Below are 72,089 nucleotides of genomic sequence, written 5' to 3' on the forward strand. Positions count from 1 at the left end.
GTGCTAGACTTATTTGAATGTTACTCATTTCACATGGTAAATGGCGTCTTGCTGTGTACAGCAAATATTGCACTGCATAGCACCACCCCCATGTGCTGGTTTTTTTTCTATTTTTCAACGAACACGAGTTTACGCTAAAAAAGACTAAAGCTGACCACCGAATAAAAGAAGGCAAACCGCGTTTCCAAATGGCGTTTATTGATATAAATTATTGACTGCATCACTGAATCTGTTAGAAAAAATAAATAAATAAAATCAGAGAGCCATTTGCTTTACTGCTTTTGCATAAGAAATGATAAAAAACTGAAATTATGACCCATCACGGGCTGGGATTAACATATCCGAATCATTAGATTTAGATCCACCATTTTAATAATTGTTGAATTGGATTAGTATTTTATTCACCTGGATCAAGAAAACAAATTCTAAAAACCATTATGGACTACTTCAATATCCAAAATTTTCAGTTAAAGTCAGACTTGGCTTCACTTATTACACCGATGATAATGTATAAAAAAGCTCATAAGAATTTGTAATCACTTGATCCAAGTGAAAATCTAATTATTTTTACTAGGATTTTTTCACATACAATTCGTTTGGTATACATTTTTTTTAAAAAAAAATATTTATTTATTTATTTACAGGATTTTATTGTATTGTATTGAATTGTGACACAGATAATGCATAACCAAACATGCTAAACGATACTGTACTGTTTGATTTTTGCATATATATTATAATTATTATTTTTCTTGTCAGTGTAATAAATGAGTGGTTTCAGGGGAGGGAAAAGATTCAAATTTTATACAAGGTGGGTCTTAAAATATATCCCATGAAAAATAAAAGGAGTTCACATTTACAAGCGAATGATTATCTGAATGTGTTTAACAAGTGCCCATCTTAGGACTTTTTAATATACAACAGAGAAAAATTTTACCAATAATCCATGCAGGAGCAAGTGCCATCTTTGAAGTGATGAAATCGAGCACGGTCTCTCATGATAATCTCCACCTTAAATGCAGTAGAGATCAATTTGAACACGTTGTGGCAGTCGTTACATACTCTAAGATTCTTAAATATGCGTATTGGCAGGCCAGGTTTCGAGCTTAACAGTCCAAAAGCAATGGCAATTCTCTCACTATGCAAACTAAGAGAGCTTTGTTTTCCATCACAATGATCATCAACCATGGTTGCCTGTGAGTGGTCAGGTGAATACCCCATCAACTCTAGTCTTTCTTTAACCACATCTAGAACCCGGAATATTTCTCTACGTCGAGGATGGGATGTGTCCCCAGCAAAAAATTCATGGGTAATACCATCTACCTCTATTAAACTACAGCCTGGCTCTTTCGAAATGCCTTTATCCATCATCAATTTCCTAACCAATCCCACTTCATTCCATCGGCTGGCTGAAGCATAGACTTTTGACATAAGCACATAAACTCCGCTTGAAACAGCCTCCTTAGAATCAAGGATCTGTCTAGCAACTTCTTCGCTTAGTTCAATGCTTGCATGTTGCTTACTACAAGCATCGAGAATGCTCCTCCATATTACAACATCAGGCTTCATGGGCATATTTGTCACCATATCTAGAGCTTCATAGATCAAACCAGCCCGAGCTAAAAGATCAACCAGGCACCCATAGTGCTCTAATTGGGGTGTTATCTTGTATTCTGTTAGCATCATATCAAAATATTTGCGACCTTCATTAACCATGCCTTTATGGTTACAAGAGCTCAAAACACCAACAAAAGTAATGGAATTGGGCATCAAAGTCTCCACTTTGACCAACCGAGCAAAATACTCCAATGCTGCCTCAGCTTTCCCATGCATGGCAAATCCTAGAATCATTGAATTCCACGAAGTTATATCACGATCAGGCATCCTCTCAAAGACTTGCTGAGCAATTTCCAAGGACCCACATTTGCAATACATCTCCACCAAAGAAGAGTTGACCAAAACGTCACCAGCAACAACCCTATCACTCATTCTCAACACATAAGCATGAGCCCACATTCCTAAAGATAAAGAACAAAGTCCAGCACAAGCATTTATAACACTCTGCAATGTATAACCATCAGGCTCAAACATGTTCTGCATCTCATTAAATAGTTTCATTGCTGTCTCGAACTCACCAAACTGAACAAATGCATCAATTATAGCATTCCAGGAGACCAAAGTTTTCTCACACATATTCTCAAACACCTTCTGTGCTAAGTCCAAACGCCCACAAGAAGCATAAAAATGGATCAAACTGTTATTGATATAAACATCAGAACCGAACCCAAGTTTTAGAATGTGGGAATGTGCTTGTTTCCCCTCGGAAAATGCAAACAAATAAGCACAAGCTCTAAGAACAAACGGAAATGTATATTTATCAGGTAAAACAGTTCCTTCCACCAACATTCTATAGTAAAGCACCATTGCTTGCTCTTTCCGCTCAACGCTTCGCGCACATGCCCTGATGAGAGAATTCCACATAAACGAATTTGGGTCCTTAATCTGATCAAAAACCCGAAAAGCATAGTCCAAATCAGCTAAGGAAGAAAAATGGAGGATCCGACTATGGAGAAAAATGGCGTGTGGGTTGTTGGTGGTGGATAAGGTACGCAATGTTTGCGCATGTATCTGTTTGAGCTGGGACATGTTCTTGCATTCGTTTATGAATTGAAGAAGACGGCTATGATGGATGTATGAGTCGCCGCCATTGTTGGCTATGGAAATTACAGGAGGAGGTTGGCTTTGCATGATTGCCAACACCATTGCCAAAGCTTGGATGCACAGCAGGGACTTCAATATTCAATTCAATCTACGCCTTCATTGGTCCAACTTCATCGAATTAGAAAGTAAAATTATTGAAACTGTCTGGGTTTTTTTTTTATTTTGAAAAAAAAAAAAATTGATCTGATTATCTTTTTAATGTATCCTGAATTTATTTTTTTCTTTGATTTATCGTATCGTAAGGTCGACGACAGGCCGACTAGCTGGTGTTCCTTCTACAACACTCACTTTTTTCTTTTTCTCAGTTTCTGTCTCTCAGTCAATCTTACTTAATTAAATGATTAGGTTGATTAAAGATCCAATTAATAATCCAATGCCTAGCCTAAAGGTGTTCTATTTTACTGTAATTCCCTTTTCCAAGTTCAATTAGAGCCTATTGGAATCTAAAGTATTTAGTAAATCTCTTCCTATATCCCTAATTTCCCATGCATTTAGCCCCCTCTTTTATGGATACCCAAGACTTAATTTTAGTCTCTCAACATCCAATTAAGGCCTAGGTTATGCAAGTCTAGTTACCAATTTGTTAAAGTAGACCTTATCAAATCTAAGTCAACAAATCTACCCAACACCTAAACAAATCTCTACTTGCAAGCATGTATTAGCATTAAAATAAGTATTGCATAAGTTAATTGGAAGATAAATAAAATTAATAATCAACCCTCATACATAATAAATTCAAGGTATAGGTTTCATCACAATCCTAAATACATGATCACTAGCCTAACATGGTCCTACAAAGCACCATATTCAAAAGCATAAAAGAACTCATTAATCCAAGCATATTTGCAATAATAAACTAAATCAATGGATCCAAAATGGAAAAGAAAGAGAAGAAGAGTTTAGAAAAAAATGTAATGGGAGATCCTTGAAGCTCTACTCCTAGCAATCTTCAAAATCCCTCCAGTTCAAGATCTCTCTCTCTCTCTCTACAATACACTTTCTCTGACTAGAAATTGTGTTCTTCACCCAAAAGTTTTTTTTTTTTAATAATAATAATTATTATTTTTTTAATAACAGTCAATTGAATAAAAAATTTGTTACTCAATTAATTTCTCTAAATGATCAAATTATTCAGCCTTAAGATAATTTATCTTGCCTTATAAATATATGAATTTCATCCATCATTTAATATGGTATTAAAATACCATATTTTTCCAACATAATTCACCCTAAAAATGCAGTTGTCCTTTTTACTAATATTTAGTTAAAAATAAATAAACAAATAAATAATTCTTTAAAAAATTACCAGGTGCTAGCACTAGACATTTTTTATTTGTTATTATTATTATTATTTTTTTTTGCTTTATCATCATCATTATTATTATTATTATTTGCTTGATAGTGTCAGTCTGCCAGACTTATGCGAATGTTACTCATTCCACGTAGTAGATGGTATCTAGCTGTTAATAGCAAATATGGCACAGGATAGCACCACCCCAAGGCGTTAGAACGTGTTGTAAGGAATTTTTTCTATTTTTCAACAAACACGAGTTTATGCTGAAAAGACTAAGTTGACCATCAAATCAAAGTAGGCAAACTGCCGTTTTGAATGGTGTTTATAGATTCCGATTATTGACTGCATCACTAATTTGTACAAAAACAATACAAAATTCAGAGACTCATGCGCTTTACTGTTTTTGCTTAAGAAATGATAAAGTCAAAAAGCTGAAAATTTTGACTCCACCATTTTTATGATTGTTGAAGTTGATTAGTATTTTATTCACTTGGGGTCAACGAAAAAATGGATTATTTTGGACTACTTCCATGTCTAAAATTTCTTGCTAATGTTAAACTTACCTTGAGCTGTTGCACTTATGATATGATCTAAAAGAGCTCATTAGAGTTTGCAATCACATAATTTAAATGAAAATCTAGTTATTTTTCCTAAGATTCCATATACAATTTGCATGGTATGCTGAACTATACTATACTTTTTTTACTGGATTGGATTTTATTGTATTGAATTGTACTATATAGAAATGTATAACCAAATATGTTGTACCATACTGCATTGTTTGATTTTGTTTATCTATTACATTATTTTCATTGTCAATGTAATAAATGAGCAGTTTCAAGGGAGGGAAAAGATTCAAATTTTATACATGGTCTTGAAATGTGTCCCATGAAAAATAGCCGGGGTATTACATTTACAAGTGAATGATTATCTGAATGTGTTTAACTACAAGTACTTACCTAAGGACCCTTAATATACAAGTGAGAAAAGTTTTACCAATAAGCCATGCATGAGCAAGTCTCATCTTTGAAGTGATGAAATCGAGCATGATCTGTCATGATAATCTCCACTTGAATACATTAAAGATCAATTTGAACACCTTGTGGCAATCGTTACACACTCTAAGATCCTTAAATATGTGTATTGGCAGGCTCGAGCTTAAGAGTCCAAAAGCAATGACAATTCTCTCGCTATGCAAACCAAGAGAGCTTTGTTTTCCATCACTGTGATCATCAACCATGGGTGCCTGTGAGTGGTCAGATGAATACCCCATCCACTCAGTTTTTCTTTAACCACATCTAGAATCTATAATATTTCTCTACATCAAGGATGTGATGTGTCCCCAACAAAAAATTCATGGGTAATACCATCCACCATTATTAAATTACAACCTGGCCCTTTTGAAATGTCTTTATCTGTCATCAATTTCCTAGCCAATTCCATTTCATTCCATCGATTGGCTGAAGCATAGGCTCTTGACATAAGCACATAAACACCACTTGAAAAGGCCTCTTTAGAACCAAAGATCTGTCTGGCAACTTCTTCACTTAGCTCAATGCTTGCATGTTGCTTACTACAAGCATCGAGAAACGCTCCTCCATATTACAACATCAGGCTTCATGGGCATATTTGTCACCAAGTCTAGAGCTTCGTTGATGGATCCAGCCCGAGCTAAAAGATCAATGAGGCATCCGTAGTGCTTTAATTAGGGTTTTATCTTGTATTCTATTAGCATCATATCAAAATATTTGTAACCCTCACTAACCATGTTTCTATAGGTACAATTGCTCAAAACACCAACTATAATAATGGAATTGGGCACCAAAGTCTCCATTTTGACCAACCGAACAAAATACTCCAATGCAGCCTCAGCCTTCCCATGCATACACAAATCCTAGAGTCATCGAATTCCACGAAGCTATATCACGTTCAGGCATCCTCTCAAAGACTTGCTGAGCAATTTCCAAGGACCCACATTTGCAATACGTATCCACCAAGGAAGAGTTGACCAAAACATCGCTAGCAATAACTTTGTTACTCATCCTCAAGCTCAACACATAAGCATGAACCCACATCCCTAAAGATAAAGAACAAAGTCCAGCTCATGCATTTAGAACACTCTGCAACGTATAACCATCAGACTCAAACATGTTCTACATCTCATTAAATAGCTTCATCGCTTTCTCCTACACACCCAAACCGAACAAATGCATCAATTATAACGTTCCAAGTTATCAAAATTTTCTCACACCTATTCTCAAACACCTTCTGTGCTAAGTCCAAACACCCAGAAGAAGTATAAAAATGAATCAAATTGTTGTTTATATAAACATTAGAATCAAACACAAGTTTTAGAATGTGGGAATGTGCTTATCTCCTTTCAGAAAACGAAAATAAGTAAGCACAAGCTCTAAGAACAAACGAAAAATTGTATTTATAGGAAAAAAAAGTTCCTTTCAACAACATTCCATGGTAAAGCACCATTGCTTGCTCTTTCCGCTCAATGCTATTCACATTGCCTGTTTAGAGAATTCCACATCAAAGAAATTGGGTCCTCAATCTGATCAAAAACCCAAAATACATTGTCCAAATTAGCTAAGGAAGAGAAATGGAGGATCCGACAATGGGAAAAAATTGGACATGTGGGTTGTGGGCAGTTGATAAGGTACGCAATGTTTGTGCGTGTATCTGTTTTAGCTGGGACATGTTCTTCCATTCGTTTATGAAGGATGTATGAGTCGTCGCCACTGTTTGCTATGTAAATTACTGAAGGCGACTGGCTTTGCGTGATTGCCGACACCATTACCAAAGCTTTGATACACCAGAGACTTCAAATCAATCTATGCCTTCATTGACCCAACTTCATAGTATTAGAAAATAAAATGATTGAAATTGTCCCATTTTTTTTTTCTAAGAAAAAAAAATTATCGAATTATCGACTAGATTGCAAAAAGATTTTGTTATGTAAAGCTTATTTAATTTTTAATTCAATGAAACTTAAGATATTATATTGTTTAATTAAATTAATCAATCATTTTATGAGTTCTATCTGGTAAAAAACTAACTAAATATTTAATATTCCATTTTGAGAATATATTTTACCAATGAAATTACTTTATATAATAAAACTTTTTACATTTTACATTTTAATTTGATTTTGGTAAATTGTCACACGGTTGGAATAATTTATAATTTTAAGTTTATGAAACCAATTTCCAAATTTTATTTATTATAATATCTAAAACTGCAAGTGATGACAAAATAATAATAATAATAATAATAATAATATTTATGGGATAAACTTTGTGATTGATGTGGATGCCATTTCTTTAAATCTATTATTTTCTGAGCTTATATATTTATTTGTATTTTATTAAATACAGATATTTCCAAAGTAGGCGTGGACATAAGATAATTATTTTGTGGATAGGAGACTCTTACCATTATTATATTTGTCATTGTTATACCAAATAAGCCAAATAAAAATTAAATGCACAATATATTACTCTGTGTCATATGTGATGATAGAATGCACAATTTTGTGGCCAAGTCACAATGACATTAAACCAAGTGTACCAATTGGCTTAATTATGTACCAAATTCTTTGTTTTGTGGCATCCAATGCACAAATCACAACAAAAAAATCTATGCCAACCAAATTTCTTTGACAATAACTCCTCCTTTAAAAAAGAAACCCCACCAGTTTTAAAATCAAACTCCAATATCTTTATTTATTAATTTATTTTAATGAATATATTCATTGGACCAGTGTAATGTTGGACCCATCTATGGCAGAGGAGTAGCTTTCTCGAAATTACTATTTTATTAATTTTTAAAGATAATAATAATAATAATAAGTAAAAAAAAAAAAAAAAAAGGACACGGAAAGGTGCGGATAGATTTAGACAAAAAAATAAAAGAAAGGAATATATAAATAGAAAAATAAATAAATTAAACGTGGGTGAAACGTTGTCGTATTAAACAGATCACGTAAGCCAAATCAGTAAGGATTTGAAAATTTGATCCAACAGATTCCTTCAAACCGTATTTCAAAATTCACAAAATTCAAACTTTAACTACTTCACTGCACGTTCTCTTCTTTTAAAGTTTCTTTCTGATTGACATACATCCTTCTGTCACTCTAGCCTCCACAAAAAAAAAACTTCACAAATATCTCCTTCAAAAAATTATAAAATAATAAAACTATTTTTTTTAAAATCTGGGTTGGTTCTTCATTCTTCATAATTTTACTTTATTTGAAACTCATTAATCAATCTTGTAATCAAAAGTTTCCAAATAAAATAATAATTATTAGGTACCTTATTCAAGACTTTTTTTTTGGTTACATTTTTTTTTGTAATTAATATAAAAATAAATATATGAAATTTAATTTTATCATTTACAGCTAATTATTGATTAGACTAGATTAGCAACTTTTTTTTTTTTTTTTTTTTGCGAAAAAAATAAATAACAAAATCATTAAAAATAATTTATGATAAATTATATGATTGGTCATTCGTGAAAGCACGAGCTCTTCATATGTAATTTAAAACACACACACACACACAGAGACACACACACACACACACACCATGAACAAAAACATGTACAAAGCCAGCCTTGAACCCCCAATAACGCAATTGCCGATTTCGTGGTGTATGGGCAAATAAATATATCGTGAATTTTTTAATATATTTTTTGCTTTAATTTATCGTATCGTATGGTCGACGACCGGCCGACTCGCCGGTGTTCCTTCCACACTACTCTCTTTTTTTCTTTTTCTTAGTTTCTCAGTAATCTTTTCCACGAATACAAACAAACCGACAACCAAACACCCACCTTAGAAAAACCCCTCCATTGCCGTGTGTCAACCCAGAAAGGAAAATTGAATTTTCTCAGAGAACGAACAAAAACCCAGATAGAGAAACAAGAGAAAGAGAAGCTCAGTGGGAGTTGGAACTTTTTATTTTTATTTTTATTTTTTGGGTTGGTTCAAATGGGGATTGATTACTATAACGTACTGAAAGTGAAACGGAATGCAACAGAGGAGGACTTGAGGAAAGCTTACAAAAGATTGGCAATGAAATGGCATCCGGATAAGAATCCCATTAACAAGAAAGAAGCTGAGGCAAAGTTCAAGCAGATCTCTGAAGCTTATGATGTATTATCTGACCCACAGAAGAGACGGATCTACGATCTTTATGGTGATGAGGCTCTTGCCTCAGCTGAATTTACTCCTGTTTCTGGGAATAATAATGCTTCTGGGGGTCAATTCAGATTCAATTCTCGGGATGCCGATGATATATTTGCTGAATTCTTTGGTGGATCTGATGGGAAGGATGACAATGGTGGTCGGAGCCGTGCGTTTGGAGAGAAGCTTTCTAAGAAGGGTTCTGGTCGTGGTGGTGGTGGTGGTGGTGGAAACGGGGAGGTCGGAAACCAGAACGGTAAGAAACCTCCGGCGGTTGAGAGCAAATTGACTCTTAGCTTGGAGGAGCTTTATAAAGGAACCAGAAGGAAAATGAGGATTTCTAGAACTGTTCCTGATGAATTTGGGTATCTAATTCTATTTCTATTTTCTTTTTATTTTTGATATGTGATTCTGGGTATGGTTGATTAATTGACTAATTTACTAATCATGTTTAGCCCTGACTTCTATGAGATAGTTGCAAATATTTTGATTATTTATTTATTTTTTGGTTTATGCTTGGCAATTCAGGTAGAGTTGAAAGTGTGGTGTTGGAAAATCTATAAAACTAATAATAAAATTTTCCAATCTGGGTAATCAACTATAGTTTGAGACTGATTCTGGAATTCTAGGATGGGTTAATGTCTGTATAGCCAATTTTGAACATATAACACTTTCTGCGTGCTGACCCTGACAACTTTGTTATAATAAACTGCGTGTTTGATGTTAATTTTAAATCTGTATTTTGACTGTTTCAGCTACATTTTACTATCGAAGAGTTGCATCTTTTTCATGTTTAAAAAACTTTGCAGCTTTTTCTTTTTTAAAAAAATTCTGGTTGGTTTGTGGTGTTTTAATTTTGATTTGAAATTCTGTTTTTGTTGGAGTTGTTATAGAAACTTGTTGCTAGAAAATTAGTTTGGATGAATAGCCTTAAACCCATATGTAAAACACCTAGAATTGAATATGCTTTGTTGAAGTGATTTCTTTTCTTAATTTCTGCATTTGAAAGTCTCTTAATTGGCCTGATTAGAAATAATCTCTTTCAGTAAGCCTAAGATTGCCGAGGAAATCTTGAAGATTGATATCAAACCCGGTTGGAAGAAGGGTACAAAAATAACTTTCCCGGAGAAAGGCAACCAAGAACCTGGCATGCCTGTTGCAGATCTTATTTTTGTGATTGAAGAGAAACCCCATGCTGTTTTCAAGAGGGATGGGAATGATCTTGTGGTTAATCAAAAAATATCACTTCTCAATGCTCTCACGGGGAAATCCTTCGATCTAACAACCTTGGATGGAAGGTATCTCTCTGTCCCAATCACAGATATTGTTAAGCCTGGTCATGAAGTTGTGATCCCCAACGAAGGAATGCCCATCTCGAAAGATCCCAGCCAAAAGGGAAATCTGAAGATCAAGTTTGATGTTACCTTTCCGACGAAACTCAGTGAAGAACAGAAGTCCGACTTGAGAAGGGTGCTGGGAAACTAGTCCAGACTTCATGCCTAAGGTGATGACCATCCTTATAGTACTAATTGACATTGTAAATACGTTAACGTTTTCCACTGTTTAGGAGGGAAATTGTGCATAGTAGGGAGAAGGTTTGCAGGAATGGAGAAAGAAAGTGTTTATAAAGTGCTTATCATCTTGCAGCTAGTAACCTAGCTGCTAGATTATAACTTTGGCTTTTTATTTCATTCATATGAGTATAGTAATAAAGTAGTTGACCTAAGGCAGTGCTTTGTTCTGTAAAATTGCCCGAAATAACAATTGCCTTTGTTTATTTTGGAAATGATCGACATTTTGTGCATTTGACTGAATTTAGCTTTCACTTTTGTTTCTTTCTGAAAATTGTAGTGTTGTTATGCTTCTATATTTTTTGACTGGTTTGGGGAATCCGGAGTTTACAAAATAGATTGTCTTTGGAATTCTTCTAGTGGTTGATGAGAGAAAGTTTCAAGTTGTTATTTTCATGTGGTTAATTTGAGGTGATATTTCTGCATACCAGGCAGGTTTTTGCCAAACCGACAAACATACCCCAAACCCCATAAGATTTGTACATACACTTATCCGTCCGAGAATACTATGGTGGCTTATTCAATTCTCTTCAAAGAATTGGCTGGAAGTTTGGTTCTCTTTATTTATTTATTTTTTTTGGTAATGAGAAGGTTGGTTCTCCTGATGAGCTCTTTGATAGAGAATATAGAATAATTTTTCTATTTTTGTTTTTATAGATAGATTTTTTCCTCCCTTTATTGAGTCCTCTAGAGATAATATTGGACCCACTCGAACATAAACAAAACCTAACTCCATCAAACCCCACTACAGGTAGCCAGTGCCGACATTATTAAGGAGGACCATATCATCTGGCATCATTACACTCTTGCTTTCTTAAATTTGCTTTCATCATTTTCAGAAATCTTATAATAACAACGTAAAAGAAAAGCTGGGACATACCAGCATTAAACGCAACCCCAAAAAAGAAAAAAAAGAAAAAAAGAAAAAAAAGGGCCCCAGTCACCCTTAACTGTTCTCTGAAAAGAATAAGTTCTTTATTTAAGAAGACATTTGTATACTATCTTCTCTTTTTCCATAGCACTGCAGACAGCATCAAAGTTGCTTCAAAGTAGTATTACTTCCTGTGCTTCTCAATTTTTTCCTGCAGATCATCCTTGCTTGCCCCCACAACCCTGTCAACCTGGTTCCCCCTCTTAAGTAGTAAAAATGTAGGCATGGCCTGCACTCCATATTCCGTTGCCACGTCCTGTTTCCATTTGAATGTTTTCATTATATATCGTTAAGTATCATGATCAAGACGATATGAGTGTTTTAAAATGCCGCAGAATTGTTTTATGCAGCTATTGATAGTGTTTGAAAGGTTTTTTGAAAGAATTTTAAATTTCCAGAAGAGCTTAAAACCAAAATCGGTTTAATGTAGCTTTTCTAAAAGTATTTATGGTAAGTTTAAAAGAACATTATCAAAAGCTGTCCTAAACAGCGATTTTATAGTAAAAGGAGGAGCCATACCGGCAGTTCATCTACGTCAACCTTGACAAACTCGACATCTGAGTATTTGTCTACAAACTCATTAAGGATTGGCTCCATGAAACGGCAAGGTCCACACCAAGTAGCAGTGAAATCAATCACCAACTTCATCACCAAAATGTTAAAACACCATCACGATTATATAAACCATAATCAAAATGAAAAACTCAAAAATGGAGTTGGGGAAGAAGGGTTTTTTTACCAGCTTGTCACTATTCTTGCAGGCATTGAACTGATTCTTCCATTGGTCCTTGGTATGGAGGGCTTTGACTCTAGATGGCTTTTCCTGGCATGAATCTTGGACCTCATGTATGTGAGAGAGTTGTATTCCCATTTTTTTTTTTTTCTCTTTCTTTTTGGGATGAAAATGATAGTATGCTTCTTCTTACGTAAATCGAATGTGTTTTTTTCTTTTTGTTTTTTTGTCTTGAATTTTTAAGTTTGGTGTAGAGGCTGCTTTATATAGATCAAGGTTGTGGTGGGAAATTTGTTTTGTAATTAGTTTGTTTGGAATCTGATTCGTTCCTTTGCATTTGATAGGACCTAATGTTATGTCGACTGAATATATATATATATATATATATATTTTGTCTGAAGGAAATCTGGTACTATTAATTATACTTTAATAATCTATATTTTGATTTGATTGCATATAAAAACTCTCAAATATAAGACATTCCACATTAAACTTTCAATTTATAATTTGTTACATCAATCTAATTAATAAATTGATTAATAGAAAATTTAAAACTTAAGAAAATTTATAAGTTTTTTCAAGCTATAAACAAGGCGAGGAAAAAAAATTAATTAATTGATTAACAAAAAAACCATACAATTGTTTCAATTTTTAAATTTTCTTTTAACCAATTTAAAAATTGAATTAATATAAAATAAATTATATATTAATAATTTAATATGATGTGTTTTAAATTTAAAAGTTCAATATGTAAAATATAAGCACTAAAATACAGTTAACCCATTAATATGGTTACCCACTGAAACACGTTCTTATTTGCTGCAAACTAAGACCATTAAATTCTGGCAATCCTATCGGCTTTCCCAACTTTTTTACTTTTATATATTAGGCAAAGTATTGTTGATTCTATATATATATATATATTCTCTAAAATAATGACCACTTGTATAAAACCAATACATTTTATGGAATTCTTACTAACTCGAGAATCTTTCATTAAAGAACCAGTTGGAACAACATCAAGATGCTGATAATAATAATAATAATAATAATTAAAGTAATAGGAAGTATGATTGAGAATTGGGTTGGATTTAGCAAGTAAGCTAATGTCAAATAATTTTCATTTCCAAAAGTTAAAAAAAAAAAGAGCATTTTAAAGTTGACATGAAAATTAATTAATAATTTGGGCAAAAACTTTGAATCGAAACCTACGAGCTTCTATTCTAATATCAACACCAAGCAAAAAAACCAAAATGACGGCAGAAAAACATTGTGTTTGCATTAAAAAAATTCGAAATAAAAGAATTGGATTCCCACTTCCAAAAACAAAATGACACATCTACAAGAGCTGCACAAAAACAAGGCTTAGATCTGTAATTATATTCTGCCAATCGAATCGATGGGCTTCTGATTTCATAGCAGCCACAAGGGAGAATCTGCTTTTTCTGCAACTGGTCCTAATTTTTTTATTAAAAAAAAAAAAAAAAACACTTTTTGAAGAAATTATATATCTGCCTCTTCCTCTGTACCATTTATATTCTCCACATGGGTTCTCAGTATTTTGTCAAATTTTAAGGATTAAACGATGAATGCAGAAGTTGCTTCTCAAAAAGGAATTCTAATAAATTGGAGTTCTGAAAAAATGTTCATATAATTGTTCTTGCATGGCATGGAAACCAAAATGTAAAAGCAAGAAAAGTTATTATTCCGTGATAATCTTGAAGTTCTGAGGGATATATTCTTTGTACTATTTTAGTTTCTTTAACTTTTCTTTCTACTTTCCTTTCCACTTTTCTTTCTATTATAAGAAAAAGACAATGCCTTTACGCGGTCAGTATTTTACTTTAAAAAGCCAACCGTAGATTTTAATGGCAGTTATTTTATTTAAAGTGAGATACAAATATATACTCTAGGCAATGAAAACAAATTCCATCGGATGTAACACAGAATGTTAAATGAGCCGCATGTCCAAAAGATTTTGCAGAGAGAAAACAGCAGATCCAGACATTCTGATTGCCATACCTGCGATTGAGATCAGCAGCATCATTTGGGTTTTTGACATTCTGCCTCTCAATGGCTGTCCATTAACGTTACATCTCCTTTACAATTATTTTTTTCTTTTTTCTTTTTTTATTTTCTGATGAAGTTTGAGATCATTTTGATTCTTTTTAAGGGTAATGCTAAAATTATCAAAATGTCCATCAATTTATTTACGATATAATATTGTAGATGATATAATAATATTTAATTAATGTATTTTTTTTTAAAATTCATTTATTCAAATATTCATTTCTCTATATTTAAGTTATATAAATATGTTAATTAATAATATTTTAACATTTTAAGGTATTAGTATTTAAGACAAGCTTTATAAATTTTAAGTTTTTCTAGATTAGAATTTATTTTTTCTAGATTAGAATTTATTTTTGAGTTTCAAAAGCTAAATATTGAGATTGTTTTGGATGGTATTGCGTTCGAATAATAGCCCAACGAGACAGCAGGGGCATTGAGCAATGAGAGGATGAGGACAATGCCACCCATGGGTGGTTAGACCACACCACAGGTTAAAGTCCTTCCACGGTAGGAGAGGGGTAGGATAGTGTTCCCTTATTTGCTTTCAGCATTCTGCATTTGTTCTTCGGATGGATGGGTGTTCAATGGGAGACACAAAAGCGAGGAGTTATTTAACCTAAAAGAAGTAGAAAATGCAGCCTGTTCATCCCATTCTTTAGAGCTACCCACTTTGATCAATTAGCCAAGATTTTGATCGGATTAGAAGTCACTGGTGCTCGATCTTGTTCATGCCCCTTGCCTAATGGTCACTTCACTCTCTGCCAGGATATAGGCTCTTTTTCCGCGGCAGCATGATATCCCAAAATTCCTCAAGTACTTGAAACACTTATTGAGAAAAAAGTTATCGATTGACCTGCACCACCCAATCAAAAGAGGTCTCCCTTTGGTTTATCTATCATGAGAATCATATATTTTTGCATTGATTTTTCCTACTAAGAGACACTAAGATGCACCCCCATAAATCATAGATCAGAACTGCCATTGCCTACCTGCATTGATTTCTTGCTTTATGAAAAGCATTTAGAGATGAAGAGCGAGTACAATCTCTTGATCCTCTATACCTGCTCAACTTGGCATTTAGCTACGAGAATAACTCATCCTCAACACGTTAAGATCAACCACTTTCATTAGTCCAAAAATTCCTTGTAACGATGGGTAATGAGGTTGCAAGCATATGGCTGGGAGGCAATACTGGATCTCATTAATTAGTGACTCATTGAGTTATCATGGGATGCCATACAATTAGATCTTGCCTTATTACCTTAAGAAGATTATGCTACAGGATCAAGAAACTCACCTAACGGATTTCTACTTTTTTTTTTTTTTTGGTCCCGATCCTTTCTTCACTAATGGTGAACCCCCTTCCTTTATGTTGTAGAGAGGCATTTATCATGTGACATCAAGTATGCTCTATTCTTTTAGCTTGGCCTCATACAATGTAACTCATTCCAGTCAAGTTCAGATGAAAATACATCCTCGAGTCTAATAATGGATTGGATTGAAATGACTTTCCTATTGAACCCCTGTGTGTTTGTTTGAATTTCTAACCGCACGGAATCAAAGGTGAATGCCAACTATCAAGCGAGCAAAAAGCATTAAAGCCACCTATAGCTTGAGGAAGATCATTCAAAGAATATGCCTTTGTATGATAACTGACTTGTTAAATAAAGCTCTCTTCTTTTAATATAGTAAGCTGGTAGGTTTCTCCTAGAGAACTAAGGTATCATTAGAAGTATCATTTCCTGTTGAACAGAATCCAACTACACTAGAATGGATGGTGCAAAGTCCTTCAGCTTTTCATACATTTGGAGGACCTCTAACACTATGTTATGGTGCAATTATTGACTCTAGTTTCGGAGTTTTAGATGAAATGGTTCGTTAGTAGAGATATTCCCATAGGTTCCCCTTCTTCCAATGGTATTATAATTCCTATTCCTATTCTTACATCCATTTTTTTGGTCTATTTACTTTTTAGAAAGGATTAAGCACTTTGACTTTGTCTCCTAGGATCCACCACATTTGCCGTGGGAAGAGGGATCGTATCCTATTGGAAAGCATGACACTTTTCCTCAATGAGTGGAACTCGTTGCTCCATCATTATAGTCATTTGGTAAGGCATTCTCAAAGGGTAACTAGGGAAGGGGTAGTGTTAGGAAGCTTTATTCCATCCTCTCAATGGAGACTTAATTATGAGTTACGATTTCAATAGTTCAGCGAGCCTTTTAATCTAGTACGACTGTATTTGAAAAAACTCCTCTTTCAAGAAAAAGAAGCAAGAGTTACAATGAGATAAATCAAATCAAGAAATGCACTTTATTTGCTTTGCCATGAGAAGAATGTTCACTTTTCTTGTAACGAATCTATTTTATTGAATTTATCCGGGGTAAGAGTGCTACTACACGTGGCTAGAAAGGGCTAAAAGGAATCAAAATTAAATGGCCTACTTAACTTAATGGTTAGAGTATTGCTTTCATACTCTGTAGGAGTCATTGGTTCAAGTCCCATAGTAGGTAGAACTTATTAGATACCAGTGTGAATAATCTCTTATAAGCTTTTCCACTCGCACCCTTTTATTAGTTTTGCATATTTTTCATCCTACTCTATTTCTTTCTTTCATTTAGATTTAATTTTTTTTTTGGGTTTCATTAGAAGTTGATTCAACTTGATTATATTTGATTCTTATTCAATTTCAATTGGCAAAAGCAAAAACAAAATAAGGCATCATCTCGAATTCCTGAACTATTTCAATACTAGTTAAATGAGATGAATCACCTAAATCTTGAATTAACTATTATATCATTAACATAGGGGCCCAATTTGACCAATTGCATTTGTTTTTTGTTATAATTTGAAAAAATGTACGATTATGCAAATTACTTTTGATGGCCATTTAGTAAAAGCTTGTTGGTGTTCCTTCGGGTTAGGAGCTACTTGGTCTTTTTTCTCTCACCTACATGGACTTTTGATAACACACCAGTTATTCAATGAGAGAAAGCCTGCTAATTTTAGTGTCCCCCTTGTTTGGAAATTTGTTTTGCCTTATTCTTCGATTATTGATGTATCAATTCCTTGTTTTTTGTTGCTCTTATTGTTGCGTAGAGAAAAGTCAGTTAAGTGTTATTCCTACCAAGAAAAGTAAGCAGTTGTCGGGATGGAAACATACTTTTCAATCACTTATTTTAGCATTATGCACCTAAGCTCAATGTTTCTAGTAGCCATCATGTTACCTTGATTCTCAAAATTGTATGTATTCAACATCTAATTCCATGGGCTGGGAATACCCATTCTTCACTTTGTTTAATTTTGAGGAAGATCTTACAAATCGTCTTTTATTGACATTGTTCACTTACCTTTATTTTGATACAAGCCTAAGCAATCAAACCTAGATTTGTACAAACTAATACTCAATTGTCTAATTGATTAAAGCTTTGTGGAATGAATGACGCCATAAAAAGTTTGGGAAAATACCCTATTAATAAGTCAAGGTTTGAACTTTATTTTTCGAGTTAGAAAAATTCAAATGATAGTTGTTAGAGAACCAAAATGTTTACCTCTCACAAGTATTAAATTTTGCTAAAGATCAAGAGTTATTGTATTAATGAAATTGAAGCCTTTTGTAGGCAAAAATACATGCAAAAAAAGATAAAAGTTTGTCCAAAATTGTTTCCTAAACCTTAAACCCTAAATTCTAACTTATTTCATAATTTAAATTTGACTAGTTAGCTCTTTTATAGTTTAGGAAAGTGACTAGTTACATAACAGATTAAGATTAGGAAACTAGTTAACAAGTAATTGTCTAACTAAAAATAATTGAAACCATAATAAAAATTAAAAGTTTCCTAAAATCAAAATAAGACTAAATCATAAAACTTGGAAAACAAGTAATTTGGTGATCAAGTAAGATACTTAATTCGGCCTAAAAGGAAACAACCTGATTTCTTTCTTTTCAAGCCACTTAGATGCCACATGTCATGCCACGTGTTCAAGGATGCCATGCCATCAAAGTGCCATATCATCATGCTCTTGAAAAATGACCAAATGGCCTTAACATTGGCCTCCTTCATGCCTTCATACCCGCAGTCTTCAATGCTCATATAATTGGTCTAGTTGGCAACTTTAATGGCTCAGGACTCCATTTTTGAGTGCTCCCATGATGATGCTCATCATTCTCCTCCTCTTGAAGATGATTTATCTTCAAATCTTCGTCTACATCAATGGGATAAGTCAAATACGTTAAAAGTAGCATTAACATTATACTCACATAGAAGATCTAGCTTATAAGCATTGTCTCCAATTTTCTACAACACTAGGAATCATTGCTCCTCTTGGCATAAGTTTTGATTTCCTTTGCTCAGGAAACCTCTCATTCCGAAGGTATAACCATGCTCAATCTCCAGGTTTAAAGACAACATTTTTTCTTTCTTTGTTGACTTGTTTTGCATATTGCTCTGTCTTTCTCTTGATGTTTGCATCTGCCATTTCATGTAGAAGTTTGACCAATTCGGCTTTCCTCTTCCCACATACAATAGCTATTTCACTTAAAAATAATAGTGATAAATCCAATGGAGTTAAAGGATTAAAAACATAGACAAGTTTAAAAGGTGAAAATTTAGTAGTAGAATGAATAACCCTATTGTATACAAACTCTACATGTGGTAAACACTCTTTCCAAGTTTTAATGTTTTTACTAATTAAAGCTCTTAATAAGGTAGACAAAGTTTTATTCATTATTTCTGTTTGATCATCAATCTGAGGATGACAAGTAGTAGAAAATAACAATTTAGCATATAATTTAGCCCATAAAGTTTTCTAAAAATAACTTAAAAATTTAGAATCTCTATCAGAAACTATTGTTCTAGGCATACCATGCTATCTAACAATTTCTTTGAAAAACAAATTAGCAATATGGGATGCATTATCCATTTTTTGATAAGCAATAAAGTGTGCTATTTTAAAAAAAACCTATCAACCACAACAAAAATAGAATCTCTACCACTCTTTCTTCTAGGTAATCCTAATACAAAGTCCATAGAGATATTAATGTAAGGATGACTAGGAATAAGTAATGACATGTATAATCCATGGGAGGTTCAACTTTGATTTAGCTTGTTTACACTTAATATACTTGTCATAAATTTTCTCTACATTCTTTCTTATGCATGACCAATAAAAATGTTCATACAATATAGCTAATGTCTTAGCTACACCAAAATATCTATTAAACCACCATAATAAGATTCTCTAACCAATAATTCACGCAAACTATAGTTAGGAATGTATAATTTTTCATCCCTAAAGATGAAACCATCAAAAAGATAAAACTTACCTTCAACATACCTTTCACATTTCAAACAAATTTTAGACAAGCACTCATACTTTCTCTAACATAACTTCTATGAAGAAGTTCACTTGCCTAACATTGCAATTCCTTTATTTCCTCCGAATTGGTTTTGTATGCAGGCATGTTGGGAATTGAAGTTTCAAGAATGAAATCTATTGGATGTTCAATTTCTCTTAATATAGGTAGTCCTTTGGGAATCTCATCTAGAAAGACATCTTTATATTCTTACAAAAGAGATGTAATATAACTAGGCAAAACAAGATCATTAATGTTAGCAAAACAATTCAAATAATATTCTTTATACATCATTATAAACATTGGCTTTTTGCTCAAGAAAGCTTTATTTATTTCACTTTGTTTTGCATAAAATGCCTCTATTTTATTTCCCCTCTTTCTTTCCTGTTTTTCTTTTTCTTTCTTCTCACTTGCACCAACGGGTTTGACACTCTCTTTCTTGGATTGCAGCTTAGCCTCACATGATTTAATCTCCTTTGTATTTTTTTCGTTGGCTGAAGGTGAAATCATTCTCTCTCCCTTTTGATTTTCAACCTCTCTTGCAATTTTGTTTCCCCATTGACTTTTTTTTATGGATATTTGATCCTTTAGTACCTTTTCTAGGAGATAATGGTGCAAGTACAACTCTTTTACCTTTAAAATTAAACTCATGCTTGTTAGTTCGAGTATGATGCATAGAATCCTTATCATATTGCCAATGATAGCCTAATAGTAAGTGTTTACCTCCATAGGAACTACATCATACAAAACTTCATAAATGTGTTTCTTGATAGTAAAAGTAACCCCAACTTGTTTAGTCACCTTTACATTACCACTATCATTCAACCATTGTAATCTATAAGGATCTGGTTGTTTAAAGATAGGTAAATCTAGTTTTTCAACAAGTAAAGTACTAGCAATATTTGCACAACTACCATCATCAATTATCACATTACATACTTTGTCTTGGATTTTGCATTTAGTGTGAAAGATGTTCTCATGTTGCATATCCTTCTCATCTTTGTACAATGTTAATGCTCGTCTTGCCACCAAATTCAATTTCATGATATGGCAACCCTTCCTTGTCTCCATAATTATTGCACTCTTCCAAATGTGGCATCTCATTGTTACTTGAATCCTCCTACTCAGACTCTACTTCTCCACTCTCTTGTATGACCATTGTCCTTTGATTGTCCTTTGATCTGGACATTGGCTAGCTTTTTGTCCCCTGCCTTAGCACGTAAAACACATTATATCACGATTACAAGAGGGGGTTGAATTGGACTTACTCGATTGGAGTGGCTTACAACTTTCAGCCTTAGCTTCTATTTTCTACCTTGAAGTTGCTTTAAAATCTAGCTTGGCTTTGTTGGTGCTCCATGAATTGATTGTTGATTTCAAAGGACTTGGTGCACTAGGTACCCGTCTGGGACCCCTCCTTTGAGTTGTTGCTCAATTTTGATTGCACATGCAACATCTCCTCAAGATCCATATATTGGTGCAAATCCACTTGGCCAGCAATGTTCTTATTCAATCCTCCAAGAACATGAGCCATAGTAGATTTCTCATCTTCCACCATATCAACTTTAAGTATTAGAGACTCCATATTTTGGTGGTTCTCCTCTACACTCTTTGAACCTTGAGAACAACTTTGTAACTTTTGATAAATACTATGATAATAATGGCTAGGTATAAGTCTCTTTCTGATTAAAGTTTTCATCTCTCCCCATGTAAAAATTGGTGCTTGGTTAGCTCTCCTCCTAGTAATGCATTCTTTATCCCATCACTTTAGAGCATAGTCAAGAAACTCTACACTTGCTAGCTTGACTTTCTTAGATTTTGAGTAATCATGATAGTTAAAAACTATCTCAACTCTTTACTCCCACTCAAGGTAAGCTTCAAGATCCATCTTGCCATAGAATGAAGGTATTTTAAGCTTGATACCCCTATTGTTTTCCCTATGGTTCCTCTTTCTTATACTAGTTGAATCGACCTTTTCATCTCCCAAATCATCTCTATTGGTTCATTAGTATACTCATCTCTTTGCATACCTTTTCTCTTGTTTCTTCCAACTTGTGGGGCAATTTATTGTAAGGAAGCATCGATCCTTGATTTGACTTCATTAATTTCTCTCCTAAGCTATTTTAGTTCCGCCTTCAATTCAGCCTTGAACTCTACCTTAAACTTCTCCGTCATGTCACCAATTAGAGCTTGTAAGAGTGTTTGATCAAAATCTGTTTTTTGGGTAAGTTATTCTAGAAAAAGATTGGTAATAAAAGCACAATAATATAAAAGATCTTCACAATTTCACTCCCTCACGTGTTTCAATTAATTAAGATGCCAACACTCGTGTTTGCACACTAATTTTGGCTTTTACTCTCTAATGAGCTCACACTCTCTTGCCTTTTTTTCCTCTCTTAGCCAAATATATTGGTTCTTTGCAAACTAAATCCCAAACAATACTAAGCTGACAATTAGGTCCAATTATCTTATCAACAAAATTGACTAACTTAGAAAAAACAATAAGCAAGCAAAAACGAATAATAAAACAACTAGTTTTGGCTAATGAAAGGAATTAACCAAAGAATTGAAACAAAATGACCACAATAGAGAATCTGGAAATATCAAGTGATTTAGATAGTAAAAGACAATTTAAGATGACAAAAAATCAATTAAACCCAAGAATCAAAGAGTAAAAAAACAATACATTGAATCGGCCTTTATTGTTTCTTTGAATCTTAAGACTTAGTGCTCATTTTTCTAGCCAAACCTAAATCATTCAATTTGCAATATATATATCTTAACCAAAAGTAGTAGTAATATCTCAATAACCTTCATAATAAACTTTGACTTTCACCTTTTTTCTTTTCTTTTTCTTTTTTTTTTTGGTACTTTTTACATTTTTTTTTTGGGTACTAAAGTAGCAGCAAAATATCACCAAATGTCAATCTCAATCCAAGTAATTCAATACAACTCACAAGTTACACCAATGGATAAAGTTTGATTCAATTCGGTTCCACTAATGTATTTAGGCAAGGATGAAATTTGATGCAATTTTTTGATCAAGATACTGTGATGATAATGCAAAATTAATGATTAGAATTCAGCAAGAAAAGATCACGCAAAAACTAAATTCTTCAAAAAGAACAACTAATGCAATTTCGGCTAAGATTAGGAAATAATAATTTTTTCAAACATTAAACGGATGCAAGGACACCAAAAGTTTTAGACCGAAACAAAATTTAGTACTCAAGAAAACCTAAGCAAAATTCGAACTAGAACAAAACCTAACGCAAGAAGAATTTTTTTTTTTGGATTTTTGATGATGATTGATAACTAACATAAATATATTAAAATGCAATCTAACATAATGCCAAATTGTAGCAAAACACAAAAATTAAAATTAAAAGATAATCAAACTTGCAAATTATAAACCTTGCTTTGATACCAAATTGATATAACCCTAAGCAATCCAACCTAAATTCGTACAAACTAATACTCGATTGTTTGATTGATTCAGGTTCTGTGGAATGAATGATGCCATAAAAGGGTTGCGGAAATACACTATTGATAAGTCAAGGTTTGAACTTTAATTCTCAAGTTAGAAATGTTCAAAGGATAGTTGTTAGAGAACTAAAAGGTTGAACTCTTACAAGTATTAAATTTTTCTAAAGATCAAAAGTTATTATATTAATGAAATTGAAGCCTTCTTATAGGCAAAAATACATACAAAAAAAAGAAAAAAATTCATTCAAAATTGTTTCATAAACCTTAAACCCTAAATTATAACTTATTTCCTAATTTAAATTTGAGTATTCAACTCATTTATAGTTTAGGAAAGTGACTAATTATATAACAGATTAAGATTAATAAACTAGTTAACAATTAATTGTCCAGCTAATAATAATTGAAAACATAATAAAAATTAATGATTTTCTAAAATGAAAATAATACTGAAATTGTAAAACTTGGAGATCAAGTAAGATACTTAATTCTTTCTAAAAGGAAACAAGCTGATTTCTTTCTTTTCAAGTCACGTTGGATAGCCACTTAGATGCCACATGTCATTCCACGTGTCTAAGGATGCCATGTCATCAAAGTGCCACATCATCATACTCTTGAGAAATGACCAAATTACCTTTAACATTGGCCCCCTTCATGCCTTCATATCCGTAGCCTTCAATATTTAGTATTGTTGCCAATTTTGATTATTACTTAGCAAAACTCTTGTCTTTTGATTGATAAGCACCTCTCGGATAAGATCATTTAATGCTTCTTTAAACATCTTTGCACGAGCTTTTGTAATTGGTCAAGTTGGCAACTTTAATGATTCAGGATTCCATTTTTGAGTGCTCCCATGATGATTCTCATCATATTGTGTGCTCTTCTAACCCAAAATCATTTCCATATTGTCTGGTACTTTTTCTGCTCTCCCTTTCTAGTAAAGGAAAGAGAGTTTGATAAGCTAATGTAGTTAAGAAAGAAAGTCTCATTGAAAGTAGGAACAAAGATTGTTACTGCTATTTGAACTAGTTTCAAAGGCTTGATTCACCTTTGAGATTGGGTCATTGACTTGATTGATCAAGCAGTTTAGGGAGATCACCTTCACCCATGTTTCGCGAATCCTACAATCGCTTGGCTAACTCTCTAACTCTTATGGAATGAATACTCAGCCATAAGCAGCTTAAAGATAAATCAATTTTGAGAAGCGTTGCTGCTTGATCGGCAAGGAGGAGCATCTCAAAGTATAGAGCAAATAAAAAAAAGAATGTCAGGTTGGAAAAGCAAATTGTGGTCCTCTGGAGGTTGACTAATGCTTATTAAACATGTTTGAGTATTCAAATTTTAGTATACCTTCATTTGCCTAACTATGGGTGGAATAGCTCATCGTGGAGGATGCAGAATATGGTAGGGGCATTGGTGAGTCTAAAACGCATAAAAAAAAAAAAAAAATCGAACGCCCCTCGTAACTAGTGGATTCATCTTGTCTAAATCCTTTTTGCTTAATGAATATTGCTAAATTGGGTTTTGCTCCTTAATATGTATCTGAGAGATAATCCCTTGGCTTAAGAGCCCTAATTTAGGAAATAATGGAAGAGAAGAGGGGCTATGGGAGCTGGTGAAGATAGCTCACCCAATCGGATTTGTCAAGAACAAGCTTACGACTATGGGGGAAGCAGTTGAGCTGTAGTCAAGCAAGCCTAATCAACCCGAGAACCATAATCTTTCCTAGGAACAACTTCTTCGACGATAGATTGAGGTCAAGTTTGTTTGGCATCTATGCCCTTGCCCTCCAAACAATATGGGAGCCTTTTAGCTTGTACTGCTCACATAGGGGACGAGTTTGTCTCAGCACTTAGACAAGATGGAAAAGATTTTTACAAAATTTATGCTATGTCTAGTTTGTCTTAGCACTTAGACAAGATGGAAAATATTTTTACAAAATTTATACGATGTCCACTCCTTATATATTCTTTCATTTTTTATTTTTTATTTTTTATTTTTATTATTATTATTTTTTGTAGTATCTTAAGCATCAAGCCAAAAGCCAAAATTCTACACCATGTAAACTTAACAGTATGGGATCCCGCAGACATGTAGGTTGGGTCACTTTCCTTTTGTCAAGCTGCCACCGTCAGTGCTCACTCATACATTCAATTTATAAGATTCTAGTTTCTAATTACCCATTGATTATACAAAATAATAATAATAATAATAATAAGGTTCCATGTACTAAGAATTATGGTCGTTGAATAGTTTTATGGTATGTCTTAACCACCCAAAATAAATTCTGGCCGTCGAATTTCAGTGTATAAATTTCACTATGTAATTGTCAATAAACACTTCCGAGTTGGTTGATAGGCAATTGCAAATAGCAGGTCAGCATTTCCAGACAGTAATATATGGAGGGAAAAAGTGTGGTCATGGAATAATCAAACTTCGCTTTCGGCAAATAATAATTGACCGAACCTTCCAGCTGGCCACTACACAAGGTCTTACAAAAGTGAAACCATTCATTAAGCAACTTTTTTCACCGTCCTAGATTCTTCATATCGAGTTCATAATCTAAAACACCAATTCTACTTCAAATGCACGTTCCCACGTTTTCAATGCTTATAAACGTAATCTAAATTGGATTGGAATGTCAATCAACTATCAGAAGCTAAGTTCTAATAAACCATATCAAAATAGGTCCAAAAAACTACTTTTTTTTTTTTTTGGTAATGGTTTCTGGTTTGAAATCCTTCATTAACTTGACTACAAAAAAGTGTAATGGATGGTGAATTCTGTCGGTAACTCACATTCAAGATCAATTCTTCATGCAAAGGAAAGAAAGTTTCACCACCCACACATAAAGCTAGTGACATGCATCCTATCGACATCATGAACCAACCCCAATGCTGGCTGAGGCTTGACCAACTTGAACAGATCCATGGTTATTGTTGTAAGGTGGCCCACCACCCCTTCCCCCTCTTCCCCTATGGTTATTGCTGTAATAATTCCTTGGATAATAACCTCCAGGCTGCTCATAATATTGGTTCCGACCATTCTGGTAGGCGCCACCCCCTCTGCTGCTGCCTCGACCTCCACGGCCATTCGGATAACCCCTACGGCCACCTCCAGCACCACGGCCACCTCTTTGATTCTGATAGGACCTTCGTGGAACATACTGTTGATCTTTTGATTCAAAGTCTCTCTGGACTACTTCTGCCTCTGGTCTAACTTGTTCTTGATCAACAGAGACAGCCTCTGCAGAATATTCCCGTTCAACTTCATCATCCTGCAAAATAGAAGCCTATCTATCATCTTTAATCAAATGTGCACAAGTAATGAAGGATTGTATAAAAGCTAAGCTGAAAGCACCTCCTGAAGTTCCTCTAGAGGACTTGGTTGATTGTCACTGATTTCATGTCCTTGAAAACTTGTTCCTTCTTCCTAGAAGACACACATAATGGAAGTGAATACTTGAAATAAAATCTCTGTTTGGTTTAGAATGACAAATACAAAAGTTAACATATAGTATTATTGTTAGATCGAGCTTTGTTGTGCCACAAGCAAAGCTTAAAAATTAAAAGAAGGTTATTTTTATGTACACAACCCTAAAACCAAGATTGTAATATTCAATGAACAGAAAATTGAAGTTTCAGTTGAAACTTCAGAAAACTGTAACATTCCTTGAACTATTGCTTTTGTGCAAGACATAAACTCCAATTCAAAAGATTCCTTAGGTTGTATTTATAATTTACACAATCAAAGAGGAAAGTTGCAGGGAATTTCATGGGAGATTTGGAAGTGGGAGGCATATCAGAGAGTTAGCTGGTAGGAAAAGTACATGAAATGTAAAACTTGAGGAGGGAGAAGATATCTTAAAAATTCTAATAGTGCAGCCTAAAGATATGATATGTAGCAATGATTTTAGGAGGAAATACTGTATGACATCACCATTACAAAAGTTATTTTTCACATTATTGGACTGCTTATAACAGGGTGCTGCATGACAAATTCTTTATCTGATAATCTTAGTACCAGTACCTGAACAACATAACCCAACAAGAGGAGGGGAAAAAAAAAAAAAAAAAAAAAGAGAAGCGGGGAATCAATGACTCTCTTTCATGATGATCTTCAAAGCTACTGTATCTTGATAAAATATCATATCTACAAAATACGCGAACATAGTTATATAAAAATAGGTGGACTATTTTAACCTTTAAAAAAAAATAAAAAATAAAAATAGAATCCCTCCCAACAATATGCTTTCCTCACATGTTCTGGCTGGTTAACACATACTGGCTAATACATACATATAATCAAGGCCAGTATGACCACTTATAAACTGCAACCTTCTCTACCAATAGAAATCCATCAATTTCACACACGTTCCCATTATGCTTGGTTTACCACTAGAGAACATTCTATACTTTTTTTCCTTTCTAGTACTCATTTAGACCAATTAAGAAGGAAAAAAGAGAGAGAGCCAGGTTTAGAATTAAAACAATTAGAACTTTGTTTCAATTGTTCTCCCTAGTGAAGTCAATTCAGAGTTATTTCTCTGGTTTTATGTGATGCAAAACAAACTTAAGTGTGATGCATAGGGATTTTAGGAGTGATTCCTAAAATTGTTCTAGTGTGATACTAGTCTTATCTTTTAATTTTCAGTTTTTTCTTCACCACCTGTCCTACATCAACATATCATCAAAATTCCAACCTATAAGAGTCAAACCATTAAGTTACCCAAACCTAACAGAAGTTTAAACAAAATACCTGCCAGCTAAAAACTATCCCTCAAGGATGCAAGTAAAGGCAGAATATATGAGATTGACAAATAACTAGGATAAAGCAGGATCAGAAATCAACAACAACTAGCCAATGGAAATTTAAATATTTTGAAGAAGGCATCAAATCAAGTATGAAAATAATCAAACATATAAACATTTATTATTATATTTATTTTTTGGTGAATAACATTTATTACTGTATATGCTCTTTAAGGTATTCTTTACTTCTTACTTCATTTATTATTATATGAAACCAAAACAAACTTAGGTGTGATGCATAGGGATTTAGGTGTGATGCATAGGGATTTTAGGAGTGATTCCCAAAATTGTTCTCGTGTGATACTAGAGTCTAATCTTTTAATTTTCAGTTTTTTCTTCACCACCTGTCCCACATCAACATGTCATCAAAATTCCAACCTATAAGAGTCAAACTATTAAGTTCCCCAAATCTAACAGAAGTTTAAACAAAAATACCTGCCAGCTAAAAACTTTCCCTCAAGGATGCAAGTAAAGGCAGAACATATGAGATTGACAAATAACTAGGATAAAGCAGGATCAGAAATCAACAACAACCAGCCAATGGAAATTTAAATAGTTAGAAGAAGGCATCAAATCAAGTATGAAAATAATCAAACATATAAACATTTATTATTATATTTATTTTTTGGTGAATAACATTTATTATTATATATGCTCTTTAAGGTATTCTTTACTTCTTTACTTCATTTATTAATATACGTATGCTCTTTAAGGTATTTTAATAAAAAGAGTACTCATAGATGAATAAATATAGCAGGAAATGCGCCCCCCCCCCCCCCAAAAAAAAAAAAAAAAAAACCCAAAAAACAAAGAGCATCAAGGGAGCACCATTTCATTGTCTTTTTGAGGGTGGGAAAAAAAAAAAAAGAGTTAAAACTTCCATACACCAGTCACCAACCCAACAGCAAGGTTCACCAAGAGTTAACAACTATCAAACAGTAAAGAAACAACTATATCGGACAAAAAACAAGTAACATGGAGACAAATGACCGCATAACTTTTACCATTACTCAGCATGTAGTCGAACGTGCTCTAGCATTCAACCAGTAAAACATATCTTATATAATATCTAGAGTTCCCTTGATGACTATGCACAAACACAAGAATAACAATAAAAAAACTAGACCAATAACACACACAAAAGATATATGAACATTAACAAACAGGGTCATATTAATCATAACTTCATGGAATAATCATCATCAACCAAGAAGCAGCAGTCGCAGAGAATGTTGTCAACATTAAATTTGTGAGTTCAATATCAGATAATGAGAAGGTTTCAACCGCAAACTAACTTTCCTTACAACAATTCTATATTAGCACCAAACATGTGCACCGTCCAAGTTTTATGTAGGCATCTTCAATCAAAAAATAAAAACACATTTCACTACCCTGTAGTTTGGCTCAACAATCAGCATTGCCAAAGGAGACATGCCTACCAGTAATTACTTCCTCGCTGTTGCTAGTTTTTCTAAACAATGTGAGTGTCTAGCCTGCCAATCTAGCTCAAGAACCTATTACACTTATGATATAAGTTATAACGCATTACTGTTCAAATAAAAGACAGCAGAACCAGATTTCGTATACAATAAATAACAGCCAAAATCAACGTTAGACCTGTTGGAACTGTGAGACCGAGTTTTCCACCTGGACAGGAACCGAGACGGATGGGATGGAGCTATGCACTGGCACCTGGAAAGCAGCATAATTTCCTGCAGCAGCAGCAACTTCCACAGGAGCTTTCATCTCAGGCGTGGTGATGAAGTAGTCTGAAGCCATAATCTTGTTCAGCCTCTCTCTCAGTCCCGCATCTACAAAACCCAACTCGTTAAATTAAAAAAAAAAAAAATTCCATACAACACAAATTCAAATGCCTTGAATTAAGAAAATAAGACAAATTTAGGCTAAAAGGCTTACAAGTAATATTAGAACTAGGCTCAATGGGCTGGTCTGAATTCTCGAGCCATAGCTTAGCGTGCTCTAAGCACTGGTGCAGCGCATTCTTGTGCGACAAGCTCGAATCCACCGGCCGCGATATCAAAAGCCCACCCAACTTGGAAATCAAATCCAAGTCCTTCTCACCAAGCAGATCCGTGGCGTCGTCGGTGACATAGTCGTAGGTCAAGCAACAACCACGTTCATGGGTCCTGGTGAACATAGTCGACGTAAAGTCACTCTGCGACTTGACGTCGAACAGAGACCCAAAATATAGAAGATTCAGAACATCCTCCACCACACCCTGCTGATCGGATTCCCGTGTTACGGGCTCGGGTCCATTGGGCTGTTCATTCCCGTCGTCCTTCTCGGAATTATCAGCGAGAGGCTGGGTGGAGAGCGAGACCTGGTGGCGTTGAACGGCGAGGTCGATCTCCTCTGAAACCGCAGTGGAAAGCGGTTGACGGAGCTTCTCGAGCTCGTCGATTAGAGCGGCGACGGCGGGTTTGGAGCGAAGAACTTCCTTTTGTTCGTTGTTAATTTGCTTGCCTTGTGATATGGCTTCCTCCATCTGAACGATGCGGTTCAATTTCTTGCGGAGGGCTCGGACGCGCTTGTTGATGAGGCTGAGGACTGGTCCGTCGGTGACATCAGAGGCCGCCGTGGCCGCCATTGTCGTCGTTCACAAAGTGGGGTTTGTAAAAGTGGTTTCTAGGTTGATCGGCCGGAGCACCACCTGGAGGTGGTGGTGGAAGTGGGTTAGCGAAAAGTGAGGGTTTTGTGGGTTTTTTTTTTTTTTTTTTTTTTTTTTTTTGGGGGAAAGGAGATGAAGCAGGAAGAGGAAGCGGCAGGACACAGCGAAGGTATTTTAGAGAGAGAAAATGATGGTGGAGAGAGAGAGAGAGAGGAATATGAATGGGTCGGATTTTAGAGTTTAAATACTGGTAATAGGGTTCGTTTGGATAGGCTTTGAATAAGGCTTTAAGTGGGTGGATCCTATATTTAAAAAAAAAAGAAAAAAAAGAAAAAAAAGAAAAAAAAAGAAGCTAAATTGGATAATTATTATGTGGGTTTTTATATGGAATTTGTAAAGCCTCTTTTTAACCCTGGGGTTCATCTCTTTTTTTTTTTTTTTTTTTTTTTTGGGAACGATCCCAAATAATTTCAACACCTAACATAGTAATTTGAATGTTACCTTATTTATTTGTTTGTTTATTTTTGTCTGAATGTTACTTTATTTATTTGTTTGTGTATTTTTGTCTATGTAAGTAGAATTTTTTGTTGATAAACTTAAAATAATGATTGGATTAGGATAGTTATAACAAACTCCATACAAAGGGATTCATATTAATATGTAACAACAGCTGTACAGGAATAATTTAAATATGTTCCTAATATGATTTTTAATGCAAATTTATGTCCCATTTTGAACTTGAACTTAAAATATAAGATTCAATAAAATTACCTTCTTTTTTTTTTTTTTTTTTTGGTCTGAATTACCTTTCATATTGCTGTAATGAAATTACCTTTACTTTTTTTCAACTTTACATAGCTTTAAAAAATATGCATTAAACATGTTTTTATTTTTTTATTTTTTATTTTTTTGGGCTGAATACATGAAACATGTTTCGGGCATCAAATATAGACAACCCATAAAATTGCATGCGGATCTCGACTTCCTTCTCTTTATGGCAGTATCTGTTCCTTTCTAATCGGTTCTAATCAATAATTTTCCAAGAAAATGAAACAACATTATCATAGCCAATTGTCTATTTTATTTGGTGGAATAGAAGATCGATTTTGATACTCGAAAAAAGTGTTAAAATATCCAATTTTCAATTGGAAACTAACAGCTTTTTCTTACTCTTGAAGAAAACAAATGAAATTGATTAGATTTACCCAAAAAATAAAATAAAATAAAAGGAATGAAATTGATTAGACATCCTACTTTAAGTTAGAAAATAACAGGGAAATAAAAAGCAACTGCTTTTAACCCACGGCAGCTAAATATGGAGCAAAAAAGAAGAAAAGCAAATTAAATATCTCTGTCCGCAACACTCAAAATCAAAAGGTGAAGAAAAGATGCACCTATGCTTGATAACTTTTTTCCCCCCTTTTAAAAATGTCAAAAGAGACCGTACAACCTGCAGTTTTGCCCTAAGAATGAACTATTAAAAGAAAATACTTAAAATTAGAAAAAAAAAAAAAAGAGCTTATTTTTAATCTGGATCTGGGCCAAAAAATAAGATTCGGGTCATGAGGTAACCTCAATATGTCGTTCTCGTTCATCATCATCAGTTTGGAAAATATAGGTGGAAAGTGAGGCTCCAAACCAGACCACACGGTAACTAAATCAGAAGACACGCATTATAGATATTAAATGGTGCATAATGAAGTCATTTTCTAGGGCATTATGGTGTCTCTCTTACAAAAACATAAAGCCCCGACGAAACAAAACTGGTAAGGTGTTTCCCTCTACAATGCATTATGGTGTCTCCCTTGGAGCCCCTTCACACCTCATTGCTCCGCTTCTTCCAATGCTATCTTCAGAAATCCAGAATTTTCCAGAGTACATATATATACACTTTAGGGGTCTTCTTCTTCAGGAATCCTGGCTTTTCCTGAATAGATATACTGTAATTCCTCCTTCCATGTCTGCAAAAACACTAGATAATTAACTAGAAAGGAAAATCATGGAACTACTTCACATTAATAAGTTAAATAGAAACTAATAACACTCACCTCATGCCGAAACTCAATCCGTATGTTTGGTACATTTGTCTTATGAATATCATTTCCTTCAGGACCTCTCAAGAAGTATCTACTACCAAGCCAGTGGGCCTGCAAGGGGAACCAAAAATGTGTAAATGATCACAGCAACGATGACAGAACAAAAGTTGTAGTAAGAAAAGCAGGGTTGTATAAGCCAGATCGTCTAAAGGATGAAAAACAAAGAGGGCTGTAAGCATTCCATGCTATCTAGTTTCCTATTCCCCCAAAAGGAACCAAGGGAAGTTGCATATTTATATCCTAATATACTTCTGTTAGTTTTGTAATAGCAAAGGCTTTAACACTCAATTTTTTTTTATTTTTAATTTTTTTATTTCATTTCTTATATTCCCCCTCTTGTTGTCTTTCTAGTGCTTCATTCTGTTGTATGTACGATTTCAAAGGATACAATCAGGTCTCAGCCTTATACACTGGTCGGTGATTCCCAAAGTTTCATATTTCCTATGGCACAAGTTTGGATGGGACCAAATAACTAAATATGAATCTAATAAATGACCAGATTCAGCATGTATGCATCATCATTTTTCTAGTAATCTAAATTTCTAATGCTCGAGAACCAAAAGGACTTATTTATCACGTTACTACCTTTGCAAAATGAGAAAAGCCAGAATGATAAACAGAATTTCTCGCTATCTCACAAAGGTCACAAGCACTGAGCTTCCATACCTACATCATAATGACTTAATAAGATGGATAGTAAGATACATGAACAATGGAATATAAAATTCAGGAATTAACAAACCTTAGCTGCAACACTATATTCTTCGACCAGTGGCTCTTTAGTTAAATGTATTTGCAAAGGATCATCAGTTGATAGTGAGACATTTAGGCCTCGTTGGAAGAACACAGGAAAGGGATTTCGGTGGTAGTCCAAGAAAAGAGAATTATTACTCAAAGGTGACATACATAATCCAACCTGAACAAATTAAGTAGATTGCTAATCAGTTTGATTTTAATTGAAACATAAGCAGAGAAAGGTTTAACAGGAAAAGAAAATGAAAATGCACCAATACTTAAGAAGAAACCATGGGGGATGGAATTGGGAAATTTCTGAGAGAAACAAAAAGTCTTATGGAGCTAACCTGTGCCAGATAATACAGATACTGTAAAACAGGAGACTTTCGCAGGTTTATCCCATGAGAAATATTATGGCACAGAAGGAACCCAGCTGCCAAATGATCAATATCACCAGCCTGCACAGATTATAAAAAATATTAGAATCTCAATCACTGCATAAGGTTCAAAAAGAAAAATTTAGGTAGCAGCAAAAAACCTCTCCACAATGTGGTCGAAATTTTATTGTTGGCATTCCTTTTAATTCCCGTAGCTAAAGAAACGAGAAACAAGAGAGTAAATCAAGAGTCACTGGGCGGGTTAAGACAGTAGAACATAAAAATATATGCCAAACATGTAAAAAATGGTATTTTAATCCATAAGGACTAAAGTACAGACCTTGTTAAGAGTGTATAAATTTGCATAGCAGTAATAGGCATAATAAGAATATGCAGGATTAAATTCATTGGTCCATTCAGCAGGTGTAGGCATGTGTTTTGTTGGGCGTCTCTCTGGCTTACTTTCATCATCTACAATGTCAAAGCCCACCACCTGTGTATACAGATAACCTCGTCAAAATGCTTAATACAATTAAAATGAAATCCTATCATTATTATTTAAAATGTTGTCTAACAAGTATCAAACATACATACATACAGATTTTTTTATTTATATTTTGAGATAATGAACCTTTGACAGATAATCAACTAACCTGCATCAGGAACAGATGTAGCTGTGGATGAGAATTTGGATCAATTGTGACTTCAAAGAGTGGAATAAAGACATTATCTAAAATATTCTGGAAAGAGGTAACAATTCCCAATTTCTTGTAGACATTGTATAGCCGAGGAAGCTGCATGTTGATGTCAATATAATAACCATATAAGTAGAAAGAAGAATGAAGCTTGTATATATATATATATATATAAAGGAGAGAATTCGTTGGAAAGGCATGTGTAAAATGACATAAAAAAATGGAACAGAGAAGACGTGCAAGTTATTAAAAAGATGGACACGGAGAAAAAGTTATCTAAGAGGATTCTAAAAATTCAGAGGGAGAAAGAGAGTCAACATGGTCCGTAGACCTATATATATGTATATATACACCTACAAAAAACAAGTATACACTTCCTCCTCCCTCCTAAACCAGTTTGTATGGTTCATCTGCAACTTTTAGTTACTTCAAGAGAATAGCCATCAGTTTCTCCAAACTGAGACAGGCACCGATCTCCATCTCTTGGATACATTGATAATAACATCTGGAAACCATGTTTATAAGGCTACAGATCATGTTGATGAAACGAACTTATTATCTTATATTTTTTTAATACTTTAATCCAGAAATTAACATTATGATATGGCTTGTTATTATAAAGAGTCAAAACTAATGGGTCTAAATCTAAATGCAGATGCATACAATGTATAGTGCACTTGGAAACATCCAATTCTCATATGCTAAGTCAACCTGGCTCTTTTAACCCCATTTCTCCATCTCTCAACTCCACTGACCCTAATTTTAGTTTTCAAACAAGCAGATAATACTCAATACTGAACCGAAAAGACAACTAATGAACCATGTGCAATATAGAGATTGTGAACATGAGTTCAAGCTCCTAGAAATGCAGGATGGTGAACCACTCATCATACAATTGTTAACAAAACGAAAAACAAACATCATAAGGTACCTGTATTAACCAAACAGCGTTCTCACTATAAATCGAATTGTTGACAAACCAACTAGCCAATTGATCCCATTCACTTTGTTTTCTTCCATAAATCGAAATCCTGTACTCCGCCATCTGAAAAGGATCGAATTGAATAAGCCTAAAAGTTTAAATCTTTTCTAAAATGTGCATGATAATAAGCCTACAATGTTTTAAGATAATTTTCTAACCATCCAATGAAAGAAATCATATGGAAAGCTGATATATTTAAATTGCAGCATCTCGACTCAATACATGGGTCTATAAGAAAATATATGTTAAATCTGAGAATAACATCAGGATCTAAGTAAGGGAGAAAGACAGAGAGATTTACAGAATTAAATAGCAGCATTTTGGATTTCTAACACCAAAGGTATAAAACATATGTATAAAACCTGGTATTTGCTAGCTTCAAGATCTAGTAAAACTTGTTTTGTCACTTCAGCCAAAAACCGTCCTGCAATATTCCAATCACCAATCAAATATGTCAAGTAAATAAGTAGAAGAGCACAAGCAAAAGAACATTGCCGTAAAATTTAAGGGTCTAATATTTTCTCCATGAATGAAATACTCAAAACAGTAAACAGGAATTTCCAAACTGGAAAATATATGATATATTTCAATTATTTCATATTAGTTTTGGGAATGAAAACAATTTGACTTTCGCTTGGAACCACACCTTGAATAAGATTGTCTTGCTTCAAGAATATCTCTCTCAATCTGCTTTGTCCACATGGATTGTACTTTAGGTTGAATTTGTCAAATCGATGAAAGGTACTTTTATCAGCATGAACATCCAATAAATCAACATTCAGATCATACCTACAATGCAATTAACACCAGTTTCACTGACGGGGGGGAGAGAGAGAGAGAGAGGAGAGCATATGTATACCAATTACAAATAAACAAGATCATAGAAATGCAAACCCTGTCAAATCCAAACTCTCAAAAACTTCCTTAAGTGTAAGATACTTTCCATCTCTGAATATAACAACCTGCCCAATGCAAGTAGCACAGCTTAGGAAGCATCAACAAATCTAAACCTTAATAGTGAAATAACAATGGCAAAGGAAACCATATAAGAAAAGACAAGGAAAAATTGGTCCTACTTTGACTGTTTAGATAAAACTATGGACCATTCAACTCAATGCAATAACTTCCAAAAAAAAAAAAGGGAGGTTCTACCTCATCAGGTTCCTTTCTTAGCTTCAACTTGATAAAGCGCAAAAGCTGCTTCTGATTCATGCAAGCAGAATGATGCACATGTGTATCTACTTTTCGAATGTTGTAAAAATCACGATGTGGAGCACCCTTTTGAGCCAGAAACTCCCTATCTGCTTTTACTAAGAGATGAAGACGGAATTTCTGCATGGTGGTTAGACCAGAGTCATAAATACAAACCCATGCATAACAAAGAAATTGAATTTCAAGAAAAAGTTGAAGAATAACCTCCTCAAGAAATCTTAATCTATGATGGCAAGCAGAGCGAACATTTCCAACAGACATAACTTTTAAAAGATGATGCATATCAGTGAAAAATGTTGTCGAATTTGCAACAGGGAAAAGTTCTTCAGCATCTGCAGGAAAGGAATGAATTCAAGAAAATAAATGATCTGATATCAGCTAATCCCAAAAAAAGAAGATCATTTTATTCTGCTCAACAATTCTCATACTTAAATATAATTCAGTTCTTAACCATTTTCAAGGCTTTTTAATAAGGCTTCTTGATAAATAATCTAGGCTCTTCGATTAATCTAATCCTATGATATATAAATTTTTTTGTTTAAACCCTTAAATATTTTATATCCATATCCAAACACACTATTTTTGGGTAATTTATTTATTGCTCTCAAAATAACTTTCCAAAACTACAATTAATCCCCCACCTTCACTATCAATATTGTTCTTGCAAGTAGATTTGAAGCAAAAGAGTCAAATTTTTTTGAAAGCAATAGAAATATTGAATTTAACATTTAAAGGAAAAGAATATATTATTAAAGCATCGAGAATCTTAACTATAGAAAATGATATTTTATTAAAACATTAACAATCTTACAGAATTCAATTGAGTAATGCATTTCCATCTTATTATTATTTTTTTTTAAAAAAAAACTTTGTAAAATAAAATCAGGTGCGCCCATCTATTGGCCACAAATTGAAGCATCAAATTAAATCTACCTATTTTGATTATAAAAAAAAAAAAAAATTAAATCTACCCATGCAATTGTTTTACATGTATATATATATATTTATATTTTTTTGTTTGATAAAAAAAGCAAAAAAAATATATATATATATATATATATAAATATATATTTCACTCCCAAAATTTGCAGTTCAAGAATTGAGTAATTGGGAATTTACGAGAGAGAAAAAGGGTTGGGAATTTAAGGGAGAGAGAGAAAGATTGTTTTGGAAATTTTTTTGACAATGATAATTAATTTACCCAAAAAGTAGTGTGTTTCAATATGAATATAAAAGAATTAAGGGATTAAACAAAACAAATATATACTGTTGGATTATATTAATTGAAAAGCCTAGATTATTTGTCAAAAAGCTTTCTTAAAAAGCTCTGTATGTGGTACGCTCCCCCTTCCTAAAATATAATTCAGTTCTTACCATTTTCTTTTGCATAAACATGCCCAACACCATCTTCCATCTTGAAGGAATGCTGCATAAAAAATTGGAAGAAATAATATCAGGAAAATGCTTATGAAATCCTTGAATAATCTAAACCCAAAACCTAGATAGATGCCAAATGCTGGGAGGGAGGAGAAGTTAGAGATGCACACAGACAGACATTTTGGACAAAGTGACTCACAGCTGATGCTTCAACAGGCTTAAAATGAAACGGATTGCTTTTACCCTCCGATGAACCAATTTCATCCACCTCCACTTTCATCCATGGATAGACATTTTCTCTATAAAGGTACTTCTGACGCAAATCCAAGCATTCTCGAATCATTTTCCGCACTTCTTCATCTTCTTTGTTAATTGTCTCTGAACCTTAATGTATTGACAGAAAAAAGATGAATTAATGCATCTAAACAAAATGTTATGCTCTCTTTTTCCTTTTTTATTCTCTACAACGAGCATATTTGGAAAGCAAGCAGCTCATGGTTAAAAGTTGACCATGTCATAACCTTATTGCCTTCCCCCACTCTTTATTCCCAAAACTGCTATCAAATAAAGTCAAAAAGCAAAATATGGCAAGACCACCAATTCATTAGTAAAAACAACGATGGAGCAAAAACATCATAACACCAAGAGAATTACAAGCAATACAAACAAAACACAAATCTGTAAACTCTTTATTGCAAGAGAGCTGAAAATACCTTGAACTGAAGTATTCAGAGGTAAAATCATGCCAGAAAAATTTGGACCAGTGCCAGCAAAGTGATATGAAGTTGAATCTATTTTCCTCTCGCCTTGCAGATCAGCTTTTGCTTCATTCACAGTCACATCACGTGTTTGATCTTGCATACGATTTCCATCATTACTTCTCATTGGAGCAGAAGAAGAATTTCGAAGTTCCGAATTTACATCCTGCGAATTCATAAAGAAATAAAAAGGATTGTTCCTAGATGCTTTATTTTTTTAATTTATTCTAAAACTAACAAACTCATGCCAAACAATTAACTAGAAACATATAACCAGATTCTTATACAATAAGTGCAATCTGTCATTACCTTAGCAAAAAAGCAGTTTTTACACATATTAAGTAAACAATTCTAAACATACAAAGACCAAAACAACAAATCCAGAACAGAAAAACTACTTTCATATACCTGATGTCCTTTACTGCCTTTATCGTTAGCAAAATAAGCATATCCATTTTTAACTAAAGTATGTTGTTCTACATTGTGATGATTTCATCATAAGGGTAAAGAACAGATGTTCCAATGAGCATGATTTTTTGTTTCAAGCTGTTGAGTTCGATATCTATAACATCAGATTCTACAATGTGCATTCGTTTCCTCATTTTGGTAAGCTAACAAATATGAACTTTCCAATATTAAAGACAGCACCATAAGGAAAAGTTAGAAGCTATAACAATACATACCTGCACATTAACGGAAGTGTCTATGTTTCCATAGTTGAAAAACATATCATCTTCATTCGCAAGCTCTGTTCTATCATCATCAGAATCTTCCTCAACATTAAAAGCATTGCGGCCCGGGGATCTCGGTGTCACTAACCTTCCAACAGATCCCACCATCGTATGAGAACCAGAGCGGCTAATTGACCGATCCTCCCCTGCATTGGAGTTCAAAAAGGTAAAACAAAATATGATACTTTCTTGGCATAGTAAATGTCTGAAAAATAATTGAAATTATTTAACAATAGTGGCATATTCTCTAACAAAAATGAAATTTAAACTTCGTTAAATTTTTTTTTAATAGTAGCAGAAAAAAATGTATGATCCAATTTCTAGACATTTAACTTCGATCGACCCCAAACACAATATTCCGATTAAATATTTCTGAACCTAAAGAATCAACATGCATATATATAATTATATATATAGATAACATCTGCAATAAAACCGATTATACACAAAAGGAAAGTGGATATCCGAGTGTAATTACCACGTCTTTGATTAGTACGTAGAGGTGGAAGCCCTAAAGGAATGCAATTAAGCTTATCTAAAGAAGAAGAAAATCCTTGAGCTCTAAAATTAGGCAGTCGATCAAATTTACCATCTTCCTCAACCCAATCGCTGTTCCCAAAAGCCACATTCGGCAACGAAGACGATATTCTATAAGAGCGAAGGAAGTTCTCATCTACAGACCTAGATACGCTTCTTCCCAACATTTTCCGATTGATAGCCATATCTCCATCGGAACCAAACCCTTCCTCTCCATCATCATCGTGGCCTTCTTCTTCTTCCTCTTCTTCGTCCCCTTCTCCATTGTCGTCTTCGTCTTCGGCAACGAAGCGTTCCTCGAGAGTAGTGCGGCGGAGCTCAATAAGCCGCTGGAGGACTTGGTCGACACTGCGCTTGTGGATGTAGAAGGCGGAAATGGCCATCAGAGAGCCTCCGACCAAAGCCGCCATGGCTAAGTGTATAGACGAGGTTGCTGAAGATGAAGAGGATGACGAAGACGACGAGTCCATTCTTTTTTTTTTTTTTTTTTTTTTTAAATTTTTTGCTTTTTGTTTTTTGGGAAAATGGGACTTTCTTTCTGTGTATGATCAGCTCAACTCTGAACACCTTCGTTGATTTTTGGGGTTATTTTAGGTTTGGCGGTCGATCATTGGAGAGACATGAGATGGCTTTCATTTTATAGTTTTCGAGACAGAGGGGCTTTTAAAGTGCGAGTCCAAAGTGGTCAAGCTAAAGCGGTCAACAACTCTACCGGTTCTAAACCCGTTTTGTAAAACTGGACCTGGATAGCATACAAAGTGATAATTGTGCTGTTGATAAATCACGAAAATCATCTCCCGTTTATGAATGCTGTTTTTCACACTATCTTTTTATATATTTTTATTATATTATTTATACAAATATATATATAATATATTTTAAATACTTAATTATATAAATAAATGATTTATTGTAAATTTATATATATATATATATATATAAATTTTTAAACTGATTATAAACTTATATTATTTAAATTTAAATAATACCAATTTTTATAATATCAAACTAGCAATCTATATTCACTTTTACAAATGCTCTCTAACACTGTTTTATTTTTATAAATATTTAGATAAACTTATTAAAAAACTTCTTTTTAAATAACTGTCTAATTTTTTAATATAATAAAAAAATTCAAACAATAAAAATATCATTGGAAATACTCTAAATTAAAATAGACAATTCACATAAAAAGGAAAGTTCTCGCATAAAATCCCAATATAGAAATTTTGGAGTCTTTTTGCCTGATCATTAAAGCCCATTTCTTTGGCAAACTGTAAGCCATGCAAGATTGGAGCCAATTCCGCAGCATGAGGAGTCGAATAAACATCCAGTTAACAAAAACATAAAAATAATAAATAATAAATAAAAAGAATTCATCTTATGAGTGCTATCCCCTCTTTTTAGCATTTGTTTCATATTTTTTTTATTATTTAATTATTTATTTTTTAAAAATATTAAAAAATAGAACTTTGTTATATATATATATATATATATGGAGAGACTAATTAGAATATTGTATTCTATGACAAAACAATAATTTTATCCATTTTATTTTTAAAATATTTTATCACATATTATATATATATATATACAGTTTTAATATGGTAATGTATTTAAAAATAATGATTATGAAGAACAATCATTTATGATAATTAGAGCATAAAAATTATGTACATTTAATAGATATAGATGTTGTTCCTTACCATCTTTTTCATAGGTCTATTGCCATATCATTTTAGTATATATACAATTAAATTTATATCAAGATAATCTAATAATTTTAATATCAAATCATTCTTTATTAGTTATTGAATTATATAAAAAGTTAGGATTTAAAATTCAAAAGTGGTTAAATTTAAATTTATGACATACTGAAAGCTTATTTAAGAAAAGTAAATCTTGTTGTGATCTAGTGATTAATAAATATAATTTTAAATATTAATCTTTTATATAATTTAATAGCTGAAAAAAAAATTATGAAATTAGTTATGATATTAAAGATTTGATTTGAATTTAGTCATATATATATATATATATATATAACTCATGTATATTTAAATTTTGTATGATAAATCTGAAGATTTTTAGAAAATAAAAATGGAAGATATGAGAATGAGAAATACAAATATTTCTATTAATATGTCAATAAATTTCAATTATTAGAAATATTAATGGCTCTTATTTATAGAGCTTGCAAAATAAGTCAACAAATCTATATCCTCATGATTTGATTAATGCTTGATTTCTCTTATTGACTATTAACATTAATTTAATTGATTTTTGTGACTTAATTTGTTCCTGAATAGTTAACATGCCCTTCAAGCTGAATCGTAAACAAAAATGAACATCTAACTTGTTGTTAGAGCATTTCCTATTTTTTATTATAAAGAGTACGATTTCAAGATAAAGATTGTTTTGAAGAAATATAATAAGCTAAAAGGTAGAACTTTTATCATAAAAAGTATAAAATCTTCAAGATAAAGACCATTATGAAGAATATAATAAAATAAAGAGTGAAATTTTTTATTCAGGTCCAACAACACTTTTTATTATTATTCTTTATTTTTTATTTTTTAATAAATAATTATCCTTTATTATTACAACATCTATTTACATAAAAGTGTTTTCTTAAACATATATATGTATATATATAATATAAAAAATTAAATAAAATTATTAATTATGTATTGAACATTGTATCTGCAATAAATAAATACATTAAAATTTTTTATATATAGAGTAAGTTTGAGTTTCTACGTTTAGATAACTAATCCTTATTGCCCCATTTGGTAAGAAAATAAGAATTGAAATTGAAATTAAATAATCCTAATTTCATATTTGGATAAATAGTTGACAGGATTTAAAAATCTTGTATCCACCAAATAATTCCCCTTCTATGGGATAAAGTTATCCATAAAAAATGGTGAGATAAAGTTATTCCACGAGGATTTGATTTTTTTGATTTTTGATGTTTTCTTGTTTCTTTTTTTTTTTTTTAATTTTTGTTTCTTTAGACTTTTTTTTTTCTATTTTTTTCTTTTTTCTTTTTTTTTAAAAGAAAATCTTCATTTCTGTTCTTTTCACCAATATCAAAATTTTTTTCTTCCTTTGTTTTTTCGTCTTTTCCTAGTCCATTTTTTTTTTTGTTCCTTTTTTTGTATCTTCCTTTTTCTAGTTTCTTTCTTTTTTCATCTTTTTTATCTTTTTTTTTTTCAATCTTTGTTTTTTTTTTCTTTTTTTAGTCTTTGTTTATTCTTTTTTTTTATTGCATCAGTTTTAAGTTTCAGCTCTTTTTTGTTTAATTTTTTATTTCCTTCTTCTTATCTTTCAACTTCTTTTTTTTTTTAAATTTTTTAATTTGTCTTTTTCTTTTTAATCTTTAAAATTTTTTAAAAATAATTAAATAAACGATTTATTTATTTATTTTATATTGAACTTATTTAATTTTAATCATTTGGTTTAATTAAAAAATTAATAAGTTATATTATAACTTATATTCATTTTTTGAATTGAAAAAATAAAAAACTTATGTTCATTTTAATAGTAATTATATATATATAAAAAAATTAGTTCTATCCAACTGACACCAAACACAAAACTAGATTAATTCTAATCCCAATTCTAATATCTATCCCAACCTAACCATATTCTTAGTACTAAATAAACCGATTCTATATTTTAACTTTTTAACTTAAAAGAGTCCATTAGAGTTATAAAAATTGAGGGCGGCTCTGTAAAATAGAGAAAGAGAGTTGGAGTTGCTCTTAGAACAAAAATCTGCAAACAAACAATCCTCCTTACAAAATACTCCTTTTTACCTTAAGCTCAATTTGGGAAGTCTCTAAATTTTGAACGAAACTACTAATTTTTTGAGAATTAGTTTCCTTAAAATCAATTTCCTATAAATTATTTTTAGAATATTTGGTTTGTAATAGAGTATTTAGGACTTAAAAGCAATTAATTAATTTGTGTTTTAAAAATAGAAGATAACATTGTATTTTAATAAAAATATATAAAACTAGTTTTTCAGAGAATTTTAAAATGACATATTTTTTGAAAATTTTATTTTTCATCATATTTCATACAATATGAGAGTTAGTTTCTATTGGGGTCTGCAATTTTCTACTTCTAAAAACCATATAACACGGAAAAATTTAATTTTACAAAGGGAATTTCATTTTCTTAAAGAATTTCAAATTTCCATTAATTTTGATACTTTCCACATAGGGCCACATAGTTGGCCACATATATGTGAAAGATAAAAAAATATCTTAATATTATATATATACATACATATATATATATATATATACAGTCCGTTTATGCTGCGGACGGTGCTCATGCAGACCACAGTATTAGTGACGGTTTTTTATAGTATTGGTGACAATTTTCTAAGAAACCGTCGTTAATACTATGAAAAACCGTCACTAGTACTGCGGTCCTCATGCGGACCGTCCTCACCATAGAATTTTCGTATATATATATATATATATATAATATTAAGACCCATCTAAAATCTTTTTCCAGAATCCGAGATAAGTCTTGATCCTAGAAAAAATCCTATCAGACTGTCCTACGAAATATTTAATAACATTTTCCGTAAGAGTTGAGAACCCTAAAAATTTCCTGCATAGAAAACACTTCACTATCATACCACCATATTTCTTCCATATTACAATAAGGTTTTCTACAAAGTGAAACACTTCAGTAATAAAGCAAAAGAATACAGGCACCGAAAATAAATTAGTGAAAACAAATACCTTTAGGATTCATGTCGGCCCACACTACCCACTTAGTATAGTCCTATATTTCTATATCACTTTATGAATACACTAAATGCATAAATATAGATAGAAGAGTAATAAAACAACAACAACAACAATAATAATAGTAATGATAATAATATTAGTACAACTTGTCCAAGAGCTACTACACCTATCTAAAGGCTACCACACCTGCTTGATGGTATGTATACGATGAGTATGCAATTGATACGAATGATGATAATAATAATAATAATAATAGTAACAAATTTATAAGTAATCAATAATAATAATAATGATGATGATGATGATGATGATAAATAATGATAACAACTACAATAATAATTAACAAAGGCAACAATGATAAATAATAATAATAATAATAAAGATAATAACAAATGATAATAATAATAATAATAAAGACGATACAAGTAATAATAAAAATAATAATAATTACAATAATAATAACAATAATAATTTCAACAACAAATAATGATATTAATAGAGAATCATAATCATAAATAGCTAAAATAAAAATTTAAAATTTATAAATATTCTATGTGATTCACACACTCACAACGGAGATACATCCGATATACCATAAAACATACTAATGCATCCATGATATCAGCTATCGCAAGTACATTGCTACCAATGTGGTGCCGGATGGTTGTCTATAGTGACCGTCTGACCCACTGGTTTCGTAGGCAGTAGAGTCACAAAAGGAAGCTATTCATAGATTGAATCGGGTCGTTGCTTAGTATGGTGTGATACATACCAATATAGCATAATATATATACATGAAAAAGATAACTTGATGTACTATACGATATACCAGTAGTGTCAAATAGTATTCGGCATTCCAAGCACTACTTGATGGGAGGGTTAATGGGAGAAACCTGCAATTAATCACCCTGGCATCTTGCGATGCCAATTGCTAATAATTTGTCATAGCTAAAACAATTTCCTTCGACTGAGGGGAGAGTGGCTGATGCTTACTAAGCAAATATTTTTGCCTATCATTAGGCCCATAGCTCCTACATGATAGTCATACATACATGCATGCTAATCCGTAACAACCAGCCATCCTACAGGGGATGACTGATACTCGCTATGCAAATATACTTTGATACGAACTTATGTCAATTTGCACCTAAACCCGTATTATATTAGCCAGAATTCAAAAATTTAAGTTCAAGTGCTGATGGTCACCTCAACCCTTAATCAACCTGTGACTAAAAATCTTGGTATATCGAAAATGCCACAATAGGTAATGGATATCCTATTGATAAGTCAAACTAAAATACTCACTTTCTAATGATGTTTTAGATATTCAAAGAGAACAAAGAGAATTCTTTCTTACAAATAATTTTCTGTATATTATATAAGTTGTATTCTCATTGAAAATAAGCCTTTAAATAGGTTTTGAATGAACAAAATAAAACCCTAAAAAACTACGTAAAAATCGACCATAGAGAATAGGAAACTATGCTTCGCCGAATTTCATCTTCCTTTCCTAAACTAAATTGTATTACTTAATTCCTTTGTTTTGAATAAGGAATTAATTAATTTACAATCAAAACAATAAAATATAAACTTTCCTAAGTTAATTTGTCCAGCAAAAAATTAAGTAAAAACTAAAATATAAGATAGTTTTCTAAAACAAAAAGTCAAATTCAAATTGATTAGTTTGATAATTAAGCTATATTTGACCAATGTCCAGCTTGTAAAGGTTCCAAATCAGATCCAATGTGCCAAGTAGGATGCCAAATAGGATTAATATTGATTCCCATACGTTGCTTTTGATTGAAATAAAGAAAAAATGCTTATGCTCATAAGTCTCTTTTGTCAAGCTTTGCTTCTGTCTTGACATGATTCCATGGCTTTTTGGTCAATCAATTGAGTTCATGAAGTGTTGAATCCATTCCTTACTGCCTGGAGTCCACAAATGCACTAAAATAGCTACCCGAGTCCATATTGGCTTCCATCACTTGAATGCTTAAAACAGGCTTTAAATCTTTCAATATTGACATGCCCTTTTGAGAATTGATAACCCCTTGTGTGAAACCAGCCAGGTTGTCCTTAAATCTCTTGGTTTATGCCTTAGTGATTGGCTCGGTCTTCAATTGTATCGGATCAGCACCCCAGCTGATTGTCTGTTCTACGGGTACAGGCGGATTCTCATTATGCTTGCCTACCCATTCTCACTACAGTTCATAAAGGATGACCATATATATAACTTTTGAGCTAATCCATATAAAAACCAGTCATCCTACGGCCAAGGACTTGTGTGCTAATTCATATAATAACCATATTTACTGTGCAAATATACTTGCCAACCTTCAGATCTATGGCTTCCACAGGACAATCATACATAATTGCACACTAAACAACAAATACAATGCAAAATACTGTGCATCTAAAAACTATAAAATTTTACAATATTATAAATACCGAAATTTAATAAAATACAATTAGTTTTATACGCAGTTATTAAATTTATAAAATTCCATATTTCCTTTTAAATAGCCCCATAAATCCAATGATTTTATAAAATTAATTACTTCTACAATAATTTCAATTTCATAATTATTCAAATACACAAATATATTTTTATACACTAAAAATAATTATTTTTTTAATTTTTTAAAATTAATTTATGAAAAATCATATTAAATCACATGAAGTTTCACACAGAAAATAAATGCACACAAATATATTTTATTTTGCATAATAAATTTAATAATAAGATATAACAACAAATCTCACCATAATTTTAGCATAATAATTTCTCTAAAACTATAAATATAATTTTATGCAACAAATTCATTTAAATCACACAAGTTCTACACAAAAAAAAAAAAAAACTTAAATAACAATTTTCTTAAATTTAAAAACATATATAATAATTTTTCAAAATTTCCAATAACATAAATATTTATACACACATCTAGATGTACACAGAAATATATATTCATCTATATATATGCACACATATTCACACACGTATACATATAAACATATATATATAAAAACAATCTTTTTAGCAAGCATATACATGCTCATATACATATTTATAAATATATGTATATATATATGTATTATATAAATATTGTATATTTATATAGACTCAGATATACACATATATTCATACAAATACATAGATATTCATATATATATGTATATATATATACAATTCTTTTAACAAGCATATATATATATATATATATTCATATACTCAATTATATATACATATATATGCATATACACACATGCCAAAAGAGTACCCACATATACTTATACATGTATATATATGCAAGAATATGCATTTACAAATATATATACATATCTATATATAAACATGTACATACATAGATAATTTAACATAATTACCACATTAAATACACCTAAAAAATGGCAACTTTTTAGATACATACCCATAATTCACAAACAAAGTATCAATGGAAAGTTAAACAGATGAAGAATATGCTACTAACCTCCGTTGGACTCAACATCATCGGCGTTTACTGGAAAACAACCAAAAAGTTTCGGCCAAACTTCACTCCAATGTATCTCAGAAATAGTTTGGAATTTGGATGAATGGATACCATTTTTGAGATAAGGGGATCCAAAATAAGGAGGATAAAGTATGAAAATGTACTGGGTTTGCCGAAGAATGGTAGAATCATTGGAAAAAGAAAAGTCACCACCATTAGCTTTGGCAGCCCAATTTGGGCGTGTCTGGCAATGACTGACCGAGAAATTTTGGAGGCGACACTACCTTGAGGTGGGCTTCCCTCACGGTCGGCACATGTGGCCGATAGTCACTAAAACGGCTGTAAATCAATCAGAGCTGAGAGAGAGAGGAGAGAGGGAGAAAGAGCTTTCATCGGAGAGAAAGAGAGGGAGAGGGAGAGAGAGCTACTGCTCGTGAGGGAGAGAAGGGGGAAAAGAAAAGAAAAAGAAAAGAAAAATAATTTTTTATTATGGATGACACATCACACTCTCCCATTGTGACATGTGGCATTTTTCTAAACATGACACGTGGTATCTTCCAATTGGTGATATGTGGTACAAGTCAGAAACTCTTTAAAATATTCCACTACCTGATAAAATCAGTTTCGGAAAAAAATAGGCATGAATTTACAAACTTGTAACTTTTCAAGTGTAGATCCAATTTAAGCATGCCACTAGTCTACTGATCATATTGACGAGCATTATCACATAGTATATGAATTGACATCAGAATCCATATAGATAAAAAGTTAACTTTGGACTCACCGATTAGTCCGAGTCTCATCTTGTTTTGATCTTAACTTTCTAACCCTAGCTTCGATTTTGGCGTACTGCTAGCCTACGAACTTATGTGGAATGAGTACTTTGCTAGGGTATCTCGGTTAGCACAAAATTTCTCTCACAGTAAAAAGTCAATCGTAGAGCCAACTTAATCAATTCCAGTCAATCTTGGTCAAATTTGGTCAAAAATTTAAATTTGGAGTGTTTTCTTAGGTCGAGGTGTTACATTTTAACTAGACTCACATTAGGATGACTTGATGCTTTTAATATCAGGTCTTCCTTTATTAGCATGTAGATCATATTAAGGATTAGAATTTAAAATTAAAAAAATGATAAAATATGAATTTAGTGACATATTAAAATCATATTTTGAGAAAGTGAATCATGTTGGGACTTGATGATTAATATATATATATATATATAATTTTAAATTTTAACATTTAATATGATCTAAGAGCTGAAAAAAAGAAATTTTGACATTAGTTCCGATATTAAAGACTTGTTTTGAGCCTCATTATGTATATATATATATATATACATGAATGTGATTTCTAATTTTAAACCTTTCTTTTGAGTTTGTAGTTATTTTTCCTCCTTTGTAAAACCTTCTTTTTAGAAACTAGACCCATCATAATGATTAATTTTCCATCAATTGCATAAGAGATTTTGACATAAATCATAAAACAATCGTAAGCCTATTTGTTTGATTTTATAGTTTTTCATATTGAATGAAAATTCGATGTCTATAACTCTTTAGTTGGAGTAAGACTTTGTATCTTCTATGAAATTTATAAATACTAGGGCTCGTTCGGTAACATTCTTAAAAAAGATTTGTATAAATCAATCTTTGTAAAATGAAAGGGGTAGATTTGATTTTATATTTTTAAAATTACATACATGTTTGCTAATACATTCAAATTTTTTTTTTTTGAGAATGAAAATGATAAAATTAAATTTGGTAAATGGTAAGTATGATATATATATATATATATATAGTGGTAAAAACATATTTGTTTTTGAAAATAGTAATCATTATCCGCATTTTGTGTTTGATATATATTAAATATGGTATATATTTATATAAAATAGATATTTGATATTTAAAATAATAAATATGATCTATATCCTTTTATATATTTGTTTCCAAAATTTTTCAAATTCATGTAACATCTTTTAAACATTTTTTTAATTTACCTATATTTTAGAGAATGCTTTCAACTTTTTTTCAAATTCTAAATTTCGAATAAGGCTATTGAACAAAATTTTGATCATATATGAATTTGTAAAGCGAAAGACTATTTTATGAAACAATATAGGATATGCCTTAAACTTGCACACTGGTTTGAAGGAATACTTATTAAATGTTGATACTTTTCAAATTTGAAGGAATATGCATTTTTTTTTTCAAACAAACGAAATCATAAAGACATGAAATTTTCCATCTTTTTCTTTTCTTTTTTGGTAGCCAACTCCTTTTTCTTTTTCTTTTTCTTTTTTTTAAATTATGTTAAGAATAGTTCTACATTACGTCCATCAATAACAATACAATAGAATAAGAATAGGAAATTGATCGTATGTTGCGCAACGAACTTCAAAAAACTCATTGAGATTAACTAAATGAAAAACTAATTGTAAACCAAAAATAAAGTAAAATACATGGAAATAATGATTTGAATGAAACTTTTCAGAAGCTATGATTTCGGATTGAACTTGCTCGATACCATGAAGAATTTTTAGAAAATGAATATGGAAGATAGGAGAATGAGTAAAACAAATACTTCCATTGACATCTTTCAATGAAATTCAATTATTGCAAATATCAATGGCTCTTATTTATAGAATTTACAATACATCAACCCTAAATTATAGAAAATATTATAGATGTTATATAAGGGAAGTCAACAAATCTATATCCTCACAATTTGATTAATGCTTGATTTTTCCCGTGATTTCTTTGATTGACTATTAGCATTAATTTAATTGATTCTTGTGACTTAATTTGGTTCCTTAATAGTTTGCATACCCCCTCAAGTTGGATTGTGCATGAAGATGAACATCCAGCTTGCTGCTAGAGCATCTCCTACTCTATTTTAAAAAGTATAGTCTTCAAGATAAAGAGCATTTTGGAGAATAAAATAAAATACATAGATTTTTTATCCAACTCCAACAGTCCTCTATATTATTATTTTTTATTTTTCATTTTTTGAAAAATAATTACTCTTTATCATTATAACATCCAATTACAAAAAAAAAAGAAAAAAAGAAAAAAAAAGTGTTTTCTTATATATATATATATATAAATATGAAATTAAATAAAATTATTAATTATGCATTGAAAATTGTAGGTGTAATAAATATATTTATTAAAAGCTTTTATAAAGAGAGTGGATTTGACTCTTTATATTTAGACAACCAATCCCCACTCTATATTTTAAATTTATGAATTTCAAAAGTTTGTTAGAGTTATAAAAAATAGGCGTATCTCTTCAAAATAGGGACCAAGGCTTTTAATTTTTTTTATTATATATATACATATATATTTAAAAGAAACTTAGTTAATATATTTGAAAATAATATTTTGGCCTCCCTTAAATAAGGTTAGAGTATTATCTAATAAGGCAGTTATGATATTTTGATTTATATATTTAGTTATTGATGAAATTTTTGGTAATTCATTAGTAATCAACATTTATACTATAATTAGATATTAAATTGAAGTGTTTATATTTTTTTCCTTTTATACTTTTGATTTTCAATATAGTTTTTTGATTTTCTTGAGATTATGTTTAATTAGAAAATAATACTTTATGGCCAAAATAAATATTTAGAAACAAAACTTATCTAAATATAGTCTTTTTTTTTTCCAGGAAAATAAACCATCCAATTTTTTAAAACAAGATTCAATATTAACAATTTGTTTGTATTATTAACCTATCAGTAAGCTTATGTCCTTTCAACTAGAAAAATAAAATAAAATAAGTATCTCTTTTAGAGAATCAAATAAAATAACTAAGCTGGAGACCTAAATTTTTGTAGTCTCCAAATAATATTGCAATTAATCAACATAGCATATAATAAGTAATAAATATTTTTATTTGAATGTGTGTACATAAATTTAGATAATTTTAATAAGTAAATTTGCATTTATTTAAAAAAAAAAAAAAGAAATTCACTCCCTGGATTTGTTTAATAAGTAAATTTGCATTTGTTTTAAAAAATATTCATTTTCATTTCAATCTAAATTTTTTATATTGTATTTTGATTTTATAAAACCTGAATATCCTCATAAATAAGTAAATTTGCATTTGTTTAAAAAAAATTCATTTTCATTTCAATCTAAATTTTTTATATTGTATTTTGATTTTATAAAACCTAAATATCCTCGTTGGATAATTAATCTATATATATATATATATATATACATATACGTGATTCATATTTTCAAACCTTATTTTGAATTTGTAGATATTATATATATATATATATATATATATATGTATTTATATGAACGTAATTTATATTTTCAAACCTTATTTTGAGTTTGTAGATATTTTTCCTTCTTTGGAAAAAAAAAAAAAACTTTTTAGAAACCAGACCCATCAAGAGAATTAATTTTCCACTAATTGTAATGCTAAAGAGATTTTTACATCAATTATAAAAGAATCATAAATCTATATGTTGATTGAATATTCAACATCTTTAACTCCTTATTTGGAGTAAGAATTTGAATCTTCTATGAATTTTAATTGATATTAAAATAGCACACTGGTTAAGGTATGAACGTTTATTGAATGTTGAAGCTTTTCAAATTTGAAGGAATATAAATTTTTTTTCCTTTTCTTTTTTTTTTTTCTTAACCAAAAAAATCATAAAGACATGAACTTTTCTACTTTTTTTTTTTTTAAAGAAAAACTTTTACATTACATCCAACAATAGCAAACACAATTAGTTAGAATAATAATGGAAATCTATGGCATGAGCTTTGACATCTCTAGTGTATTTGCTCGATAAAAATCCATTATTGTTGATTTTGTTGGTAGTGTTGTTGGGGCTTTCCTTTTTTTTTTTTTTTTTTTTTTGTGTTTGTTTGTTTGAACTTGTATGACACTCATCTCTAATAGTTTTTTCTCCAACAAACTAAGAAACTTACATTGAAATTAACTGAATGAAAAACAAATTGTATAACTAACATTCATAAAATTAATGATTTGAAAATGAAATTTTGCAGGAGCTATAATTTTCGATCAAACTCGCTCTGATACCATGGAGAATTTTTAGAAAATGAAATGGAAGATAGGAAAATGAGTAAAACATATATTTCCATTGATATCTCAATGAACTTCAATTATTACAAATATCAATGGCTCTTATTTATAGAGCTTACAAAATACATCAATGCATAATTATAGGAGAGATTATAGAAGTATAAGGGCCGTCAATTAATCTATATCCCTCCATGATTTGATTAATGCTTGATTTTTGTCTTGATTTTTCTGATTGACTGTTGGCATTAATCTCAAGAGCACCCAATAATGAACATAGATTGTTGCATATATGATAAAGAAATCAATAATGTAATTGTATAAATGTACCAAATAAAAAGTTATTCTCCAATGTCATTTTTCAAAAATGCTATTGTGGCTATGAACATATTCTTTAATTTTTCTCCATTTTGGTTTAAATTTTTGGAAAATTTAAGACAGAATTTTTAAAGAAAATTTAGATTTTATGCAAAATAAAGATTGTCTAGTAAAGTCTCTTGAATAATTCATTTTAACAATGTCTAGATTACATCAATTTGATATCCACTTTAGACATTGCCATTAATTTTTTTTTTTTCGTAAAATACTGTTTATATTACTTATGTGTTATATCTATTTTCACAATTAACATCTCCATTGGAAATGTTCTAATTGATTTTTGTAACATGATTTGTTCCATTAACAATATCTACAAAATATTAAGAAACGTTTTATATTTACTGAAAATCAAATGAAATTCCACTCAATCCAACAAATAACAAAGTAATTATTCGGTAGGACGAGTCTACCATGTCAATTGTGGGCCTGTTCAATAATATTACACCAATTCATCAAATATGACATATTATTCATATAATTTTTGAAAATTAACATAATTAAACTTTAAATTGGTAAGTTGTTTGTTATCAAATTAATTCTCATATAATTTTTGAAAATTGACATAATTAAACTTTAAATTGGTAAGTTATTTGTTATCAAATTAATTCCCTCACTTAATCCCTTTATTAATATATTTAGTTTCCTTTTGTAAAAAATGATTATATCATTTACTTTATTTTATAAAAAATTATCATGTTCTTTATTTAAATTTTATTTTAAAAAATAACAAACTTTAAAAACTATATTTCATCTAAAAATACTTAAAAAAAAAAAAAACCTTATTATGCATTTCATATTCCTTCTAACATATATTTCTATATACAAACCTTAAAAAATGTTATTATGTATTTCATGTTCCATCCAATATATATATCTATATAGACACATATACTTTTGAGCTTAATATGATAAATTGAGATAGGAATATTTTTTTTTTTGTTTTTTGGAAATGAAATATGTATATATATATATATACATATTTACTTCTCTTCGCATTGCTACTTTTTTATAAGATATATATATATATATATATACCAATTTTCTCAAAATGCTTATCAAAGTAGAGAAATAGGCCGTATAATGTTTTTATTTTCCTTAAGATAAATTAACAATAAGAAGAAATAATATTTGTATGCTTTTTAGATTCTTTGAGAAATAAAATGAATAAGATAATTCTTTTTAAGGAAATTAAATATATTAATAAATTCTTATCAAATAATTGATTTTTTTTTGGGATGAAATATTAAAGGAATTTGATTTATTAATAAATAACTTACTAATTTAGAGTTTAATTATATTAAATTTAAAAATGACATAGATGATATGTCATATTTGATGAATTGACATAATATAATTGGGGGGCCTACGGCTGATGAGGTAAACTTGTCTTACCAAATAATTTCTCCAAATGAAACTACTCCCCACACAAAAAAAAAAAAAAAAGAAGAAGAAGAAAAGAACTTGAAGAAGAAACCAAAAATAAAAGAAAAAGAAAGCAAAAACAATAAGCAAACAAGAAAAAGAATAAGAAAATTTGATTTGAACCGATAGATTTTTTTTTTTTTTTGGGTAAGAAAATAATGAAATTATTAAAAACCCAGCCCCAAATGGAAAACAAACCTAATAACCATGTTTGAATTTCGTAATATACAAAAAGTCTGTATCATTATTTTCTTTTTATACAAAGCAACTGGCCTTTTTGCTTGAGTACCATCGTCTTCTTCCTATTTAGTAATTTTAAATATCTCCAAAGTGATAATATTTATAATAAATTTTGAATATTCAAAACAAAACATAGAGAGATCAAAACTTGATGAATTCTTATAAGGCTATGTACAAAGTGGGAAAATAATCTCTTGTAGTGGGGGGATGTGATAACCCATCGAAACAAATGTAGATGTCAATTGGTGAAACATTGGTGATACATTGTGACAATGTTGCCATCATAGATGATGATGAAAGCTCCTCAACCCATGGCTGTCATTCTGCCTTTTTTTATGGATAAATTCAAATAAGATTATCCTTCCTGTTCTCTTCTAAATAGTGCCCATAGATTATTATACAAAGAGAAAAAACTTTAAGAAGCTTTGAAGGACCAAAGTTTGAAAAAAAAAATGAAGAAGAAGAAAACTGCAAAAACAAAACCTAGCAACCCTATTAAGAAACTGTAGGAACAAAAAGAAAAAGGAAAAAAAAAGAGAAAGGAGTTGAAAGAAGAAGAAACCCTATTCTTTATTTTACGTTTGCAGCAATGCCCCCTGAATTTATAGGGAATTTGCAAATTGCACCCTATGCTTAACATTCATCACCTATAACCCCTGAACTTACAAGTTTTGGACAGTAGTGCCCCTCGAACTTGATTTCGTTCATATTTGGGCTTTAAAACTTGTGAGATCAGGGGTAATATAGGAATGTCATGTGCCAAAACAAAGAGTATAATTGAAAATGTCAATTTATTGCATTGTTTTAAGGGCTATTATTGTGAAAAAATCAAAAGTTTGGGAGGGGTATTACAATAAAACTAATTAAATTTTAAGGGGTAGTACTGTAAAGTTAATCAAAATTTGGAGGCATTATTGTAAAATATTTAAAAGTTCATGTGACATATTATAAATAAAAATACTTTGTTTCAAGTGGCATTATGCTTCCTTGTACTTATAAACACAATAAATGCAACTTTTACTTCAAAATTTTCAAGTGTAATGTAAACAATCAAAATCAAACAACTTTAGATTTTTACCTTTTTGTTGGGATAACTAGAAATAACCATATGTTCTGTTGGATAATCAATTCTCTACCTGGCAGAAATAGATTTGTTGCCATTGGTTTTCCCATCTTAAACATATTTGTTTGGGAGGAACAAGTGGCATCTTTCCCAACTGTAGGAACTCTTACCACCTTTTATTTATTTATTATTAATTTAGTTTTATTTGAATCATCCACTTCAGCATCATCCCCTGTGGAGGACTTTGCACCAAACACTTTAGGACTATCCTCCTTAAAGGACTTGCTTTAAATGCATTCAGGCTTTAAAAATTGATTTTTCCTTGAGCAAATTTTCACTATACCCTCTCTCTTGAAATAAATTCTTCCTACATTCTTCTTTGTCATCGACTTTTGTACTACCTTAAGGAGTTTTTGGTATGTAATATGAATATTTATATACATATGAACTTAAAGAGGCAAAACAAGGTATAAACATGACATAACTATACAAGGCAAAAAAAAGCATAAAGTCATATTAAACAAAGTATTTTTGTTTCTAATATGTCGCATAAACTTCTAAATATCTTGTAGTCGTACCCCCAAACTTTAATTAATTTTATAGCACTGCCCTTTAAAATTTAATTAGATTTGCAGGAACTTTTAATTTTTCAATGTAATGCTCTCTGAAACAGTGTAATAAATTGGCATATTTCCAATTGCACACTCTATTTTGGTGCTAGGCATATAAAATTTTGATATTACCCCTGATATAATAGAGATTAACGCCCAAATATAGACAAAATCAAGCTTGGGGGGCACTGCTACAAAAAAAACTTACGTGTTCAAGGGGCATAGGTGGTGAAAGTTATGTAGAGGGTGTAATTTGCAAATTCCCTATAAATTTAGGAAGCCATAGTAATTTTTATTTATTTATTAGTTAAAATAAATTAGATTTTCTTTTTTATTATTATATATTATTTTCACATTTTTCAATGTATATAAAACAAAAATTTTAGCTTTTTAGATTTTGAATATGTTTAATTACCATTTTACTATTCTCTAGTTAATTTTAGAGGAAATTGGCTAACAATTAAATTTAACCTCTATATATGATTTAAAATCAGGGTAAACTTCAAAAGGTATATATGATATTAATCCTATTTATTATTATTATTATTATTATTACTAGATACATACCCGTGTGATGCACGGCATATATAATTGTTATACATTATTTTGATTATAAATTGTAAAAAAGAATTATAATCAAATCATATATAAAGTATCATGAAAACAATATTAAACCAAAACTTTCAATTCAACATAATTAATCCAAATTTTAAAAAACTTTTTTAAAGACCACATTAGTGATTGAATTGGTAGGTTCTCCATCTTTATCACAAATTAATATCTTCAGTTCTTTCCTATTTGTAACTCTGGAGATTGCAACATATAATTCTCCATGATTGAAAACTGGTTTTTTAAGATAAAGTTCAACATGTGAAAGAGATTGACCTTGACTCTTATTAATAGTCATAGCATATGATACAACCAAAGAATATTGTCTTCTTTGAAACTTAAAAGGTAATCTTGGGTCCGATGGAGTTTAAGTCATTCTTGGAATAAGAACTTTAAACCCAGCATTGCTTCCTGAAATAACTTTTCCTTGTAATGACCAATCTAGTCCCATTGTACAACCTCGAAGAATAATAAACATTTCTTAATAGCATAATGGGGGCACCAACCTTCAAATTCAACTGATGATTAGGCATCCCAGAGCATATTATAGCATTCAAAAATTCAGGTGTATGAAGATCTTCTATAAGATTAATGTTCGAATCAAATCTGCAAGTTGCATTAGAACTTAAATATGTATTTTCCTCAATTTGATTAAGGAAATTCATGTATTCATTTATCGATTCAACAATGTGAAGAGTTGGAGCAAGTATGGCTTTTTCTTGCAAATATAATGGGTCATTAATATTCTCTAAGAAAGAAGGATACGTGCTATTTATAATAGATGCAACTGAATCTTCTGTATCCTTTATTAAAAGATTATCATATATATCAATTATTGCATGATCATCATTCGGATCGTCAATTGTTCCATCTCTAATACTTGATATCCATTCTGCAAAAGTCTTCAATTCATCCTTATCAATGTCCGAGTCAATACTTTGAAGTCTCGTGTTTTTTGTTAACTTCAAACTTTATAATATTTCCATAAATATGATGAGAACAATGTCTTGCCTACTTCCTTTCAGGATAATCGGCAAAATTTGTTTGAAATCTCCTCCAAACATGATAGTTTTACCTTCAAAAGGTTGCTCCAAAATCGCTAAATCTTAAAATATCTCTCATAGTCTTGCCCAATGCTTCAAAGCAATATCTATTCATCATTGGTGCTTCAACCCAAATGATAAGTTTGCTTTTGACAATCAACTCAGCAAGTGGACTACTTTGTTTAATGTTGCAAGTTGAATCTTCATTTGGAGCAAGAGGTATATCAAACCTTGAATGTGCTGTCGTACCTCCTGGAAGAAGAAGAGATGCTATACCACTCGATGCTATAGTCAACACAATTTTCCCCTTTGACCTCAATGCTGCTTATAGAGTTTTCTAAATAAAAGTTGTCCCGGTATCTCCATATCCATACACAAAGAATATACCAGGTTTGACACCTTCAACATCACCCATAATTATTTCATAAATATTTTTTTGTTCAGCTGTGAGATTTGATATAGACTTATTATGGTCTTCAGCCAAAGCAATTCTATTATAATGCAGCTTATCCTATATAAGCCTATTTTGGCGGCAAGAAACATCGATGGTGTTAGGGAAAGGTATCATTGGAAAGTCATGAAGACTTTTTCCACTACTCCTTAAGATCTTGTCAATCTCTAAAAGAGTATAAGTTTTTATCTTTTCGTCAATCAAATGCAAATATATGAAATAGAATAAATAAACAATCAAATTATACTAATCATTATTATTATGTAAATAAAAACATTAAGGAATATATTACCTCGATGATGCAGCATGCTGTGTTGCCTGTAGAGTATATCATCTTATAGATGCCATCAACTTTGTTTCCAAACAAATTTAGGCCTTGTTAATGAATCTGACAACAAAAAAGTTGCAAATAGATTTCTTAAATAGCATGCAGATCCTCAATTGCTTGCTTCAGCTACACCATCGACATATTCTTTATCATCATCTAACAAACCAAGTGCATAGCAAGCATCTCTCAAAGAATTATATTGAATGCCATTTATATTCATTATTTCTTCAAAATTTCTTGGTCCTTGAACTATGTTAAAAAGTATTCTCAAATAGTACATGTCACCGCATCCCAGAAGCATAAAAAACATTTGTTCGATTGCACATCCTTGCTTCCTTGGATGCCACTCCCTTTCTGAACTCTTCCATACAAATCTAATAGGAAACTTTGCATAAGTTAGCTCCTTCGCTTCAACGTATTTTTTATTTGCATCCATCCAAGTTGAAAACATCGAATTACTCACAGCATTTCGATTCATGATAGCATCAATCAAATCAATGTCTAAAAATATTATGTTTTGCTCATTGGGAAGATGGAAATTCAATCGCTCAACTGGAGGGTCTCTATAATGAATATCAAAACCAAGAATTCTCCAAGCTACCTACAATTAGAGTACATATTTATTTTATCCATGTGACCATTCACAATACCGTAATTAGAATTTCCATAAAAAGTTCCGGTAACACGATCATGTCGTTTATTAACATATTTAAAAAGATACTTAATAGATCTTGACTGGTTGCACCACTCAACATTAATATGAGCACCATACTTCAAAAGTAAGTAATGGTTGTGCGGAACTACATATCTATTATCCAACGGAATTCTATTCTTTTCGATTGTTCTTCTGTTATCTCTCCTTCTATAAATTGGATACCTATCTTCATCAACTGTAGTGCAATCTATATACCTTTTGGGGAAATGTTTTGTACATCTTCCATCCAATATAAATGGTAAATTTTTTCTTGAGTTACCGCATGGTCCATGCATCATCAAATTTTTTACTGTAGCATAGTATTCTGGATCAATTGCTTCATCTGGAATTTCGGTTGAAATGATCTTGTCAATATCTTCACCTATTGGATATTTGTCTTCTTGATATAAAAAAATCAGTATATGTGCATGTGGCAATCCACGTTTTTAGAATTCAACAGTGTATATTACTTTAGCAATGTATATTAATATTCAAATCATGATAGTCAACATATATCATCAATAATATATATATAGATATATATCGTAGTAAAATTATATTTTTGTTAGTTAAATAATATTATTTAAAGGATGCAATTTTAAAAAAATATTCATCAAATAAATACAAAAAATTACCTGCTTTGACTTTTCCAAATATCTTGTTTTGTATAAGATCCTTTATCAACTAATCTAGCTTGATTTTGAATATTCTACAAAGTATATTTGGCCGGTCTTTAGGTTTTAAACCTCTATTTTCTATAAAACGAACAACCTTGGCCATTTTTGGATTACATGTAAGTGTGATAAAAAGCTTAGGGTATCCAGCCCATTTACATATTGCCATTGCATCTTGGTAATTTTGGATCATGTATCGTGCCCCACCTCTAAAAGAAGAAGGCAATATAATACATTTTCCTTGGAAGAAGCATATGTTTCTCCTCTTAAAATTGCTTCTGCCAAACCTCTATACATCTCGAACCTTAATTCTTTTAGATGGGTATGTATATATGATAGACGTGATGATTTAACCATCGTATATGCATCAACTAAAAATTGTTGGAACAAGCCTTTTGAGAATAAAATATTCGGGGACTCATTCTCTCTTTCTTACAATTTGTAGGCAAAGAATTCTCTCATGTTTAACCTTCTCCTTCTAGTAGACGATTTTGTGTCTAATTGCTTTAGTGGAATATCCTCTCGATATCCATCCTGGCCATATAGAAAATGCAAAGGGTATTGAAGTCCAAGATATGAAGCATTTAATTCGTAAATCTGTTTCAACTTTCCAGTTTGAGTTTCAACTATAATGTCTCTATCAGCCGAAGATGTTTCAAAGTTGTCAACTGCCAAAGTTGTAACTTCTGATACAGTTGGTAAATTGTACATCCTTCCGTTTCCTTCTCTCCTTCCAATGAGTCTGAGCTTCAAATTTGAGGAGTCATGTTGTCGAATTGTATCCTTTACTATTCTAAATGACTTAACTAAAACATTATGCTCATCAAGCATCATCTTCAAGTCATGAACAATCTTAGTATGCAGTTTCTTGATGTCAAAATTTTGGCTAATACATATAAAAAACTAACAATCATTGTTAGCATTAGTAGTTAAATATATTAGTATGCAAAATAAAAATCTCAAAAAACATTGATTACCAGATAACTTGTGTTCTATTTGACACTTCATTTTCAATGTCATAAATATACAATTGAGCAAACTTTGGCGGTGAACCTTCTAGTGCAATAAACTTCCAATCTTGTGGTAATTTTGACCATATAACCTAAATATAGGAGGCTCTCTTCCACGATTTACACTTGAATCGATCTGTCCTCCCATGGATGTAAAAGAAAACATGCTGTTGTATGATCAAATATTTTGAAGAAAATGCTTGCATTTGTTGTCTACATCATAAAGTAGATACTTAAGAACTTTAGGGGGGTCTTGCATCATTGGAAGCTCCATTTTTCCTCGCATACAACACAAAGAGAATTTTGGTTTTGATGAACTATAATTTTTTCTAGCCCTTTCATCATACCAAAATAATGCACCACAAAATTCACATTTATTGCAAGGATCTCTGATATCCCAATAGTCTACATTAAATTCATAAAGGGTGAATACTATTAAAATTCCCGTATAAGCAATATAAGCAATTTTGAAATAAAAACAACAAAATCCTAAAAATATACCCCTATTTGAGAAGTCACCGCATTCCACTTCATCCCCTTAAAAAAAAGGAAAAACAATTAATGAATTATCCAATTATAATAGTACATTTGCTTATGACAATTGGCATTCTGTATAAAAATAACTATACTATCATATTTGCAATCATCACTCCGTGTGATATCAGAATTTATAGGACTTTCATTATCTACAACATAGCAGACTAATGAGACTTAATAAATAATCATATAGTTTTAAATTAAAAAAATTAAAATAATTAACTAATGTCTATTAAAAAGTTAGAATACACAAATAATATTCAATTGAATATTATGTTCTGGCAATCTTGCATTCATAATCATTTTTGAAACAATAATTATATAACTAAAAAAGTAAATTAGTAGTATTAATTTAAATAATTGCAATTTTTTTTAATAAAGTACCGTACCATCATTTAAGTTGTTTGTGTTTTCTGAAAAACCTTTAAAAACATGTTTATCCGAAGAGGTATTTGAAATTGCATTAAAATCTTCAACAATAGATCCATTATTTATTATGTGCTTCCTAGAAGATAGCGCATTTAATGGTTTATATGCTTTGTTGCGTCTATTATATCCAAAACTCCCTTGAGAAAAGTTGGTATTATTGACAAATGTTCAATTCTCTTTGCAAAACTGCCACAAAATTGATATTTTCTATTAGTAAATTTTTACCTTTTGAAACTTCTAGAATGTAAATTAATCAAATAAATAGATAATCATATCATATGTGACATCACTCAATGGGGTTCTTGAGCAACTTTGTAAGCTTCTTAATAAATCTTGACTCTGACAAATAGCCTTTGTGTTTGGTAAAACAAAACAACCATCTAATGCTCTTGTTTGACATGGTATATTTTCTGTATATTGTCCAAATATATTTACATGAGCATGTTACAAAAAGAAACTGCAAATAATTTGTATACAACATATATATTCTTTTTGTATTTGTATGACATAGGCTTCCTAAAAAAAAAAAAATTACAAATTTATTTGTCCTTTTTGTAAAACTATTTTATAAATATAATTTTGGAATATACTATAAAGCGAAAGCCATGCTCCAAGCATTTCTTCTATTTTTCTACTAAATTGTGTTCTCATTTTTTGACTAATCAATTATGTTACATAATAAATACTAATAATAATAATTTATCATCATTAAAACGAAAAATGATAGCTTAAATAGAAAATTAGAAATAGATGAAAAAGATATTGTCTAATATTAGCCACTTGCACATTTCGTAAATAAACAATTAGGTTGAAATTTTAGTTTTATGTGGCACAGTAATAGATTATATTATTACTTATCTACCAAATAAGATATATGTAAAAATTATCTTACCTAACTTTTCAGTGTATATCATCGCTGTACGTCATTAATATTTGGTCTTCATTTAAGATAAACATACGAGAAATTAGGAGTATGACAACAGTACCATTAAACACAAATGACTACTACATGGCTCAAATAATTCTTGAATAGATAACCTAAAAATTGTTACAATTTTTAGCAATTAAAGTGGGTTTTCTATTTATATTTACAAATTAATAAAATTTATGACTTTAATATAAAATATATTTTCTAAAATATATGAACCTAAAATTTTGGAATATATTATAAACCTAAAGCCGTGTTCCAAGCATTTATTCTATTTTGCTACTAAATTATATGCTCATTTTCTTGACTAATTATTTATGTTACATAATAAATTCTAATAATAATAATAATGATGAGCATTTAAAATACAAAATAATAGTCTAAATAGAAAATTGCAAAATATATAATAAAATATATTTACATATATATATATATATATATTTAACAAAAGCTTCCAAGAATATAAAGATTGGATCAATAAAGAAATAATGAAAAAATAAACTAATTATCATATGTATAATGTGATCTTTAACGCTTTTGAGATCTGATCTGTATTCTTTTCATTTTTATTTGTTTTTTAGACGGTACATCCATTATCAATCTTTAACGCAAAATAAATTTGACTGCTTTGACCAGTGCAATTACTAATTTGACCTTAGAGTAAGAACACAAAAGCGTATGAAATAATTAGTTTACCTTTAACAATTATGAAAATATACAAAAAAACCAAATAATAGACCATGTATAAAAAACCAAAAACTACCCATTTATTTTATATTTTTATGTTAATCAAAAACCCCAATAAAAAGAAAATTCATTCTTTTGTTATAGTGTTTAAAAATGAGATTCTATTTCCCTTATATTGGTTATTGAATAACCATATGTGCTAATGGTTAGGTATTTTTATAAAATAGTTTAATTATTAGATTTTCTCTTATTGTGTACAAATTTAAAGTATGTTTTTTTTTTGTTTTAATAAATATTAATATTTAATACGTTATGAAGAATCACTACCATAAAAAATTATAACATGTTCTAAAGAATTATTGCTGGGAAAAATACGTTGCTAATTAGAACTTTTTATTTTTTATTTTTTTAAAGAAGCTAATTGGAATCTTAAACTAATTTGAAAATATAACTACTATTTAGGATATAAGCTATAAGGACTACGACATTAAGACACCTCAATAAGAAAGGAAAATTACAACTATTATTTCTAATTTTGTATATACCATTATTCAGAACTAATTGTCATTAGGGAATTCGTTCCTATTTAAATTAATATATGTTATTATCCAAAATTAAAAGACAGATTTTTCCCTTAAACTAATTCTAGTTAGTTAGAAATTAGACTTTACTTTTGAATTTAATTAATTTGCATTATATATATGAAGTCGAACTTATTTTGAATGTTAAGTTAATACTAGTTAATTAGAAGTTAAAATTCAATTTCCATGATGCTGATTATATGTAATTATGCTAAATATAAAAAAGGCTAATAAAGTTTTTACTTAATGGGATCAATTAAATTAATTAACAGTCAAGATAATTAAAAAGGAAAAAAGTTTAATATAAAAAGGAAATAAATTAATACTTAAAATATTTTTTTTATGGAATTATAGTTTATTCTTATTGAATGATTGTCAAAGTAACTTTTTTTTAACATTATTCTTTTAACTTCTTTTTTGGAAAAAAAAAATACATATATATATATATATATGTATTTTTTTTTTGAATGAGAACTATACCATCTTATTCAATTCTCATATTATTATATAATATCTCTACCCATCTTCACACAAAACTACTTTCTCTTAATCTATCCCAGCTAAATTTCCTTTATATGGTTACGCCAAACAAAATGTTTTTCTTTACTTGGCTGTTTTCATGCAGTTTTTTTTTTTTTTTTTTTGGGTTGGGTATTACAATAATTGTCTAATCTAGGGGAGAATATGTGACTTGAATCTAAAAAGTGAGATTAATTTATAAATTTGTTTGAGATTTAAAATACTTGTTTAGAAAATTCAATTCTACAATTATCATATCATGACTAAACCCTTTTTTGCTCTTGCTTTTATGTGAGGATATATTTTGTTGGCAAAATGAAGAAAGAATAAAAATAGAGAGGTTTTTGTTTTTACCTTTTTTTTTTAAACAAAAAATACACACACATTCAAAAACAAAACAAAATAATAATAATAATAATAAAAAGAAAAAGAACAATAAGCTTTCTTACGGTTATCATGGTTGATTCACAAGAAGGTGCTTGTGGTGGATCATGGTTTAGCCTTAAGAGTTTGATAAGGAGGAAGCAGGTGGACTCTATTCGTGCCAACTCGAGGCCTCATGGCCTCATCAATTAGCCAAAGAGTTGTGCATTCCCCACCTTATTGCTGTTGGTAATGAGCAGAAACCAAATCCATAAAGTAAGAAAATGTTTTACGAAAACGAAATATTTAATTTTATATAAGATTATGATTCTCTAATAAATTATTTTTCATTTCTATGAACTTAAAAAGTAAAGTATATATAGAATATTTTTTACTTGTAGATCAAATACAAAGTTTGCCAAAAACTAACATGGCCAAAATCTCAAATTAGTAGGCTAGAGAATAAAAACAATATTTAATATGCAAAGGAATTTAAAAGTAATGCAAAAATGTATTTTATATTCTAAATCTCATTATAATAATTATTTAAATAACATAATAAAAATTGGTTATATATTATTATTAATAAATCAAGCTTTTATGTAATAATTTAGGATGAAGGCTGAATAAATAAGATAAAATCCTATTGTTTTCACTTTTATTTTATTTTTTATTTAAAAAAAAAAACACACACACATTCAAAAATAATAATAAAAAAAAATGAAGAAGAAGCTTTCTTACGAGTATCATGGTTGATTCACAAGAAAGTGCTTGTGGTGATGGTGGTGGATCATGATTTAGCTTTAAGAGTTTGATAAGGAGGAAGCAGGTGGACTCTATTCGTGCCAACTCTTAAAAAGTAAAGTATATAGAAAATATTTTTCACTTGTGGACCAAACACAAAGTTTGCGAAAAACTAACATGGCGAAAATCTCAAAATGGTAGGCTGGAGAATACAAAAAAATATTTAATATGCAAAGGAAGGGAAATATATATTAGGCCTCCCAAAAATGGTTAAGTTTTGGGATTGTGATTAATCGATTTTCTGTAAAATTTATTTCCTTTATGAAAGACATAATATGAAAGCTTAATTAATTTTGATTCTTCAATGACATCTTAATTGAAAGGCACAAAATATGGTTAAATATCATTTTGGGATATGACATTTTTTTAGTTATATATATATATTCCATCTTAATAAGGAAAGACACAAAATAGTTCTCATACTTTTTCAATCAATTATATGATATTATAATATAATAATAAAAATATATATTAATTGATAATAAAATAAGATCAAATAACTTGTTTTGAATATAAATCTTATTTTACTATGTTTAACAATTATTATTATGATATATATGTTTTTTTATTTCCAAATAAAAAGAATACTTTATTAATTTTCATATAACCATATTTGTATATGTAAAAATATTTAAAATATGTTTAATTAAAAAATAATATATATATATATATATATATATATATAATATACGCAAATACATAAAAATAAATCTTATTTTGCTATGCTTAACAATTATTATTTATAATATTATATTTTTTGATCCAAATAAAAATATATTTTTATTAATTTCCATAAAACCATATTTTTATATATAAAAGTATTTTATATATAACTTTTTTAATTTTTTTAAAAAATATTATTGGAGAAATTGTTGGAAAAGATAATGTTAAAAGCCTAGAACATGGAGGAAAGATAAACAAGCTATTTGATATTATGCTTCAGGATCCAGAGTACGTTTCATTTATATTTTGGTTATACTTTAAGGTATAATCTTATTTTCATGTATTATTGTATGATTTCGTGTGTTTATTTTACAAAAATACCAAGCTTCCGTGTACTTTGTGGGATGATTTTGTAGATGATATCAATGGTTACTAAACGCAGGAAAAATAGAACCTGTAATTATAATACTTCAATTTTGCCATGCCAAAACATTCAAAGGTTAAATTAATATTTTTTTAATGCATATAGATTCCAATTTAGACATTTTTTCTCCAATATAAACATTTAATTAAATTAAAAGCTACTTCATTGTAGGAGATGTTAGAATATCCAACACTTATTATATTTCGAAGTTGATGGTGAATGCCCCTATCAAGGAAGTTATTGAATTTCAAAATAAGTATGTGATTTTTTTTGGGGCAAAATGTTTGAGTATCGGTATCTTTACTTCATTTTAATTTAATATGTGTTTTCTTTTGAAGATTGATGGGTGGAGGTGATTGCAACTCTCAAAGAAATCTTCTTTATTTGTTTATTCTGTATCTAATGACTTAGAAAGTGGAGAAGCTATTGTGAAAACTATCGAAGAGTTGGTGGAATCTATAGAGGTAAAAAATCAATACAAAAAATAATATGGCAACATATGGTTTGCAATCGTGCTTTCTTTTTTTTTTTTTTTAAATAAAATCATTTTGTTACTTTTTTTATAAAAAAAAAATTGTATTTTTTTTTGACATAGAATTATTTTTTTAATCTTTTAAATAGATATTTGAAGACAATTGTCTCACATATTAGTTAAATGAATGGATTTTTCTTTTTACTACTATTATTCCGATCATATTGTTATAACTTTTAATTTTAGGTTGGTAGTTGTTGGGTTCTTGATACTATTATTGCAATTGAGAATGATGAAGACTGGTGGTACTATCCTGTAAAAAATGTCCAAAAAAAGTTAGCCTTGTTGGAACAAGATTTTATTGTGAAAGATGTGACAAGTTTGATTCCACAAGAACTCCTAGCTCGAATAACTATCATTATTTTTTTTCATTAATATCATTTTGTATTATTTTTACCATATATCATTTTATCAATTGTTTAATGTATTGATTAGGTTCAAAATAAAACTGAGAGTCATTATCGGTACTGGTAGTGCTTCTTTTTTGTTGTGGGATCGTGAATGTTTACAAATACTTGGTAAGACTGCTAACGATTAGAAAGATGAGTTGGTAAAGGTAACTTTCTTTGATGATTGGAGTTATATAACCGTAAACCTTTTTACATATGAATGTTATAATACTTAACAATATTTTCAATTAATTTCTGACATCTGTTGATGGGTCATATCCTATTGAGATTGACAATTTGTTGGAAATGAAAATGTTCTTCAAAGTTCAAATCAAAACCCTAAATATTAGTGAGCATAGTGAAGTTTATACAGTAATGAGGTTGACCAACAACAATGAATTTATAACAAAATATGTTTTAAATTCTTCTGAAATAAATAAAGTTAGTGTGAAGTAAGCTAATATAATATGTATATAAACTATATATATATATATATATATAATGAGCTTTCTCGACTTGAAAACACTAATATTGTTGACCTGAAGGTAGTTTTCGATATTATCTACTACATTTTATTTACAGATAATTTTATTTTATTCGTGACTCAATATATTTTGATTTTTGTACAGGACTCTATTGCTGAAAATGACTTCAATTCTTTAAATGTAACTCTTGGAAAACGATCTAATTCAATAATTGTTGAAGATGATGGTCCTATAAATAAGTTGTTGATGGCGAACCAAATTCACAAGTGTCAAGCAACAAGTTAGCAAGCAACAAACTAAGAAAGATAATTAAGCAAGAAAAAGTTTAATTTTTATTGAACAATTTTAGAATATTTATTTTTCATGCTTTTTTCTACTTCTATCATTTTTTAACTAATTTTTATTCAATAATACTCAATGGGTTTATTATTATTTTTATATATTTTATTTTTTTGTTATACTTTAGATGAGTTTATTTTAATATAATATTCTTTAGTGCTAATTATACTTTAGTTTATTATTATACTTTAGAGCTAATTGGATTCACTCTTTGAATCTGTGTGCTGTTACCTGAAAAGCCATAAATACTAATGAAATTGAATTTGATTAGTTTGGTCCGTTGCAAATTTCTCAAATACAAATTAGAAAGCATAGTGCGGTGGGTATTTTTAAACTAAATTTTAATATAGTTTAAAAATAAGAATTGTTCCAATTAAAAGTTTTGAGTCAATAATAACATATGAAAAGTTTCAATCAACCATTTTTGAATAGGTTGCCAAAATCAAAGACTTAATTGACATTTGGTGGATCATGGTTTAGCCTTAAGAGTATAGCCATAAATACTAGGAAAGACACGAAATACATTTGGGGGATCATGGTTTAGCCATAAATACTAAGGAAAGACATGAAATAGGAAACTATATTTTTTAGATAATCAAGTAATAATCAAATTATGAGATATTAACCCTAAAATAACTCTTTGGTATTTGAACCCTATTTCAATTGGATATGACATTTTTTTAGTCATATATATATATATATATAAATTATGACATTTTTATAATATTATATATGTTTAGTTTTTGATATTTTTGTAATATTATATATGTTTTTTTTTAATTCAAAATGATATTTTAATATTATTCCTTAGCCCAAAATGCTTTTAATATTTTTATAATATCATATCCCAAAATTATAATTTTTTTATATCAAAATATTCATAGCTATTGTATCCAAATATATATAAAATCAATTTATGTTTTGAAATAAATTTTAAATAAACATATTTTTTTTAGAAATATTGATAACCATAAATCAACACAATAAAAAATGGTACAATATTATTATAAATATAATATTATAAAATTATTCTTTCATTATAAATCTTATTATTATTATTATTTTATAATATTTTTATAATATTATATAAGTTTTTTATTTATTTTTATGTATGATAGATTTGGGCTAAGGAATGAAGAAATAAAAATATATATATATATATATATATTTATTACTATAATATTTTTATGACATAAAATGTATTTGCATATATATTGTTTCCTTAATTAAACATATTTTAAATATCTAAAGTGTAAATCATTGCACAATTATAAGTTTTTATTTACCAAGCAATTCTTGTTCATTGGGTTCAGTTGTACTCAAATTAAGCAAATGATTTGAAAACAAAATTTTGCATTGGAAAACTTTCATCCAAAACGTCAATAATATTAGTCTTCGGCATAAAGTTCAGTTTGTATTTGTATCCTATGATATTAAATTTGTTATTGTTGAATCCAACTATAAAATTTCGCATTAAATACAATTGATCTTCATGAACCAGTTGTTTGAAATGACGAACCAATGAATGCTTTATTGTAGGATGAATTCTACCACCCTATAAATATTTCGAAAAATTTTTAAACCTTAAACAAAAAAGCGATATATAATATTATTATATTATTATATATAATATTATATATACATATGTATAAAATATTATATTGTATAATAATAAGTATAATTATAATAATAATAATAATAATAATATATATATTATATATTATATTATATACACATGCACGATATTATATTATATATATATATATATATTGTATAATATAATAATAATAATAATAATAATAATAATAATAATAATAATAATAATAATAATAATAATAATAATATCACTAACATATAATGAAAATTAAATAAAAAAAAACCTGCTCATCCATTAACACCATTTCAATGCTACTACTTTTTGATTTGTCATCAAAGCATGGGACCTTCCAAAGTTTTACGACACGAATTGTGATTGCCCTGCTTTTTATAAGCATTGATCTGGTTCATAAAATCGATCTGTCCGGTAATATTTGAAAATCTATATAAAAGTTTTATTCATAATAAGTAGTTTTAGATCTTATTATTTTTATTTTTTCAATATATACAAAACAATATTTAATATGCAGAGGAAGGATAATATATATTAAGGAAGGATAATACACATTAAGCCTCCCAAAAATGGTAAAGTTTTGAGATTGTGATCATGATTTTCTATAAAATTTGTTTCCTTTATATGAGGCATAATATGGAGGCTTAATTAATTTTGATT

General features: G+C 30.4%; 5 protein-coding genes and 1 long non-coding RNA gene across 12 annotated transcripts; 1 reads left to right on the forward strand and 5 right to left on the reverse strand.

The window, feature by feature from the left end:
• Window positions 1-620: 620 nt before the first annotated feature.
• On the reverse strand, window positions 621-3,186 carry LOC107428784 (pentatricopeptide repeat-containing protein At1g59720, chloroplastic/mitochondrial). The gene has a single exon (XM_060813114.1). The coding sequence runs from the start codon at window positions 2,761-2,763 to the stop codon at window positions 934-936; it is 1,830 nt and encodes a 609-aa protein (XP_060669097.1). The 5' UTR covers window positions 2,764-3,186; the 3' UTR covers window positions 621-933.
• Window positions 3,187-6,431: 3,245 nt separating this feature from the next.
• Window positions 6,432-7,033, reverse strand: LOC132800265 (uncharacterized). Its single transcript, XR_009635224.1, has 2 exons — window positions 6,685-7,033; window positions 6,432-6,575 (listed from the first exon to the last, which is right to left on the reverse strand). It is a non-coding gene; the product is annotated as an uncharacterized LOC132800265 (long non-coding RNA).
• A 1,537-nt stretch (window positions 7,034-8,570) lies between these two features.
• LOC107428786 (uncharacterized) lies at window positions 8,571-11,020 on the forward strand. Its single transcript, XM_016039374.4, has 2 exons — window positions 8,571-9,571; window positions 10,253-11,020. Exons 1-2 carry the CDS (start codon window positions 9,012-9,014, stop codon window positions 10,689-10,691), a joined length of 999 nt encoding a protein of 332 aa, XP_015894860.3. The 5' UTR covers window positions 8,571-9,011; the 3' UTR covers window positions 10,692-11,020.
• Window positions 11,021-11,403: 383 nt separating this feature from the next.
• On the reverse strand, window positions 11,404-12,678 carry LOC107428787 (thioredoxin H2). The gene is made up of 3 exons (XM_016039375.4): window positions 12,448-12,678; window positions 12,228-12,350; window positions 11,404-11,964 (listed from the first exon to the last, which is right to left on the reverse strand). The coding sequence occupies exons 1-3, from the start codon at window positions 12,577-12,579 to the stop codon at window positions 11,833-11,835; spliced, it is 387 nt and encodes a 128-aa protein (XP_015894861.1). The 5' UTR covers window positions 12,580-12,678; the 3' UTR covers window positions 11,404-11,832.
• Window positions 12,679-25,845: 13,167 nt separating this feature from the next.
• On the reverse strand, window positions 25,846-31,021 carry LOC107428788 (uncharacterized). 4 transcript variants are annotated; one of them, XM_025078310.3, is made up of 4 exons: window positions 30,082-31,021; window positions 29,812-29,975; window positions 26,714-26,785; window positions 25,846-26,645 (listed from the first exon to the last, which is right to left on the reverse strand). In XM_025078310.3, exons 1-4 carry the CDS (start codon window positions 30,770-30,772, stop codon window positions 26,232-26,234), a joined length of 1,341 nt encoding a protein of 446 aa, XP_024934078.3. In that variant the 5' UTR covers window positions 30,773-31,021; the 3' UTR covers window positions 25,846-26,231. The 4 variants fall into 4 exon arrangements, with proteins under 4 accessions (XP_024934078.3, XP_024934077.3, XP_015894863.3 ...); XM_025078309.3 differs by having other exon boundaries at window positions 29,782-29,975; window positions 30,082-31,020; XM_016039377.4 differs by having other exon boundaries at window positions 25,846-26,630; window positions 30,082-31,019.
• A 1,150-nt stretch (window positions 31,022-32,171) lies between these two features.
• Window positions 32,172-40,992, reverse strand: LOC112490409 (AMP deaminase). Of its 4 annotated transcripts, none has more exons than XM_048462705.2 (19): window positions 40,235-40,990; window positions 39,709-39,902; window positions 38,981-39,191; window positions 38,467-38,651; window positions 38,265-38,316; window positions 37,095-37,222; window positions 36,831-37,010; window positions 36,573-36,640; window positions 36,325-36,467; window positions 36,041-36,102; window positions 35,628-35,741; window positions 34,655-34,795; window positions 34,342-34,494; window positions 34,163-34,216; window positions 33,972-34,082; window positions 33,632-33,805; window positions 33,475-33,555; window positions 32,842-32,940; window positions 32,172-32,765 (listed from the first exon to the last, which is right to left on the reverse strand). In XM_048462705.2, the coding sequence occupies exons 1-19, from the start codon at window positions 40,761-40,763 to the stop codon at window positions 32,646-32,648; spliced, it is 2,799 nt and encodes a 932-aa protein (XP_048318662.2). In that variant the 5' UTR covers window positions 40,764-40,990; the 3' UTR covers window positions 32,172-32,645. The 4 variants fall into 4 exon arrangements, with proteins under 4 accessions (XP_048318662.2, XP_048318663.2, XP_048318664.2 ...); XM_048462706.2 differs by having other exon boundaries at window positions 32,172-32,754; window positions 40,235-40,987; XM_048462707.2 differs by lacking the exon at window positions 33,475-33,555 and having other exon boundaries at window positions 40,235-40,992.
• Window positions 40,993-72,089: the final 31,097 nt, after the last annotated feature.

The sequence above is a fragment of the Ziziphus jujuba genome, chromosome 12 (genome assembly GCF_031755915.1).
Source record: "Ziziphus jujuba cultivar Dongzao chromosome 12, ASM3175591v1".
In the NCBI taxonomy this organism is placed as follows: Eukaryota; Viridiplantae; Streptophyta; class Magnoliopsida; order Rosales; family Rhamnaceae; genus Ziziphus; species Ziziphus jujuba.

Excerpts from the sequence above, each read along its gene's own strand:
- LOC107428784 (XM_060813114.1), bottom strand. The coding sequence starts at position 2,763 with ATGGTGTTGGCAATCATGCAAAGCCAACCTCCTCCTGTAATTTCCATA.
- LOC107428786 (XM_016039374.4), top strand. The coding sequence starts at position 9,012 with ATGGGGATTGATTACTATAACGTACTGAAAGTGAAACGGAATGCAACA. Across the intron at positions 9,572-10,252 it reads ACTGTTCCTGATGAATTTGG|TAAGCCTAAGATTGCCGAGG; the intron begins GTATCTAATTCT and ends AATCTCTTTCAG.
- LOC107428787 (XM_016039375.4), bottom strand. The coding sequence starts at position 12,579 with ATGGGAATACAACTCTCTCACATACATGAGGTCCAAGATTCATGCCAG. Across the intron at positions 12,351-12,447 it reads GCAAGAATAGTGACAAGCTG|TTGGTGATTGATTTCACTGC; the intron begins GTAAAAAAACCC and ends TTGGTGATGAAG. Across the intron at positions 11,965-12,227 it reads TTGACGTAGATGAACTGCCG|GACGTGGCAACGGAATATGG; the intron begins GTATGGCTCCTC and ends AAATGGAAACAG.
- LOC107428788 (XM_025078309.3), bottom strand. The coding sequence starts at position 30,772 with ATGGCGGCCACGGCGGCCTCTGATGTCACCGACGGACCAGTCCTCAGC. Across the intron at positions 26,786-29,781 it reads CGGTCTCACAGTTCCAACAG|GAAGAAGGAACAAGTTTTCA; the intron begins GTCTAACGTTGA and ends TGTGTCTTCTAG. Across the intron at positions 26,646-26,713 it reads CTCTAGAGGAACTTCAGGAG|GCTTCTATTTTGCAGGATGA; the intron begins GTGCTTTCAGCT and ends GATGATAGATAG.
- LOC112490409 (XM_048462705.2), bottom strand. The coding sequence starts at position 40,763 with ATGGACTCGTCGTCTTCGTCATCCTCTTCATCTTCAGCAACCTCGTCT. Across the intron at positions 38,652-38,980 it reads TCTGAATACTTCAGTTCAAG|GTTCAGAGACAATTAACAAA; the intron begins GTATTTTCAGCT and ends CAATACATTAAG. Across the intron at positions 34,217-34,341 it reads ATTTATACACTCTTAACAAG|CTACGGGAATTAAAAGGAAT; the intron begins GTCTGTACTTTA and ends TCGTTTCTTTAG.